The 72,089-nt window shown below is 33.5% G+C and overlaps 2 protein-coding genes and 1 long non-coding RNA gene across 3 annotated transcripts; all 3 read right to left on the bottom strand.

The window, feature by feature from the left end:
- Positions 1–7,980: 7,980 nt before the first annotated feature.
- On the bottom strand, positions 7,981–47,292 carry LOC134240685 (uncharacterized). The gene is made up of 8 exons (XM_062722753.1): positions 46,464–47,292; positions 42,845–43,018; positions 29,561–30,019; positions 29,143–29,394; positions 28,013–28,540; positions 26,673–26,770; positions 11,741–12,919; positions 7,981–11,334 (listed from the first exon to the last, which is right to left on the bottom strand). The coding sequence occupies exons 1-8, from the start codon at positions 47,290–47,292 to the stop codon at positions 11,014–11,016; spliced, it is 3,840 nt and encodes a 1,279-aa protein (XP_062578737.1). The 3' UTR covers positions 7,981–11,013.
- Positions 47,293–48,296: 1,004 nt separating this feature from the next.
- On the bottom strand, positions 48,297–54,108 carry LOC134240705 (uncharacterized). Its single transcript, XM_062722775.1, has 3 exons — positions 53,716–54,108; positions 51,689–52,277; positions 48,297–48,395 (listed from the first exon to the last, which is right to left on the bottom strand). The coding sequence occupies exons 1-3, from the start codon at positions 54,086–54,088 to the stop codon at positions 48,368–48,370; spliced, it is 990 nt and encodes a 329-aa protein (XP_062578759.1). The 5' UTR covers positions 54,089–54,108; the 3' UTR covers positions 48,297–48,367.
- A 775-nt stretch (positions 54,109–54,883) lies between these two features.
- On the bottom strand, positions 54,884–58,210 carry LOC134240669 (uncharacterized). Its single transcript, XR_009986503.1, has 5 exons — positions 58,144–58,210; positions 57,826–57,941; positions 57,099–57,155; positions 56,437–56,549; positions 54,884–54,976 (listed from the first exon to the last, which is right to left on the bottom strand). It is a non-coding gene; the product is annotated as an uncharacterized LOC134240669 (long non-coding RNA).
- Positions 58,211–72,089: the final 13,879 nt, after the last annotated feature.

Below are 72,089 nucleotides of genomic sequence, written 5' to 3' on the forward strand. Positions count from 1 at the left end.
GGGACGTTAAACAAAATACAATCAATCAATCAATCAATACACCTGTTCTGTCTTACAAACAACTTTGACCTTAGATAACTCATCATACAAATCTACTGTCTTACAAACAACTTCGATTAGAGTTCACTCAACCTTAAATCTTCATACACGTGTATTTCTTAGAAACAACTTTGATCTTAATTCATTCAACATTAAATAATCGTACATGTGTATTGTTTTAGAAATTTTTTTGATCGTAAATCATTCAACCTTAAATATTTATACACGTGTATTGTTTAAGAAACATCTTTGATCTTAGATCACTCAACCTTAAATCACTAGCAGCAACTTAACCACGTCTGGTGGATTAATTCTTGTACATCTATGTATATATAAGATTGTTTTGGAAAACATGAAAATGAAGAACATATCAATTTATCACGTAAGGAAAAATCTATTGAATACACTTTTCATATACCTAATGTGTATCACTGAATTATACTGTTGATTTTACGCAATCATGTGACGTCGTGATCCGACTTTCCGGATCACTACACTGTGGTTTTCTGAATCCATATCAATACTATCTGAAACTGATGACGTATTACGCAGAAAGAAGACGTTATTTTTCTTGCGCGTTAACAATCAATTGTTATTATGCTTTTTTTATGAATAAATATAATACAATTGATCTCTTTAGTTTTATTTTGCTATATTTAACTAGTTTAAAGGGGATATATGATACATTTATCATTATAACAGTAACTTGATCCAAAGAGTCGTATCACGTCAAGTTGACAGGCGCGGATTATTAGATCTAACGAGAGGCGAAGCATTTCTTAGCGCACACTATCATATAAATAATATATATTTATTGCCCTACCTTCTCGGACAATATCTGCTTATCCTTTTCTGCTTTGCTTTGAAGCAAGATATATAATCTTTATACACAGGTACATAATCTCATCATCTTAGTCACGTGATATCAGTGATGTATGTTTCAGATAACGAGGAACATTTTTATTTTCCTTTTTCTGAAATATATATTTCCTTATCACCATACAACATACATTAATGGGTCGTTTTCTATTTTCCTGATACTTTTATGGAATTTAATAACTCCTATTTGCCCTTTTACAGTATATTAACAGCGCTTTTAAAAATTAAATAACAAATTTGTTCAATTACGCTTAGGCAACTGAAAATAATGTTTAATTTTTAAATCAGGTGAATGTTTCTTTTAATTTCTATCGATATGTTTTGTTAAATATCATCGAATTACTATTAATTCGTTTTAAATGTGCTGTTTATTCTTGCCAGAAAATTTATTTGGTTTAAATAAGTCATAATAAACATGTTTTGTTTTAGAGTCTGTCGTGATCTGAGGACACTGATCCTTAATAAATAAGGAACTGTAAAATATTATCAATGCGATAGTGTTTAGGTCTCATTAAATGTGCTTTTTGACAAAAAGCTAGGGATGAATAAGTCGTCATCAACATGTATTGTTTTAGAAACTGTCCATCATATTTAGGTTACTGAGTCTTAGATCACACTGACAGCATCTAAAGCCGGATTATTATAATTGTTATGTCTTAGATACAATCCCGGTGTTAAGTCACTCATCCTTAGAATTATAATTGTTATGCCCTTAACTATTTTTAAACATCTATATTTCTTATGTTTTAGCCACAATCCTGATCTTAGGTCACTATTTTCTTAGCTCACACTATAAGCACCTACAGCCAGTCTGTTACGTATATGATTATAATGTCAAAGCTACAAAGTTGATCTTTGGTCACTATTTTCTTAGCTCCAGTTATCAGCGTCTACAGCCAGGCTGTTACGTATATGATTATTATGTCAAAGCTACAAAGTTGATCTTTGGTCACTCTTTTCTTAGCTCCAGCTATCAGCGTCTACAGCCAGGCTGTTACGTATATGATTATTATGTCAAAGCTACAAAGTTGATCTTAGGTCACTATTTTCTTGGATCACAGCAGCAGCATATACAGCTTGGCTGTTCTGACTATTATGTCTTTGCTACAACCTTGATATTATTAGGTCATTATTTTCTTAGATCTAACTATCAGCGTCTACAGCTAGGCTGTTATAATTTCTTTTTTCTTAGCTACAGTCTTAATTTTAGGTCAATATTTTCATAGATCACACTAGCAGCATCTACCGCTAGGCTTTTATATTTCTTTGTTTTTGTAAATAAAGCTGACAGAAATTTCCTTATCCCTTTTTATCCCTTTTTTCATCTTTGCACAAAATATTATCTATGCATGTAATTGTTTACATATTTAAATTTAATTTTCTGATACAGGCATTACTCTATTCGTTTTGAATTAACACTTAAGTAGTGTTATCCTATTTTCTAGTGATTGCCCTTGTCACGTGATTTATGTATAAGATGAATGAAAATTTCCTCTCTTTTTCCTTTTGAATGTTTCCTTGTTATATCATATACCTAGTAGTGTATCAGCCCTGATACAGGTGTTTTGGACTTGGCGAGACAGCGCTTCGGAAGTAGGGCTGTCTCGCCCTCAGGGCTGAGATATCTCTGTCTCGGCCCGTCGTCAAGGGACTGTCTCGCCCTCAAATTTCAAATCATTATTTCGGTTTAATTTGTGTGAATTAAGAGTAAAATTCATATTTAAGTATTAAAGAGAAACATTATATATCGAAAAATTTAACCAGAATCTTTCAAAAATATTTACTCATATTAGAATTTTGAGAATTTTTTTTTTAAAAGTGCGCCAAATGATAGCACTTATGACGTAAGAGAGGTAACTCTTGTTTACTTCTAGGACGGCAACAAGCCATGTTTTGAAACAATGGACGTTTATTTGCTTTGACAGTAAGACAATACCAAGTTTTCATTTAATGTGCGATTTTTAATTAAATATATATTGTAAACAAAAGAAATATTTACTATAAATCTCAGGTTTACAAATTGTAACGATTCGTTGACGAAGTTGTTACCCCGATTCGATCCAAAGTGAAAGTAGAATATTTTTAAGTTTGGGACCTTTGAAATCTTTGTCATCTAATGTGCTTCGAAATGAAATGTTTCAAAACACTAGGACTATTCTTTTTAATGACCAGACCAAGCAAATCTATCTCATTTGATTATTCACCGTCAAGCAACATCTCCAGGAACATCAAAATAAAGAAAGATAACTCTAATATATTGTTATGACAAAATTATAAACGTGATGATAATAAATTATCAAAATATTTGTTCTTTTCTTTGGTTTTAGTTATACCAAAGACATAAACAACATCACACCACTGTTTTGATCTCGCCCCTGGTATCAGCCCTCGGGTGGTCTCGGCCCGCGCCCTCCGGGCTTGGGCCGATACCAACCGCTCGGGCTGATACCAGGGCCGAGATCAAAACAGCAGTGTGATATTCTATATATTAGAGCTGAAATTGTTCGGTTTTCAAAACATTTTATTATGAAAATGAAAACAATATTTTTTTATATTCAGTCGATTCCACTACATTAAATTTTCTATGAAATATTAGGTTGAAACTCATGATTCCATTTTTTATTTCATTCTCATGATTTGATTGTGAAGACTCACTAACTACAACACAATTTTATATTTTTTCTTCCATCAGATCTGAAATGTATCTCTTGATGGAAACTGTTTTGATTTGACACTGACATGTCTTTATGTCAGTTTTTTAAGAAATGTAATGTGTACATGTGGTTAAATAACCCGAATTATTTATCAGGATATAAATAGCATTTATGATCCTGAAAAAAAATCTCAAACAAATTTGTTAGTTTGAATATGCTATTTCCTGATCATGACAATGAGCACACGGCGTGTGTGACCGGTCAACAGGGGATGCTCACTCCTCCATGGCACCTGATCCCACCTTTGTTGTTACGGGGGTCTGTGTTTGCTCTGCTCATTTTGTATTGTTTTATGGACTTTGAGATTGAATACTGTTCGTTATCTCCATATTTTTCATGCCACCTATTAAATTTCTATTTATACAGTACACGCTAAAAGATTTTTAATTCATGGTAATTTTAAACATTCTTATTCGCACCTATGGTTTAATGAATTGAAATCTGCAGTACGATAAACAGTTTGTAGTTAATTAATGCACTGGACAACAATTGTAATTATAGGTTGCAGATCATGCAGTATATATTAAAAGAAAAGCTGAATTTTCAAGATTTTTTTTAATTTAATGCATTGTGTCCAATACTTATCACTGAGTGTTAACTGTCTGTCATTGTGCCCAGTACTTATCACTGAGTTTTAACTATCTTTGTGTCCGGTACTTATCACTGAGTTTTAACTGACTGTCTTTGTGTCCAATACTGATCAATGAGTTTTAACTGACTGTCATCAACGGTTTATAAGGTTAACTTACTCACTTCATTCTACATATTTTTCCTTTGCATGGATTTGCATGGATGAGTTATCTTTCCTACAGTTGTGCTGATTAGGTATTGTTGAAGTGCTATGGAATAAAAACAATCCTGTATCAATTTAACATATGTATCTTAACCTAGCATATAACAAAATATTTGATTTCGATTGATTGATTGATTGCACATGGGTATTTATTTTTCGTCGAGTTTAGAATTGTTTCACTCTTAGGAAAAAGTCGCTATACACCAATAACGAGCTCTGGAAATTTGGACACAAACTCCGCACTCGAGGCAACTGAGGGTTTCTTTTAGTACCAAGCTTGCCAAAACACGGATTCTCGATATCTTAACGAAACTCTGAGTGCCTTGCGAAGAAACAGTTGCTAAATGTACCTATTTTTTATCCACGTAGGTCTGACGCGGTCGGGTCTCTAACACATGACATACCAATAACAGAGAGAGGGCTCACTAGACCAAGGGATTTTCTATAAACTCTTTACTGCAAATATATCAGGATCATTTTCTTAATTCACAATGTGCCAAAACTTAACCTGTGAACCAGACATTGAAAATTATAAGTATCTTTACTCCAAAAGTTTTTGCGTCATACTAGACCAGCTCATTTCTCTACCTTTGGTAGGAGAGCCCTGACTCTGGCTACAAAAGACCCGCTGAGGGAGTCTGGAAATTTGAGAACGCCCGTGATCAGGTTCCAGTTATTAGAAGGCACAACAGGAACAAATACCAGCTTTGTCAATTGTTTGTAGGAGATGACAATAAGAGTTGTACTCATTTGATCTGATTAAAATTATAGATGAAAAGTTACATAATAGAGGAAGTTGAAGGAAACCCCGATATATGAATATGAAAAAAATTTTAAGAAAAATTTTAAAAGAAAACTTTTACCGGATTTTGAAACATTACAGATTAAGTTTAGAAAACTGTGATTATGTTCAGAATGGCGGGATATGACAAAAATAATGTTACCCTGACCTGACAGAATCTAAAACAGGAGAGGTGAAACGATGTACAACAAGTTGATTTGGCAGGTTTCCACCCCTGTCAACGCGCGATCGGCAACGCGGATAGTTAAACTCGACTACATCAGGAAGATGAAGTTAAGTAAAACATTATTTTGTCCTACTTCCTCGCAATTTCCTTCAACATTTAAGGAATGACTCTAATTCTTGGCCAAATTATCGAGTATAATATGGTTTGGGTCAGTTTACGCTTTATAATCCGCGAAGCGGATTATAAAAAAGCGTAAACTGACCCAAACCATATTATACTCGATAATTTGGCCAAGAATTAGAGTCATTCCTTATTATTTAATTTTAAAATAATTAAACAACTGGGGATGTAAAATTGTGTTGTTTTTATGAGTTCAAATTTACCGCGCAATAATACAACCGTAGTAACGGAAGTGATGGGAAGCGAGGGGAGGTAAAAACTGATACATAGATCTAGCAGCCATGATGCTTGTTTACATGAGGTAAGATCGAGCAACTGTTTGAAATTAAATGTACATTCATTAAATCTGGAATTTTCCATGAATCCCAAGGACTGGAAATGAGGGGATTGATGGATACAGATGATTATGCTGGTTGTCAAGGGGGTGTGTCCCCATACCAAACCAGATTATACAAAATGTTATGCATTCCTTTTTGGAAATCAACCAATGAGAGGCAAGAATACAAGCAAAATTAAATTATTTCTGATTTTTTAAATGCTACTAGACATGTTCAACACCATAAAAGTCCCCTACGCATTAAAAATCACCATATATTATGTTAAAGTTCAGTTTTCTTTGAACATGACTGCCCTAACGTGACACATAAAGCTCGTTTAAGTGGTATTTCTTACCTTATTACGTATACCCGACAGTCCAAAAGGCACATTTGCATTGTGAATAGGTAAATCATGAATTTTAAATCCGATTTGAAGTTCTTCATCAAAAAGAAAGCCTTGAAATAACGGTTTGAAGTGAACACATGCCAAACGTTTTGGTGATCGGCAACGACTCTATATACGATCGTACTACAAAGAAAATATGATAAACATGCGATCGTGCAACTTGAAATTTATAAAATACTTTTAATGAAATTTTAATGAAATGAAATAAAGTAATAGATAACCATGTGGTATGGGTGAAAGTCTGTCGAAATAGAACGAAATACCGAGAGAGAGAGAGAGAGAGAGAGAGAGAGAGAGAGAGAGAGAGAGAGAGAGAGAGAGAGAGAGAGAGAGAGAGAGAGAAAGAGCGAATTAAACTGACTTGTATATTAGTTGAATAATGTCCGTATTCTAAGAGAACAAAATTTAAAACTCCATGGAACCCTAAAACTTGATATTATTTGATTATTATTTAAAACAGATACCTATAGAGTATAGAGTGTTTTAGCAATATAGAAAAAAAAGGTTTTATTGTCTGATATGGCAGTTCAATTACATTTGGCATACATATCAAAAACTGTTCTTTTTTTGCAGAAAATAAAAAAGATATGTATTAATACTATGAAAATAACGATCAAAGGAATTTGCATACTTACATGTAGCAACTTTACCGAATATTTTCAGTAAATGTTTTCAGTAAAAATGTGTTGTACACGCACGTAATAAAATAACAGGTTTGTGTATAACATGATATATTTTAATTTACTGAAAACTGTTACCGGTATTATTACATGTATTAGTATTATTTTTCTAATTAATTGCCAATTTTAATATCATGCACGTACATGTACATTGTAGAATCGGGGATGGGGTGGGGTGAAAACTTTACTTTCATAGGCGTCGGAAGCAAATAAAAGGGGGGCTACTTTGAAATATTGGGAGGGGCTAAACCAATAGACTGGTTGTCCCCCTTTTGCAGTATATAGTCAAATTCGGGTAAGGCAGATGGTATTTTTTGGATAAAGTTTGGTTGTTCAAGAACTTGAATCATAACACCCCCTCCCTCGATCCCACACAACACATTTCCGAAACTGAATTTGGAGTTTAGAAAATGCTCCTCTACTTACACTTTGCATGATAAACCATCTAAGATATTTAGGGGGTTTTTTTTGGGGGGGGGGGGGTGACACCGTTATGAAAATTGAGGTAAAATTTTACTTTACATTTTTGTTAGCCATCAAACTCTTTTTCAATTGTATCTATTTAATCTACGTATAGTTAATTTCAATTTTCTATATTAATGTAGGACAATTTTAAAAGTTAAAAAGGTATATAACAATGACTGATTGCCTAATTTAAATGTAAATTATCTATTGTATATCAAAAGAAACTTTTTGACAACAACATTCTCTGATTTGTGCTATTCTTATTTCGTGTGTTGTACGATCGCTATTTCTATGGTGTACGATCACTTCATAAAAAAATAATGTCGTTGACGATCGCCTCGCGGTTGTCAAATTTTCCAGTTAAAATTTGTTTTAAGATAATGTATGTAGTTTTAATTTTAATATCATTTAGTTCATACTTCCAAGAACCATTACATAACAAAAGCAGCAAAAGTTTTTAGGTATTAACAACAATAAACTATTTTAAAGCATGAAAATTTGATATTTTGAACAATGTCAATTTGATCGGTAGCATTTGCACAGAAACTTTGAAGCAAATTTACTCTCGGTAAACCCTAAACTGTAGATAATTATCTAAACTAAATGATTCTAATTTTATTTTCAGCTGGTTACTCCAGCACATACAAAACTATTTAAATTTACCCCCTACAATACTTTCTTCTTCAATGTTTTGATCTGCGTTGCCGATCGCATCCGCGTTGACAGGGTTGGTTTCAGAAGTAATAAAAGTCAAACACAACTTATGTATTACTATACATACAAACACTCATTTAGTCTAGGGGGTTTACAATTATTAATTTACTATGAAAACAAAATATCACTGACAACAATAAAACATATGGTTAGAAGTTTTGTTTGATAATTTAGCGATAAAAATTTAAAAAATACCATACCTTTATGTCAAAAACAGCCTAAACACATTTACAACTGTATTTGTTTACGTTTTGCATCAAACCGAAAACAGATTACATAACTCTAAAACATTATTTTAATCCGTGCAACTCAACTTTTTCCGGAAACAAATGAATTTGTATGCATTCTTTAGAAATTCAAATCTAGATGCTTATCAAACTTTCCGTGATGATAAAGATAACAGCTGTGTACATAAAGCCTGTTCACTATTGGTAAAACTCAAAATAAAGACTTAACATTGAACTCTAACCACGTGAATAGACCATTCTGCATAAAATATTTTAACAAATACATGAAAATTCACCTGATTACAATTCTTTGACTGCTATGTGCCTAGAAGTAAATAAGATAATTTGAAAAGATTGCATCAATTTTAGCTTTTTTTGTCCTACCCCTCAGGCTCCATGGTAGGGGGGGGGGGCATGAAAACCACAAATTTATCCAAATTTTCAATATCCTAAAATTGATTGAAATTGATGGAGTGGTTTAAGTAAAAGAGCTAAAAATGTTTAAATGTTAATGCACAACGCACGATGCAAAACTGATTCATTTTTTTCGCCATTGAATAAACTTTGTACTCTAGAACAAGCAAGTATTTTTGGAAGGTTTGTACCAAAACGCAGGCCTCAGAAATAGGAGCTGGTACCACGAAATTTGTTTGTAAAATTTTTGCTCAACTTTTAATATCTATTATTAATTTGACTGAATCTTGTGAATCAGAACTCAGAACTACATATACAATGAAATGTATATATGAATATGAATACAAAAATAGTCTTTACACATCTATAAAAAAAATTACTTTAAATCAATTACACCAATTTCTACAATAAAATGATGATTAGTTTATGTACAAATAAATAAAAATAGAAAAAAAATCACATACATGAAAGACATTATTTTTTACATATCTAAATCTTTTACATAAAAGCAAAATTGTCCATTTCTATATTAATGTACAAATCTTTAGTAAGGGAAAACAATAAACAAAATGTCACAAATCTTAAGCATACCTTTTATCATCTCATCAAGCTTCTCCTGAAATATTTTGCCTAAATCTTTTTAGTGATCCAAGACTTAATTTTTTGCCTTTTTTAAATAAAGAGTTCTATCTTCACAATATTGGGATTTCAATCATGTGCACAATTAGAAGTAGATCATTCATATAGAAGTAGAAAATTTAATGTACATGTAAGTTTCTGGAAACCACATATACATGTAAATTGCTAAAATGAAGAGGTTTCATTGAAAATCGTTCTCTTTTTTTATTTGTATTTTTTTAAATATAGAAAATGATTAATTAAACCAAGAATAAAGATAAATGTTAACAATTAAGAAATGTGCATTTTTTGTAATCATTTCCTCCTTTTATGAATCTTATTCCATATTATCTTTAATTGTAATAAAAATCAACGAAAAACTTTGCATAAATAAATAATTTGTTAAAGAACTTTTTTGTATCCTTTTTAAATTTAAAACAAATGTATCATTCACAAAAACTCCATTATGGAAGAAAATAAATTGAAGGTATGTTTCTTTTAGAAATGAAGACATTTTTTTCTCTCTAAAAACTCTTTAAATTTGATACAAACATATCAACTTGTAAGAAAAATACCTAATATTCGAAAAAAAATGATAACATTTCTTATGATATCCTCTATTAGTTACGAATGCCTGTAATTTTATAACCAGAGGTAAAAATGACAACAGGGATCATAAAAAGAACTTAAGATATGTAGCAGAGGACAAAAGAAGCAGCTAATGATAAAAATATTTACAGGAGATAATTTTTCACTGCATCCACTTAAGTCAAGGTTAAAAGACTACCTTCATAGGACTTGATATATACACTCAATATTATTTGTTGTCCATATTCTAGCCAAAAAGCATCACTCAATTATCCATTAACTTAAAAGCAGTCCCACACAGAGGAAGAGAAAGATGACTGTAGAATACTATTCCAATAGCTTTTTAAAATAACTCGGTAGAACAGTGTATGGTTTGGCTATAATAAAACGATCCTCAATCTAAATAATTTTCGAAATGATATGCTTTTAATATTATTAACTTCAGCTACACCCTTCTTCATTTAAACATTCAAATCACACGTTCTTGCTTTTAGTCCCCATTTCTGCTGTTTTTATTTCTTGCACCCCAGACAGTTTTGTTTTTATCATTTTATGCCGACTTCCCATTTTTATCCTTTGAGTTTCTATTATAGTATCCTAAGGCAATTTTTTAAATATCATCAAGGTTAATCAAGTACGTCGTCTACAATGTGATATTTATAATAGTTCACCCTACATGCAAGAACCTTTCTAATTTGATTCCATCTAACTTTTAATTTTCAATGTTCTTTTAATTTTTTGTACATCTGAAACGAGAGAACGCAATATCTCCATATAAATAGTATCTTCTTCTTTCAATGTCAAATTATGAATTTTTTTAAGGCTGTCCAAGTACTTCTTTCCCGTGAAGGTTTCCAGTCTTTGGCAGATATCTGACATCATTGACCAGGTATCATCGAATTCTTTCTCAAGGGTGGAGGCTGAGCTAACATGAGCAGTCAAACCGTTTCGGATTGACCTAATTCTCTCGACATCATCACCCACGGTCACTTCTCCTGCTGCAGGCTCGTCTCACCATTTTCCTTTGGTTGGTAAAGGAATCTTTTTACAAATGTTTCTGATTAATGTGTATGTTAATGAGATATCAAAATTTTTATATCCCGAATGTTTAGCATCTTGCAAAATGAGCTCTTGCTCTGTGCGCAATCTTTTGTAAACAGGTGATGTTTTAACTTTTTTCTCAATGTCGGAAGGTGGCACCTCCATTTCCAGTATATCTCTGTATGCCTGATTTAACACATCATTTGTTGCCATTCCTAGTTTTGCAAATCTGGATCGATCCCCAAGGTCTTGCCCAGAGGCTATTGGAATTTTGGGAGCACTTGCCTTCATCTGAAACATGTTTCTTTTCATTTAATTTGAACTTGTTAGCCAGATGACAAAATTATAAAAACTGTAGAAAGTACTTATAAGAAATTTATTATTGTACAAAGAGTTTTTACCAAAAAGGTTTTAATCAGAGTGGTTTTATTTAAAGTATCTTAAAATACATGTGATATATTTAGGTATTTAATTTATTTCCTACATCATATTGAATAATTTGTGGCAATAATAACAGTTAATACTCATTACTTCGTGAGCTCTAAGATTTGTGCGTTTTGAATGACTGAAATCCTAAATACTTCGAAACCACTATGGTGTTGATCTCCTCTTACAATTATATCCATTTTATAAAAACCTTTGGTATTTTAAAAGAAACACATGACTTTTATAAAAGACAATAAACAATAATATAAACCTGTTTCCAGTATTTGATGATTTCTGTCGTGTCAATAATGTGCTTCCTCTCCACCGGACAGAAAGGGCACAAAAGAGTCGGTTCCGTTAGCCCTGACTCCTTAATCACATGACTTTTTTCATTGTCACAAAAACCGAATGGTTTGCATTTAAAGCCAATTTGGAATTTCAAATTTCTTTGAAATGTACTAGACAGAGTGTGCAATTCATCTTCAATCTTCTTCCTTATATTCAAACAAGTAGGTATATCAACTTCTCCCTCAATAACGTACACCTGCAACTGAATGTCTGATTGGGTCATTCCAAGCAGAGCGCATTGTTTCTCGAATAGAAACACGGCCGCTGTCTGGTAAATGCATGGTTGTTCTTTTCCGATTTTATTTTCTTTGACAATATGCCATGGAAAGCGCATGCAACTTGCTACAAGACGCTGAAAAATACCAGCAGGAAGAACATCAAACGTGTAGCAGAGGATGGAGGAGGCAGGGAATGATGAGAAGCTTTCTGAAGGGAATGGTCTCTTGTTCATACAGGGAACATACCATTTGTTGTCATTCGTTTTAACCAGGAGTCCTAGCTTCTCCATGTAGCGCATAATATCTTCTTTGTGTTCCAGATATCCACAGTTATTCATTTTCCAAATTGCAGAAAGCAGTGTGTCACTTAGGTCTCCCGTTTCATTAAATTTGTTCCATTCTGATGCAAGCTTAAATAAATCCTCTGCTGCGTGGTTTTTATCTGTGATCACATTTTTAAACGCATCTGCAAACCATTGAACATCAAGAATTATAATTCCTCTGAGAGATTCTTGGTCAAAGTATAAAATTTCTCTGATGTCATGGAAAAACTGCAGCATGGTGTTAATGTCTTCAACTGTTTTCAACTTCAATTCCTGTGGTAATGCTTTATTGAAAGCCAAAAGTGTCTCTTTGCTGATGATTTTAAGATTTAATTTCTTTTCTTTGAAGTAGTTTTCAAACATAGCCCAGGAGTGCGGAAGTTTTTCACCCCAGTGATCAAGTTGTTGGACTACATCAACAACTGACATCTTGATTTTTTCTATGCATTCATTCTCATGGAATCCAACAGCAAACATCCTTTTCCTGTCGATATGCTTTTGCAGAGACTCATCCGTTGTTTCCAAAGTAGTCCATATCTCACGGAAGAACTTTTCTTTTTCCTGATAAAAAGGAGAGAAAGTATAAATTATTTGATATTAATTATTTATTGTGACAGACGCTATCAAAGATATCAATGCTATGTACAATTTTAATAAATATGAAGTTTAAAAACACAATTGCCAGAACAGAACAAAGCATAATTCAATATTGAAGTATGTTGTAAAAACAATATTAGCGTTTGTAAACAATCAATTGAACAATGATGATTCAATATCAAAATGATATCATGAATTGCTACAGCAAGGAATAATTCGTTTAAAAAGTATTCTAATATTCGAACAAGTATAAAGGAATATTGAAGCAAATAATTATATTGCGCGCCAAACATTAAAAAAAATCCGAATATATGTACAGTAAAACTTGTTTACAACTATGGATATTGCGATTTATGAATGAAGCGAATTTAACTTGGATCCCCAACAATACAACTTTCACGAATTCCAAATATGGATATAACGACTTACGGATATAGAGAAGTAGTTTCATAGGTCCAAGTGACAACACTAGAACCGAGTTTTAGTGTACAATAACATGAAAGAAATGAAGAAAACACTATTTGATAAGGGTTGATAACTTCGTCTTTTATGAATGAAATAACAAAAGATTTAAGATTGTAAAGGTAAGGTTTAAAGTTTGACTTTCAATGTTACAAGCCTTCTTTAAAAAGTACTGTGGAATATGATAACTATCGAGACAGTTTTTTTTAGTATAGAAAGCTTTACAAATTGTACATAGAAAGCATAAAACCAATTATTAACAAATCTATACAAACAGGACCGTTTCTTATATTATTTATTATTCAAAAAAAATGTCTGTTTTACAATTTTAAAATTCCAAAAGGGTTTCATCCATATTTATTCAGTACTAGTCGGTAATGGAAAGAAAAGGAGATTCTTTAAAAATCACCGAAACACCTGCTGTCTGACATGTACAAAAATGTACACTACCTGGCCTGTTAGGTGATGAGAATCGCTAACATGAATTCATATATAAATTTTTTTTTCAGTTGTTCAGTTCAGTTTTGGAAAGTTGTAATATGAAAATGGGCTCCTGGAAAGGGAAGGGATGTATTTAACCCACTAAAATCTACACTTCCTAAGAATGCTTTTGAATATGATCCTTGATGGTTTTGTTATTAATTCTTTATGATTTTTTAAAATTAATAGTCTTTCTATCCCTTTGTTATGATCTAATTAATAATACTCAATACACCTGATTGGTCATAATTTGAACAAATATTCATGTCCTGACAAAAAACTATAGCTAACTATAGTCACTATGGTTAATTATTGTAAACCAAAGTGTCCAAGTTTTCGCAAAAGTTTTACAAAGTGTCCAAGTTATCTCCAAAGTTTTTCAATGTGTCAAAATTTTCGAAAATGTTTTTCAAAGTGTCAAAGTTTTTCAAAGTGTTAAAGTTTTAAATAAAGTTTTCGCCAAAATTGTTCAAAGATTCAAAGTGTAAACATTTTCAATAAACTTATTCAAAGTGACAATTTTTCGATAAAGTTTATCAAAGTTTCAATGATTTTGATGAAAGTTTTTCAAAGTGTCGAAGTTTTTGATAAACTTTTTTAAAGTGTCAAAGTTTTCTCTAAAGTTTTTCAAGGTGTCAAAGTGATCATTATAGTTAACTAAAGAAAACTATAGATACCTATACATGTTATTTTAGTTATGGTGGCTCTGTTGTTCTTGTGAGAATTTTAACGATTTCTTACGTAAAAACTTGTTCACCCATTTTGGCCAACTCTACCCCGGAACTCATGATTTGAACAGAGTTGAATCCACACTAGCTTTTTTATGCTTCCATATAACTATGACTAATCATGGCTCTGATTATAGCTCTGCTATTCTTGAGAGAATTTTTGAAGATTTTTCAAACGTATTCCTATGTATTCCTTTGTTATACTTTGACCCCCCATGTTACATTGTAACCCAGCCTACATTTGGGGGACATGATTTGAACAGATTTGAATCGACACTACAAGAGAATACTTTTACATGAGTTGAAAAGAAGGTTTTTAAAACATTTCCATATGTATTCCTTATTGTTAAACTTTCATTCCCATTGACAGCCCCAGCTTATCCCCCGGATCATAATTTTAACAAACTTAAATCTACACTACAAAACAAAGCTTCAATATAAGTATGACTAATCTTGACTTTGTTATTCTTGAGAAGCTTTCCCTTACAAAAGTAAAATTATTGCAGCAATATTGCTGCTATATTGCAGCAACATTGCGGCAACACATTTTTGTCACCAGAAGCAAGCTTTTTGGGTTAGTGAAATATCACTGCTAGCAGCAACAACTTCTGGTGACATTCTGGCAATGCTGCCAGAAAAAATGAAATATCACCACTAGCTGCAACAACTTCCGGTGACATTTTGGCAATACTGGCAGAAAAAAACTTTCTGGCAACATCTTAATAGGATTACCCATGACCCATTTGTTGAGCATGCTCAGTCATTTACTTCCTCTTTTTAAATAAAGTGGAGGGAATTCAAAGGCAAGCATGTTTTGCTTCATTAGTGACTTGTATCAAGTTGATTAGAGTTGTTAATTGTGTACAGTGGGATTAGTCAAGATGAGTAGTAAGACTGCATAGTGTGGAATGACTAGAAAAAAGAATTTAATAAAAGAATTTAAGCAGAATTACAGGAATGTGTACTCTGTTTCCATATCATCAGACTTGGTGAGTCAAAACCAATATTCTTTTTGAGATGAATGATTCAATGGAGATAAAATTGGAAAAATTAGATGTGTTTCAATTTAAGTGCTTGTGATGCATGCATACTAGACTTGTATGTCTATATATCCTAGAGTAGCAGGATAAACTTTAACCTTCACCATTACTTTTGAACCAACGAGAGATAAAGATTTCATATTTGGTATGTCTACTCCACTAATTAAGTTCTTTCAAATGACATCAAGGTCAATGACCTTGTGACCTTGACTGTGACCTATATGCTAAAAATAGCTTTTTCGAATATTCACCATAACTCAAAATCAATGAAAGATAAAGACTTTATATTTAGTATGCATAATTCACTAATCAAGCTTTTTCAAAAGACACCTGAAGGTCAATGACGTTGAGACCTTGGCTGTGACCCATATCCTTAAAATATATTTTTTGAATCTTGGACATAAATCTTGAGCCATAAAAGATAGAAAACTTGTATAACGTATGCACCCTTCATAAATTAAGCTCTTTCAAATAACACCAAGGTCAATGACCTTTGGACATTGACTGTGACCATATACTTTAAATAGATTATTTGAAATTTATATAACTTTTGAGTCATAAAAGATGGAGAATTCATATTTGGTATGCACCCTTCACTAATTAAACTCTTTCAAGTAACACCAAGGTCAATTACAATTTGACCTTTACTGTGACTCATATGCTAAAAATAGCCATTTTGATCCTCTGCCATAAATTTTGAACTATAAGAGATAGAGACTTCATATTTAGTATGTATAATCCACTAATTAAGTTCTTTCAAATGAAATCAAGCTCAATGACCTTGTGACCTTGACTGTGACCCATATGCTATAAATAGCCTTTTCAAACTTTATTGCCACCAGGCGCACAGTGTTTCACAAACATATCTTGATTTTCATTATGATGATCAACATAATTTTCTATCTGTTCATAGAATAGCAGAAGTAGCTATTTCTTATTGACCCTGGGGCTTGCTATTGTTTGTTATATTCCTAAGCACAGTTTGTTAATTGTTAGATTGATAGATCATTATTTCTATTAAATACCAATTTATATCTAACTTACATACGAAAAACAATATTGCCGCAATCTTGCGGCAATAATGCCGGCAGATGTTGCCAGAAGATCAATATTTTGGTCATGATTTGCAGCAATATTGCCGCAACCCCTTTCTGGCAATATTGCCGCAAAAACTAATTAACATACGAAAAACGATATAGCCGCAATATTGCGGCAATAATGCCGGAAGATGTTGCCAGAAGATCAATATTTTGGTCATGATTTGCAGCAATATTGCGGCAACCCCTTTCTGGCAATATTGCCGCAAAACTAATTTACATACGAAAAACGATATAGTCACAATATTAGGCAATGTATTGCCAGAATGTTGCTGCAATATTGCGGCAATAAAGCCAGAAGATGTTGCCAGAAGGTCAATATTTTGGTAAGGGTTTAAAAGATTTTTTATGTATTCATAGGAAGGTTGTCCCGTAAAATCATGGACAAGTTTTCTACTTTGAAAAATAATCAACATTGCTTTCATAAGTTTTCACTACTCTTCAGTACATAAATTATGAATATACAGAGCAAATTTCAAATAGATATATGCATAAATAAACAGATTATTAGATTTCATGTTATGTATTTAATCGACCTGTCGCGCACAGACGATAAGCGTCACGTTTCATCTGTGCTAAATATAAAGTTCGATAAGTCCCACTTACATATTGAAAATCACATTGATTCACAAATGTGCGTGTCTTTAACCAGTTAAGGTACCAATCTGGTACATATATGTGATCTTCTAAAGATTTATTATGAAGTTACGGACAGTATTTTCAACTAACAGACAATCTCATATTAGAGAAACACCGACATCTTACGAACGAACGTAACCAAAAACGGGGATCATTCATTGTAGTCTATTATAATCACGGTTGGATTACTGAATTCTTCAATTTTATTGGGATTTCGATAGAAAAAATCCCCTCAAGATACCTCAAATCCACGTATTGTTTTAGTCGCTACCGTGCGACTACAATACATATCAATGGACATTCAAACGAGCAAAAGGGTACGAGAAGGGAAATGAAAGGAAATTAAAAAAAAATGTCATTCTGTGGCATGAAATAAAAAATAATAGTATGTTCGGATCTAGTAGGGGTCAAAGGAGGTGGGGGTATTTTACATAGGGCGGTCGAGACAATAAGGAGTTATGGTCTAAAATTGAATTGCAAAAACCCAAACACTTTAAAGAAATTCTTGTTCGAAATACTATACGCTGCGAAAAAAATATTAATATGGCTTTAATACCAGGGACGCAGCAACAGGGGGGGAGGGGGGCTCCCCCAATTTTTTTCCCAACATTACCATTACTATTGAAAATGTCTATTGAAAGGCAGGTTGCCCCCCCCCCCCCCACACTTCCCACCATAGTATAATAATATGAGGGATATATTGTTTGGAAAGAAATGTAAGTGAAAGGAAGTTGGCCTTGAAAAAAAGGTAGCCACTCCAACCCCAACCCCACCACCACTACCACCACCACGAAATAGGATTTTCGAGTCTGGGCTATTTCCTCTTCTTTTTTTTTGCTCGTCTACGAAAGCCTATTAGGATCAATATAGAGAGAAAAAAAAAATTAAAAAGCGTTATAACGACTTTTGAAAAGGTGTAATAACGCGAAAAAAGGCGTTATAAATCTTTTTGAAAAGGCGTTATTACGCCATTCCATTCCAAAAGGCGTGATTACGCCTTTCTAAAAGGCGTTATAACGCTTTCTAAAAGGCGTTATTACGCCTTTACATTCTGAAAGGCGTGATTACGCCTTCCAAAAGGCGTTTTTACGCCTTCCTAAAAGGCGTTTTTACGCCTTTCTAAAAGGCGTTATTACGCCTTTTGAAAAGGCGTTACTACGCGTTTCTAAAAGTCGTTATTACGCCTTTCCAAAAGGCGTTATTACGCCTTAATTTTGAATACATGACTAAACATATTTAGCTCAACCGAGGAATGGGGTGGGGGGGGGATCTAACCTTTGGGACAAGAATTTCACAATTTGATATAGGACTAATTTCTCAAAAAATAATTCAAACAGATAACAATTAGATTTCCAGGAAAAAAGATTTTTAAATGTGTTATATATTTTCAATGTTGAACTAACTATGTCCTTCTTAAATACTAGACACACCTCTACCAAAGATAATTGAAAAGTTTGCCTGCTTTTTTTCAAAGAAGAGAGAAAAATGTCTTCAAATGACCTGAATTTTATTACATGGCAAGCAAAGCTCCAAGATACATCTGCCTATATCGTATCTTCACAAGTAGAGTGTTGCCTTCTCTTAAAGGCCGGATCTGACCTAGATAAATATCCACACGGACAGCAATTAAGCATATTAGGGAGCTGGTCACACCTCCCATCTGATAAGACTGCAGAGTTATGCTATTAATAGATAGCAGCTTGCCACTTACACGTGCTTAAAATAAGACAACAAAGATTGTGCAAATACATAGATATTTTAATTATTTCTACGTTTAGAAAAGACATGTTTTATGTAACGCCACCAAATGTTTTTCCTGAACTGAAATTTTTGTTTTTTATAGCTCTTTTTCCCAAGTTGCTTACGTGGGGTTTTAGGATTACGTGTGTAAGTGATAGAAGTAATGTCTCTACCCACATTTTCATTCCAGTGACACGTACCAAGGAATGCTCGCACTTTATACTGTTCACTTCCAAAAGCAATCCTTTTATCCTCATATATATTTAAAGTGTTATTAAAACTCTCAACGAAATAAGTATCACGTCCTAATCGAAAATCATCCGGATTTTTATAGATCACTGAATTGATTATAACACCTTTTAATAGTTTTTCTGCAACAGGGTTTTGAATCACCACTCGGGAAGATTCGTAGTTTGGATCCACTTTACATCTTGAGGAAGAATGACATCTTTCATGGTTGTTTTTATAGTGATCTATGATATTGTCTAACATCTCTCTGAGCGTACCCGAGTCTCCACCACAGTGTTTGATGGCCCAGTAGAAATGTGTAGAAACGGCATCCGGTTTGTCGTAAAGCTCCTCGGACCACGTTTTACCTTCTCTGTACCGTGGTCCACTTGAAATGGTGGGCATGGCCTTCTTAATATTTTTTATGCCATGCCAAATGTCGTTTTGGTTGCAGGTAAATCCATTTTCACGTTCCCTGACTAGTTTGTTAATTGACATATTTCTGTCATGCGTGTGGACGTTGACAGAAACTTGTTTGCTGTCAAGATCCTCGTAAATTTTTTCAGTTCCAATTTTTTCATGTCTCTGGGTAACTGGATCATCAGTGGTCGCAACATGCACACAGTTGAGAACTTTATGCGTTTTTTCTCCTATTGCCACCACACTGGTGTCCTGGGCATTTTTCCGCCACCCATGCCGTGCGTCAGTTATGATGTCAATTCCGTCTAAATTGTCATATAGTCCCACTTCCTCTAGTAAAGCGGTGTGAATAGAGTCTTCGTACTCTTGCTGGACAAATGTCTTGTACATTTTAAAAAACGAATTCCGTTTTTCTACAGAAAGAACACCGATTCCTGCTTCTCTGCAAAATCTAGAATAACAGGATGGCAGCATACCACTACACAAGAAAGCATGATTAATTCTTTCATTGATAAGATACTTTCCGTTCGGAAGGTATGGTGAAGATGCCCAAATATACCTGTGTTTAGGACGATCGGTTCTCGAACAACACAGTTTCAAAGAAGTGACATGTCCCCGTTTTGTTGCCTTTTTTACCTCCAATTTTCCTCCACAATGTTTCCCATGTACAGCAGCTACATCCATGAGTTTTTTCACAGAAGGCAGCGATGTCACAAAGAAGTCCTGGTTCACCTGACTCTTCTTAACATTAATATAAGTTCCAGGTGTTTTGGGATGATCGTGGTTGGCTACTGACTTCTTCCAGGTAGACAGCAAATTTTCAATGATGTCGGCATTGTTGACAGGTCTACCCAGTTGTTTGACTAACATTTCCCTGACTTCCTGAAGACTTTGCATAATATTAATTTTCTTGTCTTCATTAGCTGGTATTTCTAACTTAAAAGTTGGAGGACGCTTTCGTTTGTTTTCAGCCATGATATAGTTTCCCAGTAATAATAAAGCTTAGTTAATGACGATTATTCTTTGAATTACTCCTGCTTGTATCTTATATAATATAATATATACATTATCTATACTAAAGGGGGTCATATTTCAGTGGACTGTACCATTTTTTAACAAGTTGTTATCTAATAAAGAAAACATTGACAATTTTGTGAATAATAATTAACGCTTTTAAAATTTATTAGCACTTTACTAATTAAAAAAAAGATTTTATAAATTTTGTGGGAATAGTTTTATTTACATTAATGACAGAATAATAACAACGTGGTTGCCCCCACTACCCCTGTTTAGGTTTCAGATGGAATTGACCAACTTCCACAGACACATGGAGGGACCTCCCGCCAAATGTAAATAAATCAGCATAGCTGTGATACAGAGTAGGATAAGAAGGCTCAGTGGGGAACATCCATAAAACATGTGCATGAGAGAAATACAAGCAGTATCCCAAATATATACATATGTATAATTTATTGAATTCGTCATATCTACTTTTATAATTTCCAGTTTTATCAATAAATAAGGAATTATAGTTAATTATAGTAAATTAAATGAAATCCTGAGTCCCCTAATAGACCTCTCCCCTGCAAAACTTCCCTCCAAAACAAAACGCGGTCTCAATTTAGCAAAATGGAGGAACAAGAAGAGAAAAGTGGTATTTCATTGAGAGTAAATTCAGAACAAAGGGAAGCCATTATACAATTCTTTAATTTTAATAACTGGGATTTAGATGAGATGAATGGAGAAACTGATAACAATGAGGAGGAGGGCGTGAACTTTGAAAGGACATACAACATCCCGCAAAATGAAGACTGTGAAGAATGTCAAAATTGTTTATGTAAACCATGCATAACTGATGAACGAAATATACAAATGTGGTGGGCATCGGAACCTTTGCCACCAAACATACGGAACAGTTCCCTTAGAAAAGAAAGGTACAAATTCTTTTGGACTATGCTTTTCCATAGAGGTGTGTTTTTGGATGAAAGATATATAGCTAGGAAAAGAACTGCTTTACTCAACGATCCAAGATTACGAAACACTGTGTGCCATCGTCGAGATATTTTACCAGAATGTGTATTAGAACTTGTAAGGTATTGGTTTCCTAATCCAAAAAATAAGCCATACATGGGGCATCGTTGGAACTAAAAGAAAAAAATGTCCAAGATTTCTTTTTTAATAGTGTGACTTAATAATTGTGATATTTTCTTTTATTTTGTTTTCCATTTTTTATTTGATTGTTTACTGGGTCTAACCTTCTGGCAGCCACAGACACGTGTTCACGCTGATAATCCTTGTTATCTCGCCGATGTGATGCTTCACTAAGTGACTGAAACAGCATGACTGACCCAAAGTGATAATTGTTTACACTCTCTATGATCTAATCACGGGCTTTGATTCTTATTTATTACTCGAGGAAAGGATAATAAAAAGGAGTGAGGATTATTTTCGGAGTATCTTTGTCTTTCTTTTGAGGTAAGAATATGGCGGCCATTTTAGCATGCGTCAATAGCGACGAGCATTTCCGGTGTAAATGTAAACATTCAGCAGCTGTCCATCAAACTCCAAAGAAATTTGAAATTTCGATCGCCTCAGAATTTTAAATGAATATTATAGACTGTATTAATTTTTTTTACACTGTATTTTAATCACCCAAACACATCTGATAACTTAGTTAGATGACTCAACAACTTTCGGAAGGTGTATATTGACGGTATAGATATAATTTCAAAAAAATCTCCTGCGAAGTGAAGAGTGGCAAGAAAGTTGAAATTTCCTCCATTTTTCTCATTGGCTGCTATTTATACCCCAGACCCGCACTTTAATACGAATGCAAACAGTTGTCAGAAAGATGTGCAGGAATATAGAGAATTGAATAAATAAAGATATTTTTAATTAAATTTTTCATATAATATTTATTAACATAAAATAACGCCTTTCTATTTTCCTTTTAAAGTAAGCCAGTAGTACGAGTGCGAATGGGGTAACCCCCCCCCCCCTCTTCACATACACACTTTTTGGGAAAAGTCCTCAGTGCTATAGTTTAGATATCATAATTAACTATTGGGTGCTTGGTTCCGGAAAATTTTGTTGTAGTGTGTAAAACTGTGGCAAATTATTGCATTTAAACAAAGTTTTACCGATAAGTCCCAAGTTTGGCCAGTAGAGTGAGGGTGGTGGTGGTGTTGGGGGGGGGGGGGGGATTAAAAGCACATGCCTGTTAAATGCAAAATAATGGTTATTGAAAAAGAGTTTTTTTGGAAAGGCGTAATAATGCCTTTTTAAAAGGCGAAATAACGTCTTTTAGAAAGGCGTAATAACTCCCTTTAGAAAGGCGAAATAACGCCTTTAGGAAAGGCGTAATAACGCCTTTTAGAAAGGCGTTATAACGCCTTTTGGAATGGAAAGGCGTAATAACGCCTTTTAAAAGGCGTTATAACGCCTTTTTAAATTTTTTTCTCTTTCTAGATTGATCCTAATTGGCTTTCGTACTCGTCAACTTTTTCAGGTTAGTTAAAAAAAATTTTCTCTGGTTACCCCCCCCCCCCCCACACTTTCAAAAGCGATGCTACGTGCCTGAATACATAGGTATTATAGCCAAATTATAAATCCAACTGGATGCCCATTCGTAATTTTTCGGTTGATAAAGCTTCTTTTTACAAACATGTATCTTAAAAATCTTCATATAATTCTCACGGGTGCTAGTGGACTGGACACCCCCCCCACCCCTCTTAACATCTCAAACCCAAAGCTTCCCGAGATATTGCTCGAAACAAAAGTGTAACAAACGGACAGAATTATAAGACGGACGGGCAGACCGAAATTAATACCCCCAACTTTCAGGAAGGGGGGGGGGCAAAAATGGAAGTTTAGCGAATTGTGTTTTTGACATAATTTAAGATATCTGAGAGCGAGTTCCATATTAGCATGCCATCATAGGACCTATCCCCCCTCCCCAAACCCCTGGAATATATATAAATCCGGGTCCAAAGATTTTGTTTGGCTTTCTTTCATTTATAACATTTACGTACAATTTACAACACACAAGATTGATATCTGCTGATAAAAAGGCATGATTTTTTAAAAAATAAAAAGTGAATTCTTTATACTTTTTTGGATTTTTCATAAATACATTGTAAATATGTACAAGACGGTTTTATGAAAGAAGACAAATATGTATATCTTGGGACCCGGTATGTATATTGGGGGTGGGGGTGGGGAAGTTGTTTGGTCTACAAGCACTTGTGATAAGCATATGTGTGGACATACTTTTGCAGGGTGCCATGACAACTAAGTGACAACTTCGTTTTCATATTATTCACACTTTGAAAAGTCTATACGGGTGTATATTATTGTCGGTATTCTGGAATCTATCTTTTTTTTATTTTATAACAGGATGGTGAATGTATATTTTTTCTTACTAATGAAGCAAGTTATAATTTCGATTATAGTTTTTATATGTATATTGGACCTTCGGTCAAAATAACTCTGTGTGTGGTCAAAAGAATAAAATGTTACTTCTAATTTTATATTTTGACGAATAATGCATGGTTAACAAACAATGACATAGTGGTGCAAAACTTTAAGACAAAGAATAGAACTTCATTAACAAAAATGCACCGTCCTACATAAATGCATATTTTCAGCTTTTTTTTATAATCCACACATATAAACAGATTTAAATGTACACACGGTTGTAAATAAGAACGGGGTTGGGGGTTGGGGATAAGCCCCCCCCCCCCAATAATGAAGTCGATAAATAAACAATGTAATACCGTTATTAAGATAACTTAGCTACTGTATACTTGTGCCCCCTCAATAAAAACTTTCATTTTGGCTTTCCAAGAAAATTGTTTGGTGGTGACTCTAAACTTTTAGTTGTGCCCCCCCCCTCCCCCCACTGAAATTGCTTGCTTCAGGCCTGTTACATATATAAAATAAAAGCAGCCCAAGATAATTTAGTTAAGATCGCCATTTAATACATTATCTAAGAAGATACTGTCTACATGTACCATGAATGCTCGTTCTTTTTCTTTGAAGTTAAATTTTAATAAATTTAAAAAAGAATATCTCTCGCTCTCAACACAATTCTCTTTATAAAGCTCCCCCATGGGGATCCGGGTTAGAATAGGACCTCAGTACCCCCTTGCTTGTCGTAAAAGGCGACTAAATGGGGCGGTCCTTCGGATGAGACCGCATAAACCGAGGCCCCGTGCCACAGCAGGTGTGGCACGATAAAGATCCCTCCCTGCTCAAAGGCCGTAAGTGCCGAGAATAGGCCTAAATTTGCAGCCCTTCACTGGCAATGGTGACGTCTCCATATCAGTGAAATATTCTGGAGAGGGACGTTAAACAGTATACAATCATAATCTTTATAAAGCGCACTACCTATTTATTGATTGCACGGATTTATTTCTTTTTCCAAGCTTTAAAAAGTAACCTTTCCCCCATATGAACAAGGCGCACACTATGAATAGTTTGTATACGTTTGGTGTCTGTGCGTTTAATCACTGACGCATAACAAACGTATTTCCTAATCCGTCTAAAGTATTATGGTGTATTTTCTTCTATTTGTTCACTTTTTTAAAACATTGTGTCATTACAAAAAAATTGACATGCGCAATTTTCAAATACAAAGTGGTTAAAATATTATCCGTTCTATTTTACACATATACTTATTTCTTCCGATTTTAAACTTTTAATGGGTACAATCACTGGTCCCGAGAAAACTATTGAGATACGGGAAGTTAGGGAGAGTTACGTTCGTTCGTAAGATGTCGGTGTTTCTCTATTAGCGGTCGACAGTTACAGCGTCTTTTGCTATTACATATGTACAATAGCGGTTTGTCCGCATAGCTTGCACTACCTGGGGACTCAGTCAATAAGACTTTGTTAACATAAGCCTCCATTTCATTCATATACTAAAGATCTTGTGATTTTTGGCATATTTTCTTTCTTCTGTATTCATTTAAAGTCTCCTAAGGTGTCAGTACAACATCATAATCTACCTAACTGTTCTTAGGTGCGCCGTAACATCATCAATAATCGCAATTTTTCGTGCATTGTGTTTACCACTTTCCCATTTCGAATGCTCGGGAAACTGCAAAAAATTAAGCAAATGCTTTTAAATTTTTATAAAGACGACAAAATTGATTAAGGAATCGCATTCTCATAATTTTTAGCCTAATTTTATGTATTGAAAACTTTTATTACGAATTAATTCTTGCGTATTCTCTAATATAACCTTATTATTTTTACCGTGCGCCGTTGGACCGTACTCTGTGCACAATCAAGCACAATAAAATCTTTATTTTTGTCTATATATTATCAAAAACATAATAGTACACTTAAATATGATGAATAAATTATATTTACTGAAAATTTCAGCTTAGTGCGCCTGATACTTTTCAAGAAAAACGCTTTGTACACGATTTTACGGGACAACCCTCGTATGTTAAATTTTAATACCTCATATTGGCCCCAACCTACCTCCGGGGGGGGGGGGTCATGATTTGAACATATTTGAATCTTCATGAAGAGAAAATGATTCCACATGGGTTTCATTTTCCCTTGCCAAGTGGTTATTTTATAAATATTTTATATTTAGATTTATCGTTCCTCGCCAAATCGTTCTTGAGATTGATTTTAAATGATGCCATTAATTGTTTATTTATTCCCATTTATCTTCCCTTAGAAAAGGGCATGGTCCTTCATAATTCCAGCAGTTCTTGAGAAGATAATGAAAATGTGAAAAATTTTCAAAGACGAAGACTACACAACACTTACGACGACGACAGACAACGAAAAAATTTTTTGATCAAAAAGCTAACTTGCTCCTTCGGCTAAGAGCTAAAAATCTTTTGCAGAAATTAATATCAAATACCTCCTTTGTCTTCTGTTCAGCATGAGTGCCCACCAGTATAACAGGAGCCTTTTCACTGCTGTATTGATGAATGGACTTGGCCCAGAACGTTAAATAGTCTGAATAAAATAAAATCAACAATTATTTGATTACTATATTATTCAGTGTACATTATACAGGGCCCTGCAAGCTTACATTAAACTTCCGGTAGCCTTTATTAAGTTCATGTGTTTAATCACCTCAAAAAGAAAGACAACGTACATCAATTCAGCTTTGAATTTAATTGAGTCATATCACTAAAACTGCATTTTCCCGGGGCCTTAATCTTTTAGATGAAATTATTCAACGTTCTGAAAAAATTCTTTAAGTTGAAATTATCTTTGAAGTTTAGGAAACCTCAGGTATTGAGCAACAATTCCTTAAAATATGAATATGTGTCCTTTTTCAGACTCTACATTATCAATCGCGAAAGACTACAATAATAACCTCAATCTTACAGGCCGACATCATCAAAGTTAGCATTGACCCCAGGGTCACATCGCCCCCCTGAGCAAAAGCTTAGAATAATAGGAAAAATCAGTTTAGTAAAGAAAAGCTTAAATGCATAAATGGTAAAAACCTATCCCATTGAGGGAGAAGAAATTGTTATTTGAACAAAATTGAATTTACACTAAGGGTGTTTACATAATTTTTTGAATTTTTTTTTTTTTTACGGAAGTTTCATATAAATTTCTAACCGTACAAGTTTGGATTTTCACTGTAGCCCTATCCTACCCCTGTGGGTCATTTTAGAATTAACTTGAATTTACAGAAGTTTCATATAAATGTGACCATTCATGGGGTTGCTTTTCTAGAGAGGATTTTGAAAGACTTTGAATTTGTTTAAATTGGCGCAGTGGTTCCTGAGTAGAAGTAGAAATTGTGAAAGGTTTACAGACAGAGAGACGAACACCGGACAAAATGTGATAAAAAAAAACTCGAGCTTCGGCTCAGGTGAAATAAAAAGGATAAAAAAGTGACAATCTAAAACTATATACTTTAAGTAGTGTAAGCCCTAGCCACTTGATTGAAAACATTTGTATTAAAGCGAGGGGGAATAGTAGTTTGTTAACATTTTTTTTTGCATAGCAACAGCAAAGGACATAAATGGTCAAGCACAGCTCAATAATTTTAGGGACACTAGTTCAAAATTGTTCTACAATCCTGGAAATAAAAACATATTGTGCATTTCTTGAGATAAACTAAACTCTGCATCGAAATGTGTGAAAAAACTTATCAAAGAAATTCAACATACTAGTATCTTGTAGTATATCATTTGATTCAATACATACTACACAACTAATAATGTAACTAAAACATACCTTTGTGTGTCCAGCCTTCGTAAACGGAACCTTCCTGGCTACAGACTTCTTTTCCAACCTTCTCATCAAATTTCTTTTCCATATTCAGCACCAGAATGAAGAATGCCCGTGGACTCAGAAATATTTGGTGTGATGCATAATATGAACACTGTCCCGCAAAGTCCACCATGGTAATTTTTTTCTCTGGATCATCCAAAACATTCTTGGACACTCGTAAAATTCCTGATATTTCTGATTTCTCTTGTCTGCTGTCTTCAACCATTTCCTTCTCTTTTTCCACAAAGGCAGCAGCTTCATTCCCTTTAAGTGATTCAGAATCTGAATCCAAGCTCTTATGTGTAATTTCTTCATCACTGACCGATTCTTGTTCGTTTGCTATACTGGCTACATCCATCTGATCCACTGTCTCTTTGATGTCTAACCTTAACAAGTCACCAGATAATTTTGCATGCTGATTTGAAAAAGTCTTTTGTTCGCTTGATTCATCAATTTTAACTTTAAAGCGTTGTTTTTCGTTTGACGTGTTTACTGCAAAAGAAAAAAAAGCATCATAAGAATTTTTCAATTTATTCAAGTAAAATCATTTTTTTTAACTCTCTGATAAAAAAATGCATTTTATGTTATTTTTTTCGCTTAAGCCAGGATACAGAGTAGCTTATATTATATGGAAAGGGGGTATCTTGTATTTTTCATTTACTATATATTGTATAATCGTGTACCATTGAAATGCTAAAAAGCAGTGAACACTACACCCTGGTATTGTTGAGTTACAAAACTGAAATTTGATATAGCAACAAATACCAGAGGCACATGAGCTGCATCACTATGTAAGTACTTTGGTTGAAGAAAAGCAGAAATCTGTTCAGCATGAAAAGTTTAAATATATGGTCCCAGGAGAGGCAGGGGTAAGTTTTGAACAACCTTGAATCTACACTACCTTGAGCAGTTATTTTACCGATCATGGCTTGATTTAATACTATTAGGATGCTTTCAAATTAATAAGACTAATTATTACTATTCTGTTGTTGACAAGAATCTTATTAGATACCTTTTTATACAAACCTGATTAACTCTACTAATTCTAGAGAATAATTAAAATCAAATGCCCGGAAATCATTAACACGCCATACCTCGGACTGTGGTGTCTGTCACATCAAAAACGTCAGACTGTACGTCAATGCCCCTGGTCGATGTTGAATTCTTCAGAATTTCTTTCAGGTCGATGCCTTTCAATCTTTCTAGTAGAGTTGACTTCCCACTACCTGCACACCCAATGATCATCCCAGAGGCGTGGTACATGGTCGTCTCCCCTTTCTTCAGATTGCCCAAGAAATTCCTCACAGACTCATCTCCTCTCATTATAATCTGTACTGGTATGCCAACTATAATCAAGAAAAAATTTCTTACAAGACTGTAGCTCTGACACTGAACTTTATATTGTGAAAGTAGAAGTCAACAAGCTTTAAGCTAAGCTGAACTCAAAATCATTTACACCAATATGGTGAAAAGACCTTAAATGTTATGTAAAAGCAACTAATAGAAACATACGCTTGGTATACACTAATTCATGTATTGATTGGTCCATCATCGTTACATGTGTGAACATGTCTTCTCCAAGTCTTTCTATCAGCTGTTCTGTTTGATTTGGCAATAACCAACAGCAAACTTCTTCCTCAGTCTCTTTTCTCAGATAATTTGATGATCTGCAGTATTTTGCAATGCTTTCTTTTTCTGCCCAATCCAGAAACATTTTAACAAATTTTTGATCGTTGGCAAATCTAAGAAAGCTGGTGTCTCTAAAGAATTGACGGGAAAATTCGACAATCACACTATCGTGTTTGAGTATTGGTTTGTACTTCTTTAAGCTGCTAAGATTAGGCGGCTTCTTAATCTTCTTAAATTTGAAAACTTTGGCAACAGCATTATACTTATGTATCCAGTCGTCGGCTTCCAGATTTATTTTGTATGAAGGGCAGAGCAGAAGGCACATCAAAAATGCGTCTCCATCTACAAATAAACAAAAGGTTCATGTACCACAACACTCACCATAGTTTTTATTTTGGATTAGAGAAAAAGCAGCAGAAATTAGTGAAGAGCTGAAAAGTTTAAATATACACGTGGTCCAAACCTATCTCTCCAAGGAAAAGGGGTTAAGTTGCCTCTATACCAACTTAGAATGTTTCCATATTTCTTTGACTAATCAGGGTTTAAGTAGACTTTTATATTTTCACGATCTTTTTATAATCTTTTACTGTTGTTCTGCCCAACCCCCAGGGTGCAGCTGGATATTTAACAAATTTGAATTTATTATCAATATTACAAATTATGGCCTTGCTTTTTATAAATTCAATACTTTATTGTGGCCAGGCCCTATAATGATTCAGAGGTGAAGTACACGTCCAGAACGTACTGGCCTTTCAATTATTATTTCAACTTGCTCAAATGATACAAATCACTTGATATCGGTTTATACGAGGGTTGTCCCGTAAAATCGTGGACAAAGCGTTTTTTTTTTCGAAAAATAATGGAAAAAAAAGCTCAAATTTTCATGAATGTTTATGTAACATATTTAAGTTAATTAAAATGTTTTGGATAAAATATACACAAAAATATAGTTCATTTTATTGTTTTAATGTGCAAAGGGTAAGGTCTTCACTATACCTGGCCAAAAAAAAGATTTTATAAGAGAATTGAAAACTACTATTTGAAAGAAAACTCTCCTTAAATGTTGTTTAGGGTTAAAATTTTCAATGCATTTGGTCAATTTTTGATAAATTTCAACATATGCACTTCACTGAAATGGGAAAGTGGTAAACACAACACACGAAAAATGGTGACGTTTGGTGACGTTAAGGCGCACCGAAGATCATTTACTTCGCTATGATTTAACGGTGTAATAACGTGTATAAAACTTTAAATGAATACAAAGAACAAAATCGCCCAAAAATTGTCAAATCTTTAGTATATAAATGAAATGGGAGTTTTCTGAGTAAAGTCTTTCTTGATCAGTAATGGCACAAGACATACAAAAAAAACTACAATTGTAAAGGCTATAAAGACGCTGTCAATGTTGACCGCGTCAATATTTGTCTATTAGTTGAATGATGTTGCTAAAAATATTGTCCGTATCTTACTAATAAATCATCAGGAGTCGTACATTTGTGCCAAATTGGTTCCTCAATTGTTTATGAAGACTTAAATATGTGCTTCAATGAAATTTCGAAATTGAGTTGGACTTATCCAACTTTATTCTTAGTGCAAAGATGAAATTTTGAGTTTACTTGACCCTATTTTAGGCACTTTGACGTTGATCATCCTGCGCCGTAAGGCGATACAATTCATAATATTAAATCTCTTAATTCGTTTATTTATTTATATATCTATTTGAAATTTGCTACATTTATTCAGAAAATATGTACTAAGAAGTAGTGAAAATTTCAGAACGCAGCGATGACTATTATTCATGCGAGACAACTTGTCCACGATTATACGGGACAACCCTCAGGTATGTCAATTTCTCAAAATATATAGTCATAATCAATATAATTGTTTCATACATGTAGATAATACATTAAAAAGTCAAATATCATTCATTGTTTTGGTAACACATTGTGAAAAACAATCAACAATTTGCGGATATGTTTATTGTTCATTTGGTATCGTTATGTACACAAAAGCGTTGGCCAAAAGAAGAAGAGTGTCTTCACTATACCTGGAATAACTGATCAAAATAAATTGAAAACTACTGTATTCAAGATTTATAACTCTCCTTGACTGTTGTTATGAAGAATAAAATACAGGACGATCAAGAGCATTGAATCACTCTTTTGATAAATTCTACAACATATCACTTCACTTCAATGTAATGCTGCATATTAAAATAACACTTTAAAATTAAAAAGTAGGCTTTCATAACCTACATTTTGGTTAAAACACTTTGAGAACCCAAAATGCTTCAACTGACAAAGTTGAATGAGCCCATTACTAGATATATCCATGAAATTCCCAAAAGTAGATCACCGTGACCTACGTTTTAGACAAGACACTCCAAGACCTTTAAATGCATCAACTAATAAAATTTGTTGATTTTCAGTTTCTGATTATTTGAAATATTTAGATATTGCCTTGAAATCCCAAAAGTAGTTCACTATGACCTACTTTCTAGTTGGCATATTCTGACGATTCAAAATACATCAACTAACAAGGTTTGATTATTCAAAGCCAATTACTAATTCAAACCGTAAAATTTCAAATAAGGTCATGGTAACCTACTGTGTGTACTTAAAAAGCGGGCTTTATATTTCATCGTCTTTGGCGTGGATATTGTTGTGCTATTTCACGAATACCACTAAGAAATCATATATCATAAATACATATATTAATTCCATATACAGCTGCAAAGTGATAGCGCAATTTCATGATATACGCCAACAACTCAAAAATACTCATGGTGATTGTGCTAAATCTAAATATGCCAAATTTAATGATATAGATAAACTTTGAAAAGTATGTCAGATACTTTTCATTTGACACACTATGAGAACCCAAAATGCATCAACTTACAAAGCAAAACAATTTCAAATGTAGGTAATGGTGTCCTATTTTTCAGTTCATGGAGATCATGATTTCAACAACTACACTACTTAATGATGATTTCAAATCTGTTTCAATTTTTCTGACCCAATGGTTTTTGAGAAGATTTTCTAAGATTTTTCCTATATATTTTAATGTAAACCTTGGATTCCCTGTGATGGTTTCAGCCTACCCTGGGGGTTACGTTTTGAACAATTTAGAATCACACTACCCAAAGATGTTTTTATATAAGTTTGAGCTTTTGTGGTGCAGTTTTTCTGAAGAAGAAGATTAAAGATTTTACTTTTATTATTTCATTGCAAAACTCTGATTCCCTATTATGGCCCGACCCTACGTCCAGAGAGTCAAGATTTGAACAATTTAGAATCTACACTACCCCAGGATGCTATTATATAAGTTTCAGTTTTTCTGGCCCTGTGATTTTTGAGAAGATTTTTAATGACCTGGTCTCATTTTTACTTTTCTTGATTATATGCCCTTGTAAGGAGGGACCTTTATTTTTGATAAAACTCCCCTTTGCCCAAATATGATTTGTATCCACCGAATTGGTAAAAATGAGGTCAGTGATTCTTTGAGAAGAAATTGAAAATGTGAAAAGTTTACAGACGAACGGAAACACAGACGTACAACAGACAACACGTGATGAGAAAAGCTCACTTGAGCAAAAATGATTACTCACACTGCACAAATGGTAATAGCATTCTAGGCTCTTTGAGGCTTTGGCATAGAAAAGCTAATAATGTCATGTTTTTTGTGTGTGCATTACTGTGATTCTTCTATAAATATATATGTTTCTACTATTAAATGCAGTAATTAATTCTTTTTACTTAGCATGAAGAATAGCGACAAAGTATAAAAATTGAATTAGGCAAGAAGAGGCCCAAGGACCCTGAATCGCTGATAATCTGCCACTTCTATTTGAAACATTTAAGTATGATGTATATTTAGATATAGTATTGAAATTCCAAAGGTAGGTCATCATGACCTACAATTTTGATGAATCACTCTGAGAACCCAAGATGATTTTAATTAGTACCTGAGAGTAGGTCATGGTGACCTACTTATCACTTTTCATTTGCAGAGGACCCAAGATGCAACAACTAAGTTTGGTGGTTCTAAGCCAATTGATACCTAATATATTTTCAAAACTATAATCTAAAATTTCAAAAGTACTGAAGAATCATCATTGTGACCTACAATTTTCGAAGGCTTTTGGGTAACCCTGATGCACGAATTTACAAAGAACGTATATACGAACATGTTTTTATTATTTGTTAAAATGATTCATAATTTAAGTGACATCACGGCTGTAATATGTCGGTGCAAGCTCGCCGTACGTTTTTAGTAACTTGAAAAACCAACATTGACGAAACCCTTCTGTGATGAACTTTTAAGAAAAAATAAACGAAATAGAAATGTTACAGCCATAATAAAATAACGTCCCCACGAACCAGGAAATTTTTGGCTACCCACAAGTATTGCATTGACCCGGGGCCTTCTACAATAAAAATGATTCCACAGTAGGTCACAGTGACCTACTTTTCAGAAGACATACTTTAAGGACGCAAGATGCATGAATTGACAAAGATTGATGATTCTAAGCCAACCACATGTAGTACATGAAATATTCACTTAAAGACAAAAATTTTAAACTAATGGACGATCATGACAATATTTTTATCAATTGTCGTTTCAGGGATGCAAAATGGACATCTGACAAATTGTGAAATGATTTTTAGCCAAACAGTGATTAAAAATTTAAATACAGCCATAAAATTTTAAAAGTAAGTCACGGTGATCGACCTACTATGAGAACCCAAAATACATCAGCTGATAAATTGTGATGATTCTTAGCCGAAAAGTACCATAAATATTTAAATATAGCCATAAAACTTCAAAAGTAGGCAATGGTGACCTACTTTTCAGTTGATAATTTTCAAGGACCCAAGATGCATCAACTTACGTGTACAAAGTTTTATGATCATAGGCTTTAAAATGTCCAAATTATGCCTCTAAAACAATTTGAAATTGAATGAATGACAACCCAGTCGTGTAGAATTTCGTGTAAAAATTATCGTTATTGTAACGTACGAGATCGTGTGTGTATCAAACAAAATCGTTTGCGTTTTTAATCGTGCGTGATCGTGCGTTAAAAAAACGTGTAGATTTCGTTTTGTAAACTTTTATCGGAATGTTGTTCGTAAAACAAGCTTTTTATTGAAATAAAATAAATAAAGCGCGATTTAATAATTGAAAGCAGAACGAACTAATTACCGATTAGTAATAATTAATATAGTAAGTCGTACAATATTGTGTTCTCACCAAGTAAAGCATGAAGTTTTGTGATAAACGGTACTTAGTTAAACAGTGTTTAACGATTTTCTTTTCTTATTATGGTCATAATATTTTTTTGAATCAATACATCGAAATTAATTTTTAAAAAATTTTTTTTACAAATAGTTATATAAACATGTACCATCATGATTTTTTTAGCAATGTTTATAACTCGTGCTTACTGTTATTTATTTTCAAAATTTCTCTACATAAACGATTTGAAAAAAAGTTTCGGATTTTAGAGAAATAATGGAAAAATGGATAATTTTTAATTTAATTCATTTTCATTCCATTTTTACCGTCCCTCTGAATATTATGATATCTTATTCAATCAAAACTCTCTGAATATTATATTTAACTCAATCAAAACTTACAGACAAGTTACATGTACATCTGATGATCATAATGATATCACGAAGAAAAATCAGCATTAAGTTACGGAAATAACTATTTTTTATCTAAAATGATTAAAAAGTCTTACAAGTGCGGTTCCAGAAATTTCCATTAATATATACTTTTTTTCAAAGTCGATTAAATAATATCAACAATAGGCCCATGGGCCTTAAAGGTCACCTGAGCATAATGCAAAGGACTTTGGTTCATGTTTTTAACTAGACGTCATGGCATTCACAATTTTGAAAGAGGCACCATTGCTAATCATATATACACTTAGCATGTTTTTTGGTTAATTTATACCCATAGACATAGTTGGGGAACAAAAAAATGCATTTCAACTAGAGATGTCAAATCGGTCAATATTTGATAATGGGTTACTCGGACGTTTTTCCGATCGAGTACCCGGGTACTCGGTAAAATTGTAAATACATGTACAAGTCTGTTAGTTTTCTTAAACTCAGTTAAGCTGTGTTAAACCCCAATGTTGTTTTTATTAAGTTTTTAGTGCATGTTTAAAAACATCGAGTCCAAAGAAAATGATTTATTGTACTTAATTTATTTATTTAAAAAAATACACACACACAAAAGACAACAATTTAATACACCAATAATTACAAATGATTCACATTTTTTGTTTGGGAAAACGCTTTAATCAATCTGATACGCCTCTATGTAATGATCACACTGACGAAACAGAAGGAATTGTATTATTATTGTATACCCTATATTCCCTAAATTTACTCCGCCTGAAATATTTTTTTCAATCTTCAATTACTAGTACATATATAACCAAAATATATCTTTGCATTTTTAAGTCGATAGCGGCATACCTACGCATGTCAGATTTCGGTACCATTTACCAAATAATTCTAAATAATTTAAAGATAACCGAACAGACTTAAACGATCGTGAATGAAAACAAATCATTGAAGACATCCAAAATTAAAGACCTCAAAAGGTGACAAATAAAGAACTTCGGTCACTGTATATACACAGTCACTGGCGATAACACAATTACAGGTGTAGGCGACGGCACTTTAATTATTGTATGCACAGTTAAGTTAATATTTGATAAGTTTTTTTTGATAAATATTTGTACTTTGAAATAAGAAAAAAAATACACATTCCTAATTTCTACAAATCAGTAATATTCAGCATTAATCAGTATAGTGACACTACCACACATGAACTCCTGACCCTTGGTCCATACATTTCACAATTTTGGAAAAGGCACCCTAGCTTATCAAAAATATTTGATTAATACAAGGAGAAGTTTTCAATCAATTAATTCATTTTTAGTATATTAGTAGAGCCCCCCCACCCTATGGTACCCCTGACCCAGGGGCGTTGAAATTCACAATTCAAGAAGAATGGCCCTTGCTCATCGTAGCTATATAGGTAGTTCATCCGCTGAATACCCAGGAGCAGAGAAGAAGATCTTCAAACAATTTCTGCATTTTCTCTATACAACCAATAGAGCCCCTTACCCTGGGGTCATAAAATTCTCAAAGGTATTTTTCCACATCGTAACTATGTACTTAGTTGGTTTATTTGATAACCAGAAACAGGAATTTTTAAAGAAAATAAGCATTTTCACAATATACGAGGGCCATTCAAAAATTACGCGGACTTGTTGCACAGAAGAAATATTTGACGACATAATCGGGCAAAATTTCACAAATAATATAAAAGAATCTTTACTTATATGGTCTTCAAAATTTCATATCAAAATGTTGTAAATTGGTATTAAATTTGAGTGATTTTACAGGACATACCATTAAGTCACGGCGCAGCAATCTTTGACATCACAAGCATTATAAAAAAATATGTGATTGAGCTTTCATTTTCTCAACATTTTCCCTTGAGTACCTGGTATAGTTTGAGCCTATCTACTCAAATCAAAACACCATTTCTTGTCAAGCTTAAAATCTATTAAACAAGTAAAGAATATTCTTTTTTTTGTTTTAAAACCAAAAACACTTATGAGATATAATATTGGTTCTCAATCACGTTCTTTACAGTCCGGATAAAATTAACTTTTCGTCTATATCTTCTTAATACGAGCCCTGTCTAACTGTCTAAAATTTCAATTTGCTATTTGTGGGCATAAAATGTCACAAGAGGCCTAGTTTACTACATGTTTTATTATCATATTTTGGATACTTATGTTATTTGTTGAATAGCATTACACATATTTTAACAAAAGTGTGGTGTGCCGCAATTCAGGAGACGTCATTTTCACAAACGTTTTTATGGGAATTCTGCATCAGAGAAAAATCACTATATTATCTGTTAGTATTTCAAATATCACGTAAGAAATCTAAATACATAACAATAGAACAATTTAAAGGTACATTTGAGGAAATTGTTGAAAAATATCCCGAATTTTAGAAATTCAATGAGTTAAATTTTTGAAAATGCTTTTGCTTCAATTTTTTTGTCGTGCTCCTTACCTCATCCATCAACGATATCAACATACCGATAATTTTAGTAGGATTTTTTTAAAATACAGAGCAATCTTGCCAAAAATTTATTGGAAAATAAGATACATATTTCTGTGAAATTTTATAACTATATGACGTCTGTAAGAGTAAATAATAGCACAGTCCGCGTAATTTTTGAACGGCCCTCGTAATCAATACAGCCCCACTAAAACCCCAGACCCTGGGGCCATGAATTTCACAATTTTGGTAGAGGACTCAATGGTCATTACATTTATGCTAACAGTTTGACTGCTTGATGTCCAAGAGTAAAGAAAAAAAAATTTAAAGATTGCACTAATTTAAGTGGTTTTGGCCCCAACCCTCAGGCCCCAGGGGAGGGGGGCAGGGACCATGAAATTAATAATTTTTATTCCCTTCACCCATAGATGCTTTATGTAAAAATTGGTGGAAATTGGTTGAGTGATTGCAGAGAAGAAGCTGAAAATGTTCAAATGTTAACACACGACGCATGACGAACGACGACGGATGAAAACAGATAGCAATAGGTCACCTGAGTTTACTCAAGTGACGCAATGATTATTTTAAATCAAAAATGCGTTGTGTCTGATTTCGTTTTGAAAATATCCATTCCTAAATATTTTGAACTATTTTGAGTGAAGAAACAGCAATCGTGTAACGTGTAGAATCGTGTGCGTGAAGGATCGTTCGTGTAACAGGTTTAATCATGTGTGTAATGTGATCGTTCATGTAAGTTGTCAACAATAACATTGCAGCCACTGTATGTTGATACATATTGATGAGAGATATTCAACTGCATCAACATTATTTGACCCTGACCTTTCCTTTGACCTTGACCTCACCTTTCCTGATTCTGTGTAAAACTTCTTATGCTGATACATACTGATGTAAGCGATTCAACTGAATCACCATTTTTTTTTACCTTGACCTTTCATTTGACCTTGCCCTCACTTTTATCAAATTGTGTTTAAGTCAGTTTTAAAGAAGTCTTTCAAGATAAATTTAAACTTCATATGTTGATTCATATTGATGAGAGATATTCAACTGCTTCAGCATTTTTGACCTTGACCTCATTTTTCCTTGAGTAGTTTCATGTATCAGCATATGAAGTTTGACACTAATTTAGAGGAATATCAACACTTTAACAAAATGTATTATATGGTCAACTTTGAAGTGACCTTGAGACCACGCCCTTTGCCCAAGAGTGATTCCCAGTGAAAACTTTAATATAAAGCACATCCTCATCCTTTTTTGTAAGTTTGATGATAATCTACCCAGTGGTTATTGGGAAGATTTTAAGCAACAAGTACTTTTGTTTCTATTTTCCTAGTTATCTTCCCTTGTTTAAGGGTCACAACCCTTTTTTTTTGTAAAAAATGGGAGCCCTTGGGCCAATGATATCTTCTGATTTTGTAAGTCTGAACTTTTATTGTGGTCCCTTCCTACCACTGGGGGTCACGATTTAAACAAATCTGTATCTACACTACCTTAGGATGCTTCCATATAAACATGACCAATCATGACTTTGCTGTTCTTGAGAAGAAGATTTTCTCTCTATATTCCTATGTAAAACTTTGATGGTCCATTGTTGCCCCAACTTTCCCCGGGGGTCATGAATAAATTTGAACAACCTGAGAATACTGCCATATAAATATGACCAATCCTGGCTCTGCTGTTTTCAGGAAGAAGATTTTAAAAGATTTTTCCTATATATTCCTTAGTAAAACATTGATCGTCCATTGATGCCCAACCATACAAATGGGGGGTCATAATTTGAATAAATTTGAATCTACACTTCTTTTGAATACTTCCATATATAGAAATAACAAATGATGACTTTGCGGTTCTCCAGAAGAAGACTTTAAAAGATGTTTCCTATGTATTCCTATGTGATGCTCCACCCTACACTGGGGGTCATGATTTGAACAAACTTGAATCTACACTACCTGAGGATACTTCTATATTAAGGAAAGATGATACAAACAATTTTTTTCTTCGAAAAATATTAAATATCATGTCACAAGTTTAGAAAAGTGGATGGTTCTTAGAATTTTTTCTACAAAGATCTGAAATATGAAAAAGACTTGGAAAATATTAGTTATAATTCAATGAAAAAACAAATATAGACAAATCACATTCAATAAAGCTTTACAGGTGAAAATAAATTTCAGAATATGTTATCTTGGCGCTAAAAGTGTAATATAAAGTTACGAAAAATATACCGAGCCAGGTGAATTTAATTAGGAAAAGCTAAATGGTAAAAATCAGCCTATGTGATATTGCCATTTTTTTTTCTTTTGGATCTTCCTCTTAAAATTCACATGGCTTGGTATATTTTTCTAAGGTTTATATTACATTTTTAGCGCCGGGATTACATTTTCTGAAATTTATTTTCACCTGTAAACCTTTACTAAATGTGATTTTTCTATATTCGTTTTTTTATTGAAACGTTAATAGAATTTTCCAAATCTATTTCATTTTCCAGTTCTTTGGAGAAAAAATTCTAAGAACCATCCACTTTTCTAAACTTGTGATATGATATTTAATCTTTTTCAAAGGAAAAAAGTTGTTTGTATCATCTGTCCTTAATGACTAATTATGGCTATACTGTTTTTGAGAAGAAGATTTGAAAGAAAATTTCTAGTATATATTTTAATCTATGTAAAACTTTGATTGTCCAATTTGTGTCCCTGTCCTTTTCCTGGAGGTAACGGTTTGACCAAAATTTGAATCTAGTACACTACCTGAGGATACTTCTGTATAAATGTGACCAATCATGGCATTGCTTTTCTCCAGAAGATTTCTTGAGATTTATCCTATATATCCCTAACTAAAATTTTGATCCACCAGTGTGACCTTACCCTACCCCCAGGCGGTCGTGGGTTTGAGAAAATTTCAATCTACACTTCTATTTAATAAGACCAATCATGGCTTTGCTGTTCTTGAAAACGGAGATTGTTAAAGATTTTCCTTATATATTCCTTTGTAAGACTTTGATGGTTGATTGTAGCCCCTCCCTACCCCAAGAGTGTCGAGAACAGTAAAGTAAATATCACCAATCATGACTTTACTGTTCTCGACAAGAAGATAAAAAAAAATTCCTATATATTCCTATATAAAATTTTGTTTGTCAATTGTGGTCCTGCCCTACCCCTGTGGGTCATGATTTGTAAAAAAAAATTGAATTGACACTACCTGAGGATGTTTTCAAATAAGTTTCATCTTTCCTGGCCCAGTAGTTCTTAAGAAGAAGATTTTTTAAAGATGCCATTAATTTTTCACTAATTTTTAATGATTCCCCCTTGGAATAGGATGTGACCCTTCATTTAAACAGACTCGAGTCCCTTCACCCAAGGATACTTTGTGGCAAGTTTAGCTGAAATTGGACCAGTGGGTCTTGAGAAGAAGTGGAAAATGTGAAAAGTTTACAGACAGACAGCTAGCTAGACAGACGGACGAGGATGGACAAAAAGTGATCAGAAAAGCTCACTTAAACCTTTGGCTCAGGTGAGCTAAAAAAGTATTCTTATTGACGGAACTAATGGGGGTGATAATAACAGTAACAGACAGATTTATACTCCAAATGGTGTGGTTTTACATAACGAGGAGAAAAGAACTTCAAATTTAGTGGCATGTGGGGGTGGCGTTGTAACATGGGGGCGGGGGGTATAACGAAGGGACACTTCATGTACTTTCCTGTTCAAATTAAAAAGTGGGTGAAATGTTATAATAGAGATTGAGTTAAGTCCAACCCATCAGACCCAAGGGGGACAAGGACCATGAAATTCACAATTTTGTTCCTCTTCACCAAAATTTGTTGAAATTTTACAGAAGGTAACAATTTTCAAATATTAGCACGAGATGCACAATGGACATACACAAAGAAAAAACAGATAGCTATAATTAACATAACTCAAGTGACCTAATAATTAAGTTACGAAATGGTACTAAACTCTCAACAAGAGGCCCATGGGTCACATCACTCACCTGAGCACTTTTGCTAGTTCAGTATTGTATGAGTGGTAGCAACCTATATCCCGATTTGAACTTGAATCTACACTGAGTTCGTTACCATATTTCATAGACAAATCATGGCATTAAAGTTTTGAAAAAAAATTCCTATAAGCTTTATCTTCTATTGTGGCCCCCACCTTACCCCTGGGGGTCAAGATTTGAACAAACTTTAATCTACACTACCATATAACTTGACCAATCATGGCTCTGCTGTTTTTAGAAGATTTAAAAAAAAAGATTTTTCCTATGTATTCCTATTTGGAAAATTTGATAGTTATTGTGCCCCCTCCCAATCCCCAGGGGTCATGATTTGAAAAAAAACCTGTGGATGCTCCCACATGATTTTCATTTTTCCTGACCCGGCCAGTGGTTTTGGAGGAAATAGTTTTTCCAATGTAAACTGAAAATGTAATATTTCGATCATCAATTGTGGCCCTACCCTACCCCTGGGGGTCATGATTTAAACAAACTTTAATCTACAATACCTGAAGATGCTTCCATATAAATATGACCAATCAAGGCTTTGCTGTTCTTTAGAAGAATATTTTTAAAGATTTTTCCCGTATTATTTCTATGTAAAACTTTGATTGTCCCTTCTGGCCCCGCCCTACCCCTGGGGGTCATGATTTGAATAAATTTGAGTTAACACTATCTGAAGAGATTTCCACTCAATTTTCAATTTTCCTGGTCCAGTGGTTTTTGAGAAGAAGATTTTGAAAATATGCCACTAAATTTTCGATATATTTAAATCATTTCCCCTGGAATTAGGGCACTTAGTCCTTCAAATGAACAAACTGGAATCCCCTTCACCCAAGAATGCTTTGTGGCAAGTTTAGTTAAAATTGGCCCAGTTGTTCTTTAGAAGTTAAAAATGTGAAAAGCTTACAAACACACAGACAGATGGACAACAGACAAAATGTGATCAGAAAAGCTCACTTGAGCTTTCAGCACAGGTGAGCTAAAAAATGAAGGACACAGTTGATTATTTTTGTCTAGATTTTTCGACTAAAAAACATTCTTCATCATAGCAAACCTTTTCTCTTGTGAATTTCTCTGAATACTTTCTCTACATCTTGAACATCATGTCTCTTATGATCATCAGAGGTCCTGATGCACATCTGACAAAAGGTGACGTCACACGGGATACAGAACTGGGATAACGGACGACTTGGATGTTTCCAGCATTTGAAATCCTCCAGAGGGAGACCTTTTAAAACACGCCAAAAGAGAAAAACTTATAAAACAATATACACAAGATACATATATACAGATACCTAGCATTTCATCATTATCATATATTTACATCAACTGAATATTTCCTTCTTTATTTCTTAAGAAAACCCATTGCGTTCATCACTGCATGAACTACATTAGGCATATCACCTGTACAGATTTCTTGATCAGTGGCCGTTCCATCAATGTAACGTACAAAGACGTTTGCATTATTAACACAATAATTAATATTTTTAATCCTTCTTAAAATGATAATTTAAACAGATATAAATATAAACAATACACGAGGCCCATGGGCCACATCGCTCATCGGAGCCCAGCCCTACCCCCGGGGGTCATGATTTAAACAAACTTGAATCTACATTACCTGAGCATGCTTCCATATAAATATGATGAATTATGGCTTTGTCATTCTTGAGAAGAAGATTTTAAAGAATTTTCCTATATATTTCTATGTTAAACTTTGGTCGGCCATTTTGGCCCCGTCCTACCCGCGGGGGTCATGATTTGAACAAACTTGAATTTAAACTACCTGAGGATGTTTCCCCATAAGTTTCATCTTTCCTGGCACAGTGGTTCTTAGAAAGAAGATTTTTAAAATATGTCACCAAATTTTCATTAATATCCAATTACAGTCAAACTTGTCTTAGCGGCCACCCAAAATCAACGGCCACTCGCGGTCAGCGGCCACTTTCAGTTCCCCCCGACGTTTTTTACGATATATTTTAACTGGAATAAACGGCCACCTGTGTAACGCGGCCAGCGGCCACCCAAATCCTAGCCCAACAGCCTTATGGACACTGTAATAAGCGGCCATTTCGTCACTTGTTGCGATCCTATATCACATCTTTTAAACGAATTGGCTTGGGTAATTATATCCTCGATAGTCAATTTAACCTATTAATGCTATTAAACAAATTGCTTTTAGATACGCAGAAATCTGTTTGTGATTATGAAAAAAAAATATTAGTCGTGTAAGATCAATTTGTAATTATTTTTCAAGATCGCCGATTAAAAAATTAAAAGAATTTAATTACAATTGATACTTTTCTCAAGGTAAAGAAATTCACACCTTTTAGATTGTGATTCCATGTAGAAACCCTAATTGCTACTCTTGTGAAAACAAAGTGCTTCATATGCCATGATTATCTCGTGAATTTCACTATCAAGAGACAATCAATAGGGATTAGTTACGCTCTACTGCACTTGACACCTGTGTTATGGAATGATTTTCAACTGCGTAAATACATCTCTCTGGTCAACTGGTTGATTTTATTTGTGTGTCTGTGTATGTTACATAGAAATTCTTTTATAAAGCTTTATAAACAATAAGATTAATCAGACTTTAAAAACATTAGCAAGTATTTTTTTCTTTATAAAAAAGGATAATAGTCAGCACTGTATGTATTTCTTCAAATGAAAATTAAAAGAATTTTATATTTTAATGTAGCAAAAGCACACTGATGAATGCAAGATTTTCAACTATTATGTAGGAATAGAAACATGCACAAAACCTAAACATCTGGAATTCTTTAATATTCTTTTTAAAAAAGCTTGAATTATTATATATGCACATAAAAAAGCTTTTGTGAAATTGACCAGTTTAATTATGATTAATTAATTTAACTGTAGTGCTTAATGTTGTTTATTTATTGACCGAACGTCCTTTTTGAGGACAAACTGGAATAAGAGGCCACCTGTCTTAAGTGGCCAGTTTCCAGACTTCCCAAAGGTGGCCTCTTAAAACAAGTTTGACTGTATCTCCCCTTGAATGAGGGCCTGGCCCTTCATTTGAACAAACTTGAATTCCTTCACCCAAGGATACTCTGTGGCAAGTTTGGTTGAAATAAGCCCGGTGATTCTTGAAAAGAAGTCGAAAATGTGAAAAGTTTACAGACAGACAGAACAAATTTGATCAGGAAAGCTCACTTGAGCTTTCAGCTCAGGTGAGCTAAAAATGTTTGTCTTTGTTTGTTATTACTGGAATGAACGGTCGCAGCTATTGCAGAAAAAATTTACATAACCCGCGTAATATGTATTAGCATTTCATCAGCTGCATATATAAAAGTAATAACAAACAAAGAAAGCATTTTATTGTTTAAATATTTTCATAATGAACTTTTTCCATTTGAAATCCTCCAGTGGGAGCTCTTTTAACAAGAAAAAATAATATACACAATATACATAGATATATATAGCATTTCATCATTATCATATATTTTCTCAATTTTTCCCTATATTACTCATGTTACTGGTGAGTCTCACATTTTGATTTTATTACTGTACATTTGTCAAGAACAATTTCACATTCTTTCATTTTTCACTATTCAATTAATCTTTAGGTGTCTACTGCAATGTAAATGATTAACTATTTGTTCCACACACACACACACACACACACACACACACACACACACACACACACACACAGAGAGATTCTGAGAAGATGATGCAACTTAGTTATAACCGCTACAATCAATGAACACTATATGTAATATACATGTACGATGTCACCCCAGTACACAGTGTAGATTTACTGAACACCTGCTACAGAAATACACAACATTCCTACACAGAGCTGGGTTAATGTCACTGGTGTTGATATCAAAACTGCCAGTATGTGTTCTGATAGATTGAATTATTTTTGCTTGAATAAAGTATTGAAAGAACTATATCAATATACTGTTTAGTGAAATAAAATGTCCCCCTCCAAACCCCTAATCCCTCCCTATACCTCACACCCCACACTCCATTAAACAGTTGACTATTCTCTAGATTCCATTTCCTTAGACATACAGTGTGTCAGTGACATATAAATAGTTAAACAAACACTAAACCACACCATTCAATCCCCCTTCGATTTCCTCAAGTTAGGAACCCGAAGCTTTAATATTTATGCATACATGTATATATGCTATAAAGTTTCATCCACAATCATGATGTCAACCAAAACAGAAGTTAAAATTAATCAGAGTTGTTCAAACAATCAATCACCAGTTAGAATATTTAGCATGTGTACATGATGTAGAATAGAATATATTTTTTCATATGTAAAAAAAAAAAAATATGTTAAATTTGATCTGCTACAAATCCGTGTTTGTTAAAGACATCAAAGCTTAAAAACTTTATTTTCCTAAACCAAGTTTACATTATAAGAGCACTAATTAAATGATAAACATATTATATGAATAATGTGTCTATAGTTAAATTCGTTTTATAATTAATGTATCCTCATCATAGAAATATTTCTTGTCAAGTTGTTATCAAAATAATCATGTAATATGTTATCAAACTGAAAACAATCATTGTAATTTAATTCAGTAATGACTTTCCCAGTAATCATATGTGTACATAAAGTATTGTAAAATAATTAAACTAATTAAACTAACTTAACTATAACAATATACAATATGACTTACCAGTCAGGGAGTCTCCATGTACCACTCTGTATATGTTGACTGTGTTGTTGTTTGGTGACCCTACCCACAGTAGGCGTGTGTCATCATCATAACTCAGGCCGTAAAGTATGTCTATCCTGTGTTGTCGTGTGTGTATCTGTGTCAGATAGTGACCCTCACTATCTAACATCTGTACTGAGCCGGTGTATTCATCACACACCAGGATGTGTGACAGCGCGTCAGTACAGATTCCATGTGGTATTATTCCTGATCCTGATGGAGGACCTGTGTAGGAGAATCGATAATTACCATCACGATCTGTCACCACTACACCACGGCCCCAGTCAGACACAATAACATCTCCATTGCGGTTCTCTGTAATGTAGCTAGGTAGTCTATACAGTCCCTGGTCTGTGTTGTCGTTGTGCCGTATGGTCTGGATGTCTTCTCCTGTGGAGTTATACCGCACTACCTTGCCTGTCTCTGTATCATAATTAAACATCACGACCAGCAGGTCTCCATTGGAGGGGGAGCTGTAGACACTCTCTGGTCTCCATGGCGATTTTATGTTCTGTATTATCGTAGTCTTTACTTTGTTCCCTGTTGATAGTTTTATGATGTTATAACTACTGTGTATATAAATTAGATCACCGTTAGAATTCACTGTGTGTCCTCCTACAGCACTACCTATATCTGTCAGATGATGTAGTTCTTCCCCTCTTGTGTTTGTCAGTATAAGATTGCCATAGCCATCACTGATCCAGACCCGGTCTGATGTAACATGTGAAATGTGACTACCCCACCTAAGACCTCTCACTGTGACAGATTTCTGTAACACAAATCTATACATCATATACAGCAGACATCTATTTCATCTTGATCCTGTTGTTTATGTTGATTTCCTTCAGTCAGGGAGATATCTCTGTAAATTACAACACAGTGCTAGAATTATCTACATCAAAAACATAGACTCTCTTTACAGTTTTTTTCAATTTACTTATTTGGATCATTCAATAATTGTCTCTTTAAAACACGATATACTGTATTTACATTTACTTTATTTATTTGTCTCTAGACTTTTACATATTTTGCTTATTAACAAATTTAATTTTATCTACATTTTATATACTGTATAGGGGATTAATTTCACGGGTTGTAATTTTCATTTTTTTCTCTCATCTGACACGATCGCGGTTTCTTGAATTCGCGGAATTTGGTATGTAATAAAAGTTACTTCCCTTGTCTCCATTTAAACCATACCATAGCTACATGGAAACGACATTAATCAGAGTTATGTCTTTATTTCACGAATAACAGGGTAAGTTATTATAAAATTTAGATTTAATAAATAATCAATTAACACAAGTGCAGTTATTAATAGTCCCTAAACGTTCAATGACTTTCCTATACGCTATTACGATGAGTACATGTGCACCCGAGATCTTCAATACAACGCGGCGGAAAACCATTGGACTACGAAATAATATCCTTCCACACTTCCCAGTAAGTTCGATATTTATTAGTATGATTTTTAAACCCAAATGTCGATAAAAAATACATGAACTAATATGCATGAAAATTAAAAATTTTATAAGTGCGCTTTAGCGCATGCAATGAAATTAAAATTTTATGAATAAAACTGAAGTAAGGTATAATGATGTATTCTCCCTGGCTTCCGGTAATCCCAGCCTATTTAAAGAGAGAGATCTCGCGAGATCTTCCTTCTGACTTTTGGCTGAGTTGATAAAAGATATATCTATATATATATATATTTTATAATAGGAAATACAATATAACATTCAAAAAACTTTAATTTCATTGCAGTAAATTGATAATTGCACAAATAAAAAAAGATTTTTTTTTAATTTTGTTATCAAGGTAGTGAAGGTACAAAGTACTAAGTTGTTCACGACTCAGGACTCTAGCTACTTCTTGCCGCCAAAGGTTGGAGCTCTACAAAACATATAAAATATATGTTTAATCTCAAATGTAATTCATAAACTGAAATAAACATCAAATGTATAATACATACATGTACACATGTACCTTTAAAACAAGACTAAAACATTCAGGTAAGTGTATAAGCCCCTAAGGTGTGGAGGGTGGGGGGCTTATACCTTACTTCAGTTTTATTCATAAAATTTTAATTTCATTGCATGCGCTAAAGCGCACTTATAAAATTTTTAATTTTATTTCATAAAACTGAAGTAAGGTATAATGATGTATGTTTAAAGCCAAATGTTTTAGTTTTGGTTTGATATTATTTACTTCAATCTTAACACAGAATCTGAGAATCCTGAATCATTTTGGACAGGTTTATTGTAGAAAGTATAGAAAGTACTTGCTGATTTCCAGTTTGCTTTCTCCATGATTTGTTTGACAGATAACCCAAACTTGTTTGCTTTAGACGTACTAGCTCCTCTAGTAGAATGAGCTTTAAAAATATCTGTATTAATCCCTGAATCTTCTAACACTGTTTTGAGCCAACTAGCAATTGTGCAAGACTTAACAGACTTGTGTGGTTTCAAAAAACTAAGAAAAAAATTACTTTCTCCTTTTCTAATAGGTTCTGTGCTCTCTAAATATTGCAAAATGTGTTTTCTGACATCAAGTAGTTCACTTTCAAACTGACTGAATACCAACTTCATAGGCTCTTGACCTACCCGTCTTGTTTTAGTCAGCTGCACAACTTTAAACTCTATTCCCTTTGGGTAAATTTGCATATGATTCAAATCTAAATGGTACAATTCTGATGACCTGCAAGCTGTTGACAAAGCCATGAGACTGACAACTTTCAATGTTAACAATTTTAAGCCTAAATTTTCACAAGGCCCTAATGAAATTAGATATTTTAATACAATATCAACATCCCATGTTTGAGTGTATCTGGGCATAGGCGGTCTACAATTAAACACCCCCGACATTACCTGCTTAATGAGGTTGCTTTGGCCTACTTTAATACCATTGATTTCTGGGTGGAAAGCTGAAATTGCTGATCTATAACTGTTTACAGACCTGTACTCATAACCTTTTTGGAACAATTCTGACAAGAAATTAGCTATATGTTCCAAAGAGGAGAGAAAGGTATTAATTTGTCTGCTGTTACACCAGCTAGCCCAGTGTTTCCAGCAGCTGTTGTAAGCTGATTGAGTTCCCTTTCTCCAAGATGCTGCGAGTAATTCGGAAGTGTTTGTTGATAAACCTTGCACCTCTTTATATCGCCTGAAATTTTCCAGGCCACTAATTTCAGTGTCCCGTTGACTATCAGAGGGTGTGGTTTCCCCCTGGTGACAGAAGAAGGTCTCTCTGTGGTGGTAGAAGAATTGGGTTTACAATTGACATGTTCAATAACATTGGGTAATAAGGTTGTGTCTGCCATGATGGTGTCACAATGACCAACTCTCCCTTCTCTTTCTGGACTTTGGCTATGCATCTCTGTATCAGACAAAATGGTGGAAATGCATAAGCTTTCATCTCTCCCCATTTCGCTAGGAATGCATCTGTTCCCATAGCAAATGGGTCAGGTTTCCAGCTCATGTATTTCTCCAACTGTGCATTTAGCCTGTCTGCAAACAAATCCATTTCTAGAGGACCCCATTGTAAATTTATCTGTGTAAATATCTTTGGGTTCAGTCTCCAGCTGTTTGTGCTCATTGGCAACACATTCCTGCTTTCCCAATCTGCTTTCTGATTGAGAACTCCAGGAAGATGTTCCGCTGTTAGAGTTATTTTCTTTTCTAGGCAATACTCCCATAGATCTTTTGCTATGTTTGTTAAAATGGGCGATTTTGTCCCCCCCCCCCCCTCTTGTTCACATAAGTAACCGCAGTTACATTGTCCATCCTCAGATGAATGTGTACATTTACCTTGTTCTTTGTCATTGATCTGACAGCAATATTTGCAGCTTTCAGTTCTAAGGCATTTATGTGGAGTTTTTTCTCTATTGGGCTCCATGGACCCCCCATTTTTTCCTGTGAAAATGGGCAATTGAACCCCCATCCCATTGTGGATGCATCTGTCTCTATCACAAGATCTGGTTCTTTGGTTATTATTTGTTTCCCATTCCAAACCTCTAACTGTTGGATCCACCAAGAAATTTCTGTTTTGCATTCCTGAGATAGTGTGATTTTGTTCTTGTAACTGTTTTCTTTGACAAGACATTTCGTTTTGTACATTTGTAATTCTCTGACATAAAGTGAGGCTGGAATTACTGCCTCTACTGTTGCATTCAATGATCCAACTAAACTTGCCAATTCTTGGATTGTAATGTGGTTGGATCCTAATGCGTTTTGGCATTTCATTTTTATGTTCTGAATTTTGTCCTGAGGTAAATAAACACTCATTTCTACTGAATCCACTTTTAGACCCAAAAACTCTATCATTTGTTTGGGTTCTAGCACTGATTTCTTCCAGTTTATCAACCACCCCAGGTTGTGTAATAACCAAATAAGGGAATCTCTGTCCTTCATCAACCCTTCTTTGGTTTGATTCAGCAGTAGAATGTCGTCCAGATAGATAACCAGTCGAATCCCCATTCTGCGCAGAAATGCTATGATAGGTTTCATAACTTTTGTGAACAGACGGGGACCGGCTGCCAATCCGAAAGGAAGACTCGTGTACTGAAGGAGTTGTCCCCCCAACTGAATCTCAGGTATTTCCTGTGAGCTTGGTGTATTGGAATGCAAAAGTATGCATCCTTCAGATCTATTTTGCACATGAAGTCGTTTTTTATCATCATGTTTTTCACTACTTGGAAATCTTCCATTTTGAAATGATCGTAAGTCACAAATTCGTTTAGTCGTTTTAGATTGAAAATGGGACGTGACCCCCCATCTTTTGGGGGCGTACAAACAAAGTGCTTATGAACTGATCTTGAACTATGTTCTTGGGGTCTACAATCTCCACCGCTCTTTTTTGTAACATCTCTTGAATTTCTGCATCTAGAATTTGAAATTCTTTCTCTGAATAATTTATTTTTGGGACAGATGTTTGACTGGGTGTTTTTAAGAAGTCTATTTTGTACCCTTCTAATTCTGTCAAGACTGAAGTGTCTTTTGTAATCTTTTCGCAATTTGAAACAAAATGCTTTAGTCTGCCCCCCAATGGGATTTGATTTTGTACAATCTCTCTTAATTTTAATTTTTCTACACCTGGGTGGAGATTGTGATGATCCCTCAGAACTTTTGACATTTGTTCTACTACTATCGGTATGTTTACATGTGACTTCATTGACAAACTTGACATACCTCTGTTTCTTTGTAATGGCGCCTCTGCCGGTGCCTCTTGAGTAGCTCGACCCTCTGGACTTTCTCTGATCACCAGAGGGTCCCTGCCGAAAGGGCTGGTCAACACTCTGTCTTGGTTTCTTGTTGACTGGTCTGGCGATGTCCCTCGACATCTCTCGTGCACGCTTTCTGTCTTTCGACTTCCTGTACAGGGTCGTGTAAAAGTCGTTCCCAAACAAGACCGACTCGTCTTGAAATTTTGTCTCGTTTTCACGCAACATGCTCTTTGCTTTCTTGGTACTTTTGAGAATTTTGGCGAGGAAATTCAGTCTTCGTTCGTAAAGACACGCAACATTCACTTGACCAATCATGAGTATAGTTTTTTCCAACAAGTTCACCACTTCCTCGATTTCCATACTAGACGTAGTGCCCTCATTAGCTTTGTCCATTTCGTCCCAAATTCTAGATAAGGGTCCCATGCACTGAGAAACTCGTTTCTGTACAAATTTCAGTGAGGAATCGTGCATTTTCAAGAACTTCATAGACTTGTGATCCGCCACCAAGTCCTCGAGATAATCGTCGACATCCGGCGGATTCAAAAATTGATTGCCTGGTATACCCTAACAAAAAAATACTATAGTTAACTATAGTTAACTATAGTTTACTATAGTTAACTATAGTGATAACTTTGACACTTTGAAAACTTTGATTTACTATAGTGATAACTTTGACACTTTGAAAAACTTTGACGAAAACTTTGACACTTTGGAAAACTTTGACAAAAACTTTGACACTTTGAAAAACTTTGACGAAAACTTTGACACTTTGAAAAACTTTGGCGAAAACTTTGACACTATGAAAAACTTTGGCCAAAACTTTGACACTTTGAAAAACTTTAGCGAAAACTTTGACACTTTGAAAAACTTTGGCGAAAACTTTGACACTTTGAAAAACTTTGACAAAAACTTTGACACTATGAAAAACTTTGACGAAAACTTTAACACTTTGAAAAACTTTGACGAAAACTTTGACACTTTGAAAAACTTTGACGAAAACTTTGACACTTTGAAAAACTTTGGCAAAAACTTTGACACTTTGAAAAAATTTGGCCAAAGCTTTGACACTTAGAAGAACTTTGGCCAAAACTTTGACATTTTGAAAAACTTTGATGAAAGCTTTGACACTATGAAAAACTTTATCGTAAACTTTGATACTTAGAAAAAGTTTATCGAAAACATTTACTCTTTGAAAAACTTTAACGAAAACTTTGATACTTTGAAAAACATTATTGAAAACTTTTACACTTCGAAAAACTTTATCGAAAACTTTTACACTTTGAAACAATCGAAAACTTGGATACTTAGAAAAACTTTATCGAAAACTATGACACTTCAAAAAACTTTATCAAAAACTTCGATACTTTTAAAAAACATTATCGAAAACTTTTACACTTCGAAAAACTTTATCAAAAACTTTGAAACTTTGAAAAACTTAATAGAAAAGTTTTATACTTTGAAAAACTTTATTGAAAACTTTGACACTTTGAAAAACTTTATCGAAAACTTTAATACTTTGAAAAAACTTTGGCGAAAACTTTGACACTTTGAAAAACTTTATCAAAAACTTTGAAACTATAAAAAACTTTGCGATAACTTTGACACTTTGAAAAACTTTTTTGACACTTTGAAAAACTTTGACGAAAACTTTGACACTTTGAAAAACTTTGACGAAAACTTTGAAAAACTTTGGCGAAAACTTTGACACTTTGAAAAACTTTGGCGAAAATACTTTGAAAAACTTTCGAAAACTTTGACATTTGAAAAACTTTGGCAAAAACTTTGACACTTTAAAAAACTTTGGCAAAAACTTTGACACTTTGAAAATCTTTATTGAAAACTTTTTTGAAAAACTTTGACGAAAACTTTGGATTTACTATAGTTAACTATACGCTTAACATAGTTAACTAATAGGGTATAATCTAAAATGCGGGAGCGAATTTTCTTCAGATAAATGAAGTTTGAAATACTTCTTGGCATACTTTGCTTTACTTTTATCAAGCATGTATTCCGTATAATCACTGAGCGGATCAAAACGCTTAGCGTCTAGTTCATCACCAGAATCGGCCTGCGGCTCGTCACGGCTATGCGATTGTGTCAATGGCGACTTGTAAGTGAAATCGTCAATTTCGCCATCCTCTTCTGATGAACTATCATCTTCGTAAGGATCGGACGAATCACTGTCGTCTTCATAACGATCTTTGTCTATCGCTCCCTTTTTCAGTCTTTTCTTAGGGATGCTATAATTTTCCCACTTTTTGAGGTCGCCATCTTGGCCATACAAGAGTTTTTTATCTGCATGATTTGCAGAATTGCCATCTTGGCCCACATCTGCCCCATCTGGGCTACAAACAGGACTATCCATGTCCGAATCAAAAGGCTGCACCAAAGTAAGTAAAATCACTAAGGTAAAACGCAAAATCCGCAAGGATTAAGGTAGATAGGCTATAGATAAAAAATATTCGTCTGCTATATCAACGAAGCCAAACGGAAGAAGGAAGATCTCGCGAGATCTCTTTCTTTAAAAAGGCTGGGATTACCGGAAGCCAGGGAGAATACATCATTATACCTTACTTCAGTTTTATGAAATAAAATGCAGGTTTCAAATACATTGGTAACATTAGTTACGCAGGGTAATCAAAACCCATGGTCATCGTGTTATGATTGATGAAACATGTTGGCTATCAAAACAGCTTTTGAATAAACACAAATTATTATCTGCCGATTTGAATTAAAGTAAAGCGTGATAATTAGAATTAATTGAATGACAGTACTACTCGCAATTACTGTGAACATGGACTGCACGAACACCTATAGAAATCTATCAAAGTCTATTCTCAATTTTCCAAACAAACAAGGAAATTATTTAAAATTTATTCACTGTTTCTTGAATTCATGGATTTGTTAACACCGTGAATATAGCGAATATTAACACCGCGAGTTATTTTTCCCCTATACAGTATATCAAATGATATTTGTCTGTCTTCAAGACTTGCATAATGTACAATTAATAATTAGATGTCATGATATGTCAAGACAAGTTCACAAGTAATACAGAATTCTGTAATTTCTGTTGGCCCTGAGAACACAACTGTACCTTGTACACTGTACATATACTGTACATATACTGTACATATACTGTACATATACTGTACATACATGTATACTGTACATATACTGTACGTGGTGCTGAGGCCTTACATTGATTGACTGAGGAGAGTCCTTTGTACACAGCACTGGACTGGAATCTGATCTATATAAAAAAATTGCATTATTAGAAAATCTGTTGGATAACAGTTCAAGATCAACTGACATCAAATTGATATGAATATATGAATCTGACATGGTATAATTTTTAAATTCATATTTTAAATTGTATCAATTCAATTACTTACAAATATGTATAAAAGATCAATGAAAATCAAGGGAATATTACTTTAACTCAATCTTCCTTACTTCAATGAAAAGACATTTATAGCACTTTATACAGCGACATTAATATAAACAAGAAGTCTCTGTGCCACAATGCTCACCTTTGTCCTTTCCTTCTCCCCTTACCCCTCCCTGTTCTTAAAATTTTGAAAATTGAGAATTTACATATTTCAGTAACCTCACTAGCTGATATAAGCTTTATCTTCTCTGGTCAAGTAATTTTTGAGAAGAATTTTTTTAATGATTTTTTCTACATATTTTGATACCAAATTGTGGGCTTATTCTCCGTCCGGGGACCACGATAAAAACAACTTAGAATCTTAACCACAAGTACATTTATATCATAAACCTAGAAGTGTATCAGCCTTGATTATAACACATGATTTTGACTTGATTAGACAGCTGCTAGGAGCGAGGGCTGCATTGCCCTGAGGGCGACATCACTATGTCTTGCCCTGTTACTAAGGGGTTGTTTCGCCCTCAAATTTTAATTATTTCTTTTAAATATGTGTATATTTATGACAGTAAAATATGTATATAGGTTTTAAAGAAAGGTATTTTGTATACTAAAATTACATCTGAATTTTTGAAAATAAATAAGCAATGCTAATACATAAAAAATTAAGTTTTTGAAACGTGTGACAAACGATGCTGCTCCTGATGTAATAGAGGTAACTCTTGTTAAAATAGAACATATCAACATATTATATTTTGAACACGAAAAGGTTGACTTGTATATCTGTTTCGGCTGTAAGAATGTACAAATTTCTCTTTATATGCTATGTTTAAGCATGTATTTAAGTTGAAAACTTCTGGCCTAGCCTGTTATGACAGGAAGCATGCTTGAAACTGAAAGTAGAACTCTCTTAAGTTTGGGACCTTCAAATCTTAATAATCAAATGTGCTTAATCTAAAGTTAAGGAACCATACATGTAGGTTTTCTCCTTTCTGACTTAATGCTTAATTCTTAACAATTTTTTTTATCTTCCTATTTAAACTTTGCTCCAATAACGATAATATGATTTCACACTGTCTTAAATATGTTTTCCTTCTTTTTAATTATCTCCTCTAGAATTTGGACTTGACCCTTAAACAAATTATAATTAATGCATCACTACCAAAGATTCTTTATGATGACTGTGGTTAAATTTTTACAACTGTATGTTAAAAGTTTACGGACAAACAGACAGAAAGAGGCCGGACAATGATGGTGATCAGAAACGTTCACAAGCTTTCAGATTATAAATGAACCAATAACAAAAGTAATAAAGATATATATACCACAGAGAATTTGGTTATGTAGAGTGTACGGAACCCTGTGTCTGTGTCATTAGGATCTAGGAGATAACCTGTACAACCAAAATGATGCTGCTTTATACCATTCCTGGAACAATCTGTGTTTAAGAAAGACATACTGTCATTATTGCATTTAAATCTTAAACATCATCATTAAGTTTTCTACCATTAAAATTAATGTTCCATCACTGGCAAAGCAATCTTTAACTGAGGATCTGTGTTTAAAATCAATTTCCAGAATACATGATCTAGAAACTTTTAAAATTTTGGATGAATAGATAATCATATTTTTTAACTTAAGCCAATATAATTAATTTGTACAGTAGTTTCTCAGAAACCTGTTTTGGGTGCGGAAGTGTGTACCCTTTTAAAGTATTTTCTAATTTTCCAAGTTGAGACAAAAAGTGCTATGCTTTTAAAATACTTAAGATTCTGATACACAACATATTTTTATAACAATGTTTTATCAGCAAAATCTTTTATAAAGTATTGATAAAATAGAAAGCAATCATTATCTGTTTTAAAGAAAAGGGGGATAACACCTGCTAAAAAATCCCAAATGAAACTTTGCCATATTTTGCCTGAGAAACTAGAATAATTTTTGGCATATGTCATATACTAGTAAACATAAAAGAAAAACATGAAACCTGTACATATGGGATGTATTCTTCATCTACACGGATATCCATCACAATTTGTAGAACCTGTCAATATAAAATCAAACTTATTGACAGACAACTTTTTCACATATTTACATGGTAAGTAGACAATGCCTTCACATAGTAATAATAATTATCATCATTATTTAAGAATAGGCATCAGATAAACAAAGTTAAGCTTTTTATTTATTAATCAAGAAATAAAAGAATACACTCATTTTTCTTTTCCCAGAAAATTCCCAGATAAATTAGAGGTTATTAAACACACATTGTCTAATCTGATAATATTGATACGAGTTGCATATACTTTCATCCAATAAAAGATTATTTTTATACAGTTATGGGACTTAACGCATAATTTAGTATCAACTCTTCTGAAAAATTATTTGTTTAAAAGTATTATTAACTTTGGTCCCGTATTATGGCTCCACACTCTCCCAATTATTCCCCCTTTTTTAATTATCTACCTTTGAAGATGAAAATTGGCCTTTCATTTGAAGAATTTTAATTCCATTGTAACCAAAGGTTCTTTGTACCAACTTTGGTTCAGTTTGTCCCAGTATTGGTCTGTTCTCAAATAGCGACAAAAATATATAATTTACAGACGAACAACTGAGCATACAGAAAAACAGAGCCCGACAATGGGTGATCAGAAAAGTTCATAAAACTTTCAACTTAGGTTAACCAATAATAAAAGTAAAATAGAAATGTATACCACAGAGATTTTCTTTAGTTATGTAGAGATCTTGGAACACTCTGTCTGTGTCATAACAATTGGGAGCTAACCGGTGCAACCAAAATGATGCTGCTTTATTACATTCTTGGAACAATCTGTTTAAAAAAGATGAACTGACATTATTTCATTTCATTCTTTTAAACACATTAAAAAGTTTGCTTATTACAGTATTACAAATTTAAATAATTTTCTTCATTCGGGATGCAGAATGTACAGATACAAGTTTCAAATTAATTTGCATAAAATAACAACCAACAGGTTTAAAAACTTTGTATGCATAAGTAGTGTTTTATTTACCTTAAGACAAAAAAATCTTATTTTCTCAGACACTTCATCAGATAAAACAATGCCATATAAATCTTTATTCTCAGCGTGAAAGGGTACAAATTGATAACATAATTTTTCCAGTTAAATTAGAAATATATCCATGACATGAATGCCCTGCCGAGGATATATTAGTAAAGCAACATGAAAATTTGTATACATGTGTATAAAATTTGATCAGAATATCTTGAATAGTGATACAGCTGAATTGCTTGTTTGCAAAATATAGGTCAGATCAAGCATCCGAAGCAAGTCTGGTAGTGTCAATCCCTAGATGCATCATGCATACAAGTTTAGTTCAGGCCGGACTCATAGTTACTTGGGAATGAAAATATAGGTCAGATCCAGCATCCAAAGCAAGTCTGGTAGTGTCCATCCCGAGATGCATCATCCGTGCAAGTTTGTATCAACATGTGAAATTTGATAACACCATCTTGAATGGTATGTTTATAACTGAGCTAAACACTAATTTAAGAAAAGTGAGGTCAAGGTCAAAGGAAAGGTCAAGGTCAAAAAATTTTGATGCAGTTGCATAGCTCTCATCAATATCTATCAGCATATGAAGTTTGATGAAAATATCTTGCATAGTTTCTTTGAAACTTAGCTTTGAACAGGGCTAAACGCAAAGTGTGACGGAAGGACGGAAGACGGACATGACAAACATTATATGCCCCGGCCATATTCATGGCAGGGCATAAAAATGAGTTATTCAACTTCCCTGTAACTATTTTGTTTCTTCATACTAGAGTATGTTTCTTTTGTAACAATGTCTTATCAGTAAACATTTTATAAAGTAATGATAAATATAATTTTAAGTTTATTCAAATAACACACATATACATTATAATAGTAACTAGTCATTAATAGAGTATGTTTCTTTTATAACAATGTCTTATCAGTAAACATTTTACAAAGTATTGATTAACATAATTTTAAGTTTATTCAGTATCAAATCATACATGTACAAGGATATACATGTATAATAGTAAGGAGACATTACTTGCTGACAAGAAAAAGAATGCTGGGGCTTTCATGAAAAAATAATTGTTTGATTTTTATAATGTACTCCAGATCATATTTTTCAGGGTTAGTAGGTAGGTAGGTAGGAAGGTAAGTATTGTTTTCTAATTATCTAACACATTGATAACTGTCGTTTAAATTACTGACTGAGACATAATTGTTATTTAATTTTTTTTTCTCATTTCAATGTATACATGGAACAGCTAGTCAGTTTTAATACTTGTTGATATCAAAACTTTTAACATCTTTAGGAAATAAAAGACTTTAACTTTAAAAACCCTATAGGCAATCTGTATGTCAAAGGAACCAGAAAAATGGTAATGAAAAAAATTAAAATGCTGAGAAAAAAAAATAATTGGGTAAGTAGGTATGATTTTGATGGGTTGGTTGGAGTACATCAAATAAATATTTTTTTAGTTGGCCTATTTACACTGCTTCACAAAAAGAACCTGTATGCTACTTTGAACTTTGTACATAATGTTTGACTTCAGAATCAAGATGAATATTTCTTTGCCTAGTTCATTTACCAGCACACATAAAAGAAAATGTGGAAACCTGTACATATATGTCTATATATTCTTCTTTTTACAGCTATCCGTCACAAATTGGAAAACCTGTCAAAATAAATATAACATAAAATTATGATAAGTGCTTCATATCTTGGCTTTTAAATAGATATAATACCTGCGCAAAATCATATTAAAAGCCGCCCCCCCCCCAACCCCCCAATGCTACGTGCCCAAAATAAATTGTCAGTGATGATAAATTGTAAGCATAAGATATGACAGAATTAATTTCTTTAATTAACGGGACTCATTCTACATGATCTGCACATACATTTTCACGAAGCGACGTTTCAGACGCGTTAAAATGACGTCTAATTGTGCTAAAATGCAGAACTGCTGGTAAAGTAGTCCCCCTTCCACGTAAAACAGCGTTGTGTGTTTAAAAATAAAATGTTGATGCTATGTTAACCCACTGCGACTTGTAAACTATGCAGTTAGATAAAATATTCCTATTTGTGTGTTTTGATATGCCCTCTTTCCACTACAATAAAAGGCTCCCCCGTTTTTTCTTTTCATTTTTTTTTTAAATGAGGAATGGAAATTGCCTGATATAGGTGAAAAACAAAACATTTCACGGATTATTTTTACTTTGTCTATTCCTTTGTTTATTTGGTAGTCTAGTATATAATTGTGTCTAAAAACAGGGGAAATGGTCCATATTTTGAAAGTGAACCCATTTCACTAACAATGAGGCCTCGTGATTTTATACAGCTGCAGATCTGTAGCCTGCTGGTCTATGAAACTGATACGATTACAAGTTTGGCTTTACAAACTTACAAGATTGGATTTACAAATTTAGAGGAAATACACACGTCTTCCCTGACTTCTACTTCTTATACCGTTGGCGCTGAGCCGGGCTGCAGGTTGAACAGACGGCATTTTTGCTCACAAGGGTGCGTTCGATAGTGAACGCTCATATTCGGAATGTTTCGGGGCACAGTGACACTTTGTGTAAACGTAGTCACCATGGTCCCGGTGCAAAAAAAAAAACTAATTGAACACTAAAATCGTTTAGTTTTGATTGTTTCATTACACAATATTTATCATTATTTTAAATATTATTCATTGGCGTCGGAAGGAAATTGAAAAAAAAAATTCTAGGGGGGGGGGGGGGCTAATTGAAAGAGAAAAAAATTAATCATGAAAAAAAAACTTGACAAGCCAAAAAAAGTAAATTCTCCAAACGAAAAAAAAATCTTATTTCTATGGGGAGGTGGTGCTGAGAATCAACGCCTTTCAGTACCATTTTTTCTCTCACCCCCTCCGGTTTCGGTGCCTATGTTATTATAAGTATTATATAATTGTCCCTTTCATGCATACTGCATAGGCACCTGACGTTACCTATTTTTCTTTTTAAAAAATAATGACCCATACCTAATTATTCTGCTATTAAAAAATATATACAGTGTATAACGTCAGGTGCCTGTGGTTCCGTGCTGTATAAAAAATGTCTTCTTTGCTCTTCTATCTCATTCTCATGGCCCGGAAAAATGAAATGTTTCTAAAACCAAGATGAACATACAAGTTTTTTTTATCTTATTAATAAAACCCGGGTCCCCTGAATTTTCCCCGGTGAGGTGCCCAACCAACTGAACCACTTGGCCACAAGCAATCCATCTAACTACCACATCCCTCCCTTCTTAAAGGTCTTAACCCTCTTAGATACCAACCCCTGCAGTCATCCACCTGTATTTTCCAGGCAACAGCATGGCACCAAATATTGCAGGAGAGAAGAAAAATGCAATGGACGAGGGTCTGGAATCGAACCAAGCCCCATGAGTTTTTTCCAGACAGGTGCTCTACCAAAGGCACGGGGGGTTGGCATATCACTTTTTCCCAAACATTACTTTTACTAATGAAAATGATCATTGAAATGCTTGTCCCCCTTTTGTTGAAGTGTAGTCAAATCAAAGCAGGTAATGAAGGAAAAAATGATGAAGGGGAAAAAACTGAGGAGTTGATACCAAAGGCTCGAAGTATCACATATGCCGTAGGAACTGGGGGCAGGGGGGGGGGGAGTGGGCAATAATAATTTCCGATATATAATATACTATAGAAAACAAACAGTAAACTATAGAAAACATGTAGTATTAATACCACAGAAAACAAAGCTACATTTGAATACCATCCTCGTGCCCCCCCCCTCAACTGAAACGTATGATGACATTTTTTTATAGCTTGTCAAGGAATTTTTGGTATTTGCAATTGATAGTACCTCCTTCTGAAAATTTATAGCTGTCCATAAATATTAACTCAAATTTACCACAAAATTGTTACTGAAGGGAAGGTATGTAGGGCATACTAAATTAGTATATAATAGGAATAATATTTTTAAAAAAAATGAATGAGCTGAAGCTCAAACACCTCGTGTTTTATCTTATCTTACCTGAGCTATAATAAAAGAAGTTCTGATCTGATGTTTGAGACACCGTTCATCGTAAATCTGATTAAATAATTTTATTCTGTAAATAACAACTTTCTTTCCTATCCTTTTGTATGATGTAGACTGCACGCAATCTGTAAAATGAGTCAAACTCAAGTGGCCTACTTAAATGTAATGAATTTGTGTCTCACTACTTCTTCTCCCGACACACTTTTAGCACACTCAGTACAGCAAGAAGTGATTTATTTATTAGATGAAGCAGATTTTTGTTTTTTGTCTTTCAAAATACTTCCGTGTCAACAAACACAAATCCAACATTCAAATTTTTTCAGGATCTAGGAACAATGGAGCAGCAGACAATCAATAAATCAATAAGCAAATCAATCAATCAATAAATTAGTGAATTCCTCATTCATATGTTTCACATATATATTCTTTGTGACATGACCTTTCATTGGATACCACCAACTTTGACCTTTTGACCTTGGAGATTTCCGTACATATGAAAAAACATTAACCTTGACCATAACTTTTGAACGGTAAGGGCTTGGGCTTTCATTCTTCATATATGTAATTCTTTTGAAAAGGCCTTTCATTGGATACTAAGAACTTTGACTCTTTGACCTTGACCTTGGAGTTTTACCTATTTTCATAAAAACCTTTTACCTTTGCCACAACTTATGAACAGTAGATACTAGGACTTTCATATTTTATTTTACATATATATTCTTTGTGGCAAGACCTTTCATTTGATATCAACAACCTTGACCTTTTGACCTCGGAGATTGTTCGTACTTATGAAAAAACTTTAACCTTTACCATAATTTTTGAATGGCAAGGGCTAGGGCTTTTATACTTCACATATGTAATCCTTGTGAGAAGACTTTTCATCAGACATCAAAAACTTTAACCCTTTGACCTTGACCTTGGAGTTCAGTGATTATTTCTAAATAAATGACATATGATAGGGTGTTCATATTACACACAATGTGTCATAAAAAAATGACATCTCATCCACAAAGACACCGAAAGCAGGGGACCAAAATTCCTTGAATTTGCTTGTCCCTTCTGTAGTCAAAAAATATCGCTTACTCATGTTTATCACTTTTTGCTTTTATTCATTTTTAAAATAATGTTTTAAAAATGAACATGAAGTTTTTTTTTTTTAATAATTGTCGTAACTAGCACTACTGGACTTGAAACTCCCTGATATTCTGATTATTCTCTGAAAATCTCTGAATGACTCTGGACTTTCACTGTAAATCTCTGTACTTGCCACTGTACTTTACAGTACAACACAGTAAATCACTGTACAGAAGCACAGCATTTCACAGTACCTCCCTGTACTTCACAGTACATTTCCTCTGTACATCACAGTACTCTACGGTACTTCCTAGTACGCAGTCACTGTTTTTCACAGATTTTTACTGTACAGATTACTGTACCTCACAGTACCTCACAGTACATTACTATTATTCCCTGTACATGTATACTGTACATTACAGTATATCACGGTATTTCACAGTATGCACAGTTCTGTACATTACTGTACGGCGCAGTTTTACCCTGTACTTTTTGTTCCTGAGTTTAAAATTTAATAGAAAGTCTTAATTCTAGAAAATAACTGAATAAACGATAATAATTCTGTCAACAAAGCTTTATTGGTATTTATATTTTCATGTTACCTCTGTGCAAGCATTTTATAGGAAATTTCCAATATCACGCCTGTTAAAAAAAAGGACGAGACAAGATTCTGATCTAAAAGACTTTGTTTAATCTTTAATCAATAATCTTTTGCAGATGTTTAAATGTATCATGATTTTATGTACCGAGGACCGATATTATTCACCGATCATACCTATATTTTGGAAATTACATGTTTAAAGTAATTCTTGGAGTTTAACAGTTTAACAGTTTAGCAGTGCAACACTTTTAATATGAAAATTGTAAAAGAGTTGATATAAAATGAAAAATTTCCTAGTAAATTAAAACACAAAAACCATATAATGTCTTTGGAATACCTGATAAGTTTAGGAAATATAGCATTGTAGAAAAGTTACAATAAAGATTAGAGTAGTACAGTTTTAAATTAATAATTCAAAAATTTATTTATGAAAGATCCAGCTTAAATTCACTTCGACCAATAAATTAAAATATTTAACACATTAATTTTTATTTTTGTTTCCTTTTTTTTTTTATTATAATTACACTTTACTTAAAACACAAAAAAATTGAGAGAGAGTGAGAGGGAGCTACGATAATTTCGAATCCACGTGTCACTCCAATGTTGCGTAATATTGCAAGTTTGTATATACATGTAGCCGGCGAGTGTCCATGGCGGCAGAGACACCTGTCGTCTTACTGTTCGGGGTACTTCCCGGCGCTGCCGATAGTGTACAATATGCAATGTCCGTTATGGTTGTTTGTGAACACGCGATGTTGTTAACCTGACAAAAATACTCTCGAAAAAGTTGGTTTTAAATAATTGTTACAGACACTGTAAGATTACATGCACATTACATTCTAAATTTGATTTGCTAAGATAAAAACTATTTTTTTTTTCAGAAATTAAAACTATTTTCTAGCAACAGAATAAATTTAAAGTCAGTGTTAATGAACGATGTTCAATGTGATTCAGTTAAAGATGAAAAAAATAACACTTGTATATTTTCTTTTTTACTCATGGTTATCTTTTTTATATTCAAAAATATTAATATAATTATTTACTCTGTCAGTGTGAATACTGTAGTGCACTATCGTAGTGCCTTTTTCAACAAGTCCCTTAATATATCTCTGTATATGAAAAAAATATCTATATTTATAGTTACTTGTTTTTATGAATCAAACTTCATGCAATCTTTCATCGATGAGAACTGTTAATATTTGACACCCCTGCTTTGATATGATATTTTAAAAAAGATAAATAAAAAAAAAAAGAAAAATGGAGAAAAGAAAATCAAATACCAATCAATGACATTGTAAAATAAAATATGTCATCAATCTTTAATAATAAATGACGCGCGGAAGCCCCTCCCCCTTTCCAAAAAAAAAACTCTTAGGGTTTCCTTTAGTGATTCATTATAAAATTCAACCGTGATTCCCTAAAATCGGTCATGGCAAGGTTGAGTATAACGATGCACAGATCTGATGGCACGAAACTGATGGCCCCAGAGTCAAAGACCCGTGAGCAAGAAAGATCTCTCAATGCTTCACTGTTCAAATAATTGTAGCAATTCATCGGCATTAATTTTTTTAATTATTAATTTATTATTTTTCTTTTACATGTAAGACCCTTTGGGAACTTTATATTAAAAAAAGAAATGCCAATGGATTATTACAAATTTACATCTGAACTGTGACGCACTGAGGGATCTTTTTTAACCTCCGTGCCACCAGTTCCGTGCCATCAGATCCTTGCGATCGTGCCATGACCAATTTTCAATGCACAAATCTATAGGAAGCAATTAAAGTTACTTATTCTTGTGCAAACATCAACCAATATTCTGTTGTTGTTGTTGTTGTTGTTGTTTGTTTATTTGTATGAATGATTTGTTATTATTTTTTTTTTTTGCTCTGTTACATTACACATAATTCAGCAGTGAGGGATCTTTCTCGTTCGCTGATCCTTAGGCCCCGTGTCTTCAGCTTCTCAGTAAATTGTTCTTCTCAAACATGTTCAAAATATACAATATATATTTAATTGCTTAGTTTTTGTGGAAAATTTAACAAATATTCTACATTTAGGGTTTATTTACTCGCACGCAGGGCCCGTGTCTGTATGTAGTACCTTAGCATATTTTTATTCTCCGCCGTGCGATACCGATTCTCTCAACACAAATTTAAAACATACACATAGAATTTGTGTAATACTGTGAAAATTTAATCCAATAGTATGGACTTATGGGTATTGTGATCTGTTTCAATGCCGTATGCAGCAGTGAGGTCCCAGATTCCAGGTCCCGTGTCTTTACGTCGATACTCTCGACTCAACGACTGTGCCATGGACGCATTTAAACGAGGAAAACATACAAAAGAAATCCTTATAACAAAAGACTACCCCGGCTGACACACTGAAGAAACGGTGTCAATCAACAATATTAATAATACTGAAACATCGATAAAAGTCAAATAATGACAAACATTACCTCTGATTAATTCATTCAATATATTTTATACGTGTATCATCCATTTTTAAGCACAATTCTGAATGAAATTTTCTTGGAACTTACTTAAGACAATCTTAATATTTTCATTAAAATACCATGATTATATATATCTTATTAGGCAGCAGCTGAAACACCCCCCCACTTATCTAGAAGATTTACTAATATTTAGTGTGGACGAGCTTAATATTCAAGACTGTATCTCAAGTTTCCAATAACTTTTGACAAAGTACTAGTTACTGATGATCTATTATATTTATAGAAGTATTATCTCTCCACCTTTTCTCTCTCTCTTTCTCCGTGTTTTAAATTATAATGATTTATTTTACAAATTGCTTAATTCATTTACTCTTTCTCTCTGCATCGCTCTCTCACTCTATATCTCTGGGTTCATTTCAATTCTTGTGACTTGATTTTGAATACATGTCCTTTTTTTTTTATATCAGTTTATAATCCTGATAATATGTGACAAATAATCTCGGAGAAACGATAAAAATTAAAAAAAAAAAAAAAAAAGAAGTATTATTTCCGAATTCTGTTTTCTTTCAGTTCATTTCATGTTCAGATTAATACCGCAATATTATTTCAATATGTTTAAAACAAACTTTCGTCGGCTATTGCACGTTTCAAAAAAAAAAATAAATAAATAAATAAAAAAAAAACAAAACAATAATTTACATGTACCCGGTATCACGGTATGTATAAAGATTTTGTGAAAATTCTGTCTTGTTCGGAGTGGTCAGTTAGTTTGTATATTTGCAACTTTCATCACTGGTGAGACGCGATCAAAAGTCAATTAGGGTCTATTGTTAGACTGACCATTGCAAATAACATGCGATATACAAGAACCTACCTTGGTTCTGCCCGAGTGCGTAAGCATGTGGAAGAAACGCGCGGATCAAGGATTTTTTCAAGAAAATTATTATTAATTAGTTCACTCGAGCTCGTATCCGTATTTTTTCATGAAATTCTACAGGTTTCCTGGTACTGTTAGATGATACAAAGTTTGCGGATAAAAAAGTTACATTAATTCAATTAAAAATTTCAACAACATAATGCTGTAATCTTGTTCAAAATAACTTGATGGCTTGTCCGAGTAGTCTGAAAGTTGTCCTTCACGTTTTTTTTTTTCAGCCACATTTCTCACCTCCTCTAGTTGAAGATCGTGAAGTGCGGAACATGATCTCGATTTGAATTCCAAATATTCAAATGCCACGTACTAGTGTGGTATTCTGACATGGATTTGCACAATGAAGATAATTATATGTATCTCGAACCATTTTGACCAGTGAAACATTTCTTCAATGGTGAATACATTTTCTAAATAAATGTATGTCATTCGTAAGTTATTAGCTTAGCTACTATAGGAACTCGGGTCATTTTATAATGTAGATTTGCCTTGTACCGCTGATTATGAATAAATGAACGGATTTTCATAGTTAAAAGTGTACTTATTTAAGGTAAATGTCATAAATATCCACTAGTATTAGACTGATATTAGCCCCCCACCCCCACCCCATTGAATGTGGACATTTTACTATTAACAAATCAATATTTATCCAATTAATATTAATTTTTAAAAAAAATAATGTTTTTGTTACTCTCAACTCAATAAGAGAAGGAGAAAAAAATTCACAATCGATCTGTAGTTTGCATTTTCCGACAATTAAAACCAAGATAATAAAAAAAACATAGTAAGGGGTATGTGGGTTTTTTTTAATTAGTTTTAGATAAATAACTATTGATAAATATATAAATATTATTTTACTTTCCATATGGTCATGAAGTTGACACAACATATTATCAACTAATAGAATTTACAGATGATAGTAAATGTGCATTAATAAAATATTAATTTTTGATTAATTAATCTTTCTTTAAAATCAAATTAAATAAAAGTAAATAAAAGAAACAGGGGTCCACTGTCCACTGTTTAATCCATTGTTTTCCTGTTTGATATACGTTTTCTGTTGAGTGTACACGTTACATTATGACATCAAATGTCATTGACTAAACCGAAATGTCAACGACATTTGATATTCTATAATTTGCACGTGAATTCTTTAATCCTGCTTTCATTTCTGCAATACACTACATGAAAAATGCTAGTTATTAAAATAATTAAAGGTTAAAAAAGAAAAAAAAAATCCATGCAGAAAAGAAATATAGCCATTTACCGCATAATCGAGCGACGTGGAAACGACAATTAATTATTAATTTTTAATTATTATATTACCTGTAATCTATGGGATTTTTTTTTACTTTTTATATACGGTATTAGTGTATACTGAGTGTACTTATCAACACAAAATTATCACTCTCAAAAAAATATTTAATTTACTAAGTCTAAAATACCCAAGACTTAATGTTAACAATTAGTGAAGTTAAAAAATCTGTAAAACATAGGAACTGCAAAGGTAATAAGTCAAAAAAAATCAGAGTATGGTCCAGTGATGTACAGTGCCAAACTGGGATGCGTACATTGAACTTCAGTGATGTACAGTGCCATTTTGGGATACAGTGATCATCAGAAGTGTACTGTGCTGTACAGAGGTTGAAATTTCGTCTGTAATGTACAGTGTTGTACTGTGGAACAAGTAAAAATGACAGACAGTGGTGTACTGTACTGTACAGTGGGGACGTACAGTAATGTACTAGGGATGTACAAAAAATAACAGTGACTTTGTACTGTGATTTACCGAGGATTACAGTAGGTACAGGGATTTTGTACAGTGGCTGTACAGTGCTTAAACAGAGAAAAGCAGAACTTTGACAGTGGGCAACAGAGTTTATCAGAGATTTTTCAGAATATCAGTGAATTTTAAGTTCAGTAGTGTAGGTTTCTATTTTAAACTCATATTGTTTCAGTAAATTAGAAAATAATTGCATGAATTGTTTGTAGATATGAAAAATTCTATTCACTCAAGAGGGTAAAAAAAGGAAATATGATTTTTATAGGTGAATAAATCACTTTTATCATGCAATAGATATATAAAATTCAATTACATCTAGCACTAAACTCTACAATAACTTTTTACAATTCTTTTGATCATTTTGAAAGGGAGTGTCTCATGAACACATGGATAGCACATTCGAGGTTATTTTCGCTTGTCCGAGAAAGTCTGAGAATTTGCGACCAGACAGGAATAATTATTAATAGTTTTTTATGCACATATTGTCTTTCCTGATATACTTTATTTTATCAAATAAAATATACAACATAACTATCATGTTGTTTATTCAATTTGATAAAATAAAGTATATCAGGAAAGACACTACACCTAGTAAGCAATAACAACCGTTTTAGCTATACACTTTCGTCCCCCGAAGTCGCTGAAAAATGTTGAAGGGTTGCTGACTCAGCGAAAATAAAACGTCGGTTGTCCTATGCGCATTAATTCAGAATTCCAGATCGTTACCAAAGTCATAATAAATTTAGGTAACATCTGTCTCTGGGTGGAAATTGACTCGACATGCATTGTCGAAGTGTTAGAAGTAATTCTGATCTTAACGGTCACGCAATCTGAAATCGTTAGCAGCATCTAAAGCATGGCTTCTAAAATCTATTCCTGTGTATATACAAGCTTTTGTTTCGAAATGAAATTGATATTTGGAAAAGTCGTCACTTTACCTTGATGAAAAAATATCTTTTAAATAATGGCCCCTTCTTTGAGGAGATTTCTTTATCCTTGTTTGATTTCTTTTTAATACAAAATGTAGTATTTACATAAAAATGCAGAAACTTTACTTATTTCAGTCTCAACTGCAAGTTTAATTCTTTATTCAGTATTTTATTATTGTCACCTAAGTACCATTTTCCTGTTTTCTAGTGATCGTCGTAGTCACGTGATATATGTATTAGACGAATGGGCATTTCCCTGTTTGCCTCCTTAATATTTCATTGTCATCAAATCTTCAAATACTTAATTTTTTTCTACAGCAATCAATCAATCAATCAGTCAACTGAATTAACTAAGATACTGCAAATTATAATACATATTTTCTTTAAATCCTAATTCTACAAAGTTGTGAACGAACTAAGAAGCGTGCAACCACAAATAATACATTCTACATTCTACATATTCAAGTATTCAATTTCCGAAATTATTTTTTGTGCTCTTGATGAAAACTGTTTTATTGCGACGCTGACATACTAGTCACGTGATGTACGTATCAGATAAATCGGGGTTCTTGTTTCAACGTTTTTAAAAATATATTTTCCAAATATTTCCTTGTCAACAGAAACATATCAATATATATATCCATCTCCCAAACACATATTAACAGTTTCAAATCAAAAGGGTTTCAATGAAGAAACGCATAACAAATAAAGAATATTTAACGTAAACGAATATGTTTTTTTTTCGAAGTTTCGTTCATACATATAAAATACATGGTTACTGTCTTGAAACATGATTGAAGGCGAGGCTTGCCAAGCCCTCCATCTCGTTTTCAACCCGAGCCCAAATATCCCTTATATTTCAAGACAGTAAGCATGTATTTTGTTTTTTCCTGCAACAAATCTTTACATCTGACCTCCAAAACGAGCTATTTTCAACCAAATTTAGGTATATTTCTGTTTTAGAACGTTGGAATACATGTAAGAGGCTACATTAGGGCATTGACCTTTAATTTATTAGTTTACTTTTATTAGGCCAATGCAAGGCCGGACCAGTTGCAGGATAAAGTATATAATGAAAAAAATGTATAGTTAAATTGATTGACTGATCGACTCACTTTACTATTTATATGTTTTTATATAATATATAAAGTGTAGATCAATAACATTCATTGGCTCATAAAGGATTTTCTATGTTGTTATTATACCTAAATCCTAAATCCAATAGAACGAATTGTGGATCTAAGTACTAATCACAGAAGGATCCCCTATACACTGAGCACAAGTTCTTATTTTGTTGTACTTATATGCAGCTAGATTTATCTGTCCTTTGATTTGATAGTAATAAATTGAAATTTTTAATCAGTTCAAGTATTCTAAACATTGTATTTTACCTAGATGAAGTAATTAAATACTTTACAAGGAGTTGTTTCCCTGTTTAAGTAAGAAGCTGTTATATGATTCTTAAATACTTCGTTATCTTTTGATTTTTTCTCTGAAACAGAGTGAATAGGAAAATGTTGAAAATTAAATAGATCAAAACATCATTTCATATTTTTTCGCTCTAATTTCCTTTTAAAAATCTAAAAGAAAAAACAAATCATGAGTGTGTATAATATATAAAAGTTTTTTTCAATTTCCTGTTTTAGGCCTGCTGTCTCAATTTGTACTTTCCTTCAACAAATTTCACTGAAATAAACAATAACGCTGAAAAGTCCACAGCGAAATAAACTTCCTTGATCACGTGGCAAAGATTTTAAAACTTTTATGGATGTTCTGTTATTTCTCTCTTAATATTGAAAATACTGTAATTAACACTGAATAATAGCTAATAAGCAACAACTATTCATAAGGTAAACGTCTACTTAAAGTTTGCTCCGTAATGTGCAGGAGTTATTTTTTCTGCAGTCGTGCCTAGTGTTAAATTGTTTGAGATGTATATTTATATAGGCTAAGGTTATTGATTATTGCACCCAGGAATTGGAGTTAGAGGGGGCGCCAAAAATAGGCAATGGGTCTGGGGGTCGCCTTGAGTCCCCCAGTGGGTCCAGTGGGCAAAGCCCTGGTGGGGGCCAATGGGGGTGAAGCCCCCGGAAGCTCCTAGATTCTAGAGATTTTGTAGGGAAAAATGAGGCCTACCAAGGAGACACATTTACATTTTCTAGCCA

This window comes from Saccostrea cucullata, unplaced genomic scaffold, assembly GCF_032062105.1.
Source record: "Saccostrea cucullata isolate Sc308-1 unplaced genomic scaffold, CSIRO_AGI_Scuc_v1 ctg7298, whole genome shotgun sequence".
Taxonomy (NCBI): domain Eukaryota; kingdom Metazoa; phylum Mollusca; class Bivalvia; order Ostreida; family Ostreidae; genus Saccostrea; species Saccostrea cuccullata.

Bases quoted from the DNA above. Each gene is read 5' to 3' on its own strand.
- LOC134240685 (XM_062722753.1), bottom strand. From the start codon at position 47,292: ATGTATAGATTTGTGTTACAGAAATCTGTCACAGTGAGAGGTCTTAGG. The intron at 30,020-42,844 runs GTTTGCTATGAT...GTTTATTTGTAG, and splicing joins AGAAATTCACAAGAGAAAAG to ATGGAGACGCATTTTTGATG. The intron at 29,395-29,560 runs GTATGTTTCTAT...TCTTGATTATAG, and splicing joins TGAATTAGTGTATACCAAGC to TTGGCATACCAGTACAGATT.
- LOC134240705 (XM_062722775.1), bottom strand. From the start codon at position 54,088: ATGGATAGTCCTGTTTGTAGCCCAGATGGGGCAGATGTGGGCCAAGAT. The intron at 52,278-53,715 runs GTAAAGCAAAGT...AGGGTATACCAG, and splicing joins GGAATACATGCTTGATAAAA to GCAATCAATTTTTGAATCCG. The intron at 48,396-51,688 runs GTATGTCAAGTT...TATGTTTTGTAG, and splicing joins GCCATTACAAAGAAACAGAG to AGCTCCAACCTTTGGCGGCA.